We start from the raw sequence: 72089 nt of genomic DNA, 5'->3' as shown, positions 1-72089 counted from the left end.
AGAAAACTTGTCTTGAAGTTAATGATGTCCAAACTTGGTAAATCTTCCTGAAAGTGATTGCCACTGGGGTCATGCTTAGTTGTGATGGGATTTTACTACAATAAAAGTGCTTTGGACTTAGAGTCAGCCACGGGTTTGAATTTGCTCCTCACCCCGAACACACACACACATACATGTCTGCTATGTGACTGTGGATATTTAATTAACCTCTGTATCCACTAATTTCTTCATCTGTAAAAATCCTGGGATGTGGAGAAGATTAACTGAAGCAACACAAGAGAGTGTTTTCCACAATTCTAGGCTTACTGCAGAGTCTTAACAATGTCTATATAAAAATAAAAACTCCATCTCTCTTGGTTTGTGGTGTGTTTCCTTTTTGGAGCTGGAGTCTGGTTGGTATGCAGGAAAAGGAGAAGGCATGTGAGCTATGTTATCTGCTTGTCATCACAAGAGGAGCCAAGTGGCAGGCCATGGATTGAGGCGCATCCGGAGCACTGGGGTGGGCCTGGGAATTCCACAGCAAAGACTCTGAGATAAGCAAGCGCCAAGGGTGGGGCCTGCTGAATGGTTTGGGCTTCTACTGACCAGGGCCAGGGTCTTATAGGAAGAGAGATGACGAGGGAATGTGACTTCCAGAGCCGCCAAATAAGGAAGAATGTCATCTCTCTCTCCATTTCACCCGAGTAGAAATGTCAGCAACCAGAGCAACTCATCCCACGCCGTCTGGGGACCCCCAAACATGGTTTTGAAAGGACCTAGGATAGCTCTGAGCTAAATGGTACATTAGGAAACATTTATTTTATTTTTCAATATGCTTTCACACCACTCAAGTTTTTTTTTTTTTCTCTTCCTTCTTTTGCAAAACATAATTTATCAAGAGGACAGCTGTCCTTTGAAGGCAGGAGTTGCTTTAAACATCACAAAGCTCCTGTGATCCCAGCCCCCTCCTCGCCCAGCCTGATGAGCTTTGTCCAGGTTGGGGGTTCTGATCTCTTCTTACTCACCCAGACTGCCTCCCCAGGGAGCCACTGGGTTGAGCCTCCAGAGGTCATTTCCTTGCCAAACATTCCTTTTCAGTGAGAGGACGTTTTCATCCCCTGGTAAACAATTCCAGCCCACACAAAGCAGACAGGGGTGCCTGTCCCTCTTCTTGCTCTCCACTTGGTTCTGAGCCCATTCCAACCCCAGAGGCGTCAGTCTGCTCTATAAATTCCTTTGTGAAACCTGAGCGCCTGGGCTCCGAAGGAGAGCAAAGATCTTGGAGGGATTGCAGTTTCCCTTCTCTCTAAAGATCTGCTTGTGTTGGCAGCAGAAGGGTATGTTCTTCCAAACAGGCGCTTCCCTTTCTTACGTGAATTCAGTTCAGAAAGCACTGCCAGGCTCCTTCTAAGCAGGAGAGGTAAGGTCGCCTCCCTTGCAGGTCTACACAGGAAAGAGATGACAGGCCTGGGGAAAGGCTGGGGGATTTTCTGAGGTAAAGGGTCTGAAACTCTTTCTCCACCTGTCACTATTGGCAGGGAAATGGCTCTGCTCTTGGGAGGTGGGGGGCAGGGGTGGAGGCTGAGTCAGCCTTGAGCTTCAGGTGACTTTTTTTTTTGAGAGAGAGAAAGGAAGATAGGAAGGAAGGGAAGAAAGAAAGGAGACAGCAAAAGAAAGCGGATAGAAGAAAGAAGGAGAAAGAGAAAAAGAAAGAGGAGGACAGAGACACGTTTACTGGCAGGCCTTTCACTGAGCAATTGTGTCAGACACCCGAGTCCCTCACCACCAACTCGTCCAATTACTTTCAGGGCACTTTTAAAATTCATATTGTATCATTTCTTAATATCTATGTTTCCTTAATCCTAGAGTTTGGAAATGAAGTAAGTCATTAACTGATAGACTCTTAGGAAACTCATCTTTGAAAAGTGATGTATTGTTTTGGTGGCATTACAGGAGATAAAAAGGAGAGAAGCCAGTTGTGGCCTTACTGTAAGACTTTCGATTTTCCCATTGTATGGGTCTGTTGGAGTTTGCGGTCCAGGAGGTTTTCTCCTGAGTCCATGGGGAGACTCTGAACCCCTATGCATCGACAGGTGCCTACATCCTAATACTCTCATCAGAAATGTCCCCTTGCTGTTTCCAGTTGGATTGGAGCAAATGGTGAAGAAAGCAGGTCATGGGAAAGCCATTCTGGCTGAGCGACTTTTCTTTCCCCCAAGCTCTGCCCAGCTGGTGGCACTAGGCTGGTGCTGGAGCCTCCCCAGGGAGCTCAGAACCGTGCTGACAGGCTGGGCGGCCACACCTGCCCCCTGGCCTCCATCCAGCCCTCTGAGCCCAAGCTGGGGCCATCTTTCCTGTTTGTTTTTCACTAAACAATGTTTACTCAATGCCTACTATGTGCCAGGGGCTTCTCTAAGGGCTTTGGTACTCCAGTGAGAGAAACGGACAAACATACATCCCTCGCTTCATGGAGTTTATGTCTAAGGTTCCTATTTTACTAAGAGGATTGATTGATTTATTTTACATTTTTTAAAGGGACAGAAACATATAAATAGTATAATGAGTACGTGTATACTCTTCACACAGATTCAACCGCCAACCTTTTAAAGCTATGCTTTTGCTTTTTCTTTCCACTTTTCTCTCTCAACACACAAACACACACACTGTTTTTTAGCTGAACTGTTTGAGAACAGGTATAATGACACTTCACCCCTAAATAATTCAGAATGTATCTCCTAAGAATAAAGACATTCTCCTACATTATTTCAAAATCATTATTACACACAAGAAAACTATCATTAAATCAAATATCATGTGTAAAATACAGCCCAAATTTAGATTTCTTTAGTTGGTTCTAAAATGTATTTTATGGCTTTTGTTCTTTAAATTACAGAATCCAACCAAAGTTTATGCATTTTGTCTGACTGTTCTCTTTTATGTCTTTTCATCTAGAACAATCTCTCACTTTTTGTTTGGTTTTTCAAGTCACTGACCTTTGAAGAGCCCAAGGTAGTTAGTTGTCTTTTTGACTGCCCAACACTAGATTGTTAGACTATTGCCTCAGAATTGGATTTAGGTCAAACGTTTTTGGTAAGAATATTACATAAGTGATGCTACTCATTGCAACACTTCAGGAAAAGCATAACATCTGATTGTCCCATGGGAATACACTAGATAAACAAATATTTGTTGAATGAAGGACTTATATATATGATGTATGTATTTTCCGCCATAGTCTTAGTAAAGGCAGAGTCTTTAACAGTCAAACTTCTGATACCATGATAAGGTATCACACACGCACAGTTTAGTCACCAAGTTGTATCTGACTCTTTTGCGACCCCATGGACTGTAGCCCACCAGGCTCCTCTATCCATGGGATTTCCCAGGAAGGAATACTGGAGTGGATTGTTAGTTCCTTCTTCACGATATCTTCCCAACTCAGGAAGGGAATCCGTATCTCCTGCGTTGGCAGGTGGATTCTTTACTGCTGAGCCACTAGGGAAGTTCCATATATATATACACATATACATACATATTTGTGTAAATCTAAATAAATCCTGAGTCCCTTGGACTGCAAGGAGATTCAACCAGTCCATCCTAAAGGAGATCAGTCCTGGGTGTACATTGGAAGGACTGATGCTGAAGCTGAAACTCCACTACTTTGGCCACCTCATGTGAAGAGTTGACTCATTGGAAAAGACCCTGATGCTGGGAGGGATTGGGGGCAGGAGGGGAAGGGGATGACAGAGGATGAGATGGCTGGTTGGTATTACCGACTCGATGGACATGAGTTTGAGTAAACTCCAGGAGTTGGTGATGGACAGGGAGGCCTGGTGTGCTGCGATTCATGGGGTCGCAAAGAGTCAGACATGACTGAGCAACTGAACTGACTGACTGACTGAAATAAATGCTGGGATGGTATTCCCAATTCTGGATAGAAATTAGAATCAGCTGGAAAGTTTTAAAAAGGCCAGTATCTGGTCCCGAGAAATTCTCTTGATAAACCAGGTCACTGGTGAAGGTGGTGCCTGCCAGATTTCTCCATTGTAAAGATGCTTTTTGCTCCTTTGTATTAAATATGTAATCCCTGTGTGATCTTTTATTATTAATTAATTTATTTTAACTGGAGGCTAATTACTTTACAATATTGTAGTGGTTTTTGCCATACATTGACATGAATCAGCGATGGATTTACATGTGTTCCCCATCCTGAACCCCCCTCCCACCTCCCTCCCCATCCCATCCCTCAGGGTCATCCCAGTGCACCAGCCCTGAGCACCCTGTCTCATGCATCGAACCTGGACTGGTGATCTATTTCACATATGGTAATATACATGTTTCAATGCTATTCTCTCAAATCATCCCATCCTCGCTTTCTCCCACAGAGTCCAAAAGTCTGTTCTTTACATCTGTGTCTCTTTTGCTGTCTCATATATAGGGTCATCATTACCATCTTTCTAAATTCCATATATATGCATTAATATACTGTATTGGTGTTTTTCTTTCTGACTTACTTCACTCTGTATAATGGGCTCCAGTTTCATACAACTCATTAGAACTGATTCAAATGCATTCTTTTTAATAGCTGAGTAATATTCCATTGTGTATATGTACCACAGCTTTCTTATCCATTCATCTGCCAGTGGACATCTAGGTTGCTTCCATGTCCTGGCTATTGTAAACAGTGCTGTGATGAACATTGAGGTACACGTGTCTCTTTCAACTCTGGTTTCCTCGGTGTGTATGCCCAGCAGTGGGATTGCTGGGTTGTGGCAGTTCTATTTCCAGTTTTTTAAGGAATCTCCACTCTGTGTGATCTTTTAGTACTATGAGAATATCCTGACGCCCAACAACCTTTTATGGTCTTCACGTTCATAGATGATCTTTGCTTAAATCAATTATTTCATTGGGGGTTGTGAAACCATTACCTTTCTAATTGTACCCTTCTCTCCATATCGATTAACTGGCATTCTTCTATAAAGAAGAGACTTTCCCTTTCCTTTCTATATTTATTTACTTGTTTATATACTAGCTTATTGAGTACCGTCATGGACTCAATAGATTGGTTTACTCAGAAGTTAACATCGTGATTTTTTCTAACATTTGACATGTCCCAAATTTGGAGAGCAGGAGCCCTTACAGCTGCATCTTTGGGCAAGTTCCCCATGGTCTGTGAGTACCTCCACGCTTCCTGGCAGAGGGTAGTCTAGGCTCATATTGAACCTCCCCTGTTCCAGTATATATATACTATAAGCACTGTATAGGAGGAGACAAAATATGAAATGATACATGCGTGGGCATTTACTTTGAAGGGAATACAGCACTAAATGTCAGCCAGGGTATCTTTGTGAAGAAAAATAACCAAGATACTTTTAAGCTAGAGATGGAGTACTGGTCTGGAAGCAGGGAGACTTGGATTGGAATCCCAACTCTGTGTGATTTGGGTTGAACCACTTAATCTCTTCTGGTGTCACTTGCTCCATTGTATTTAATTAGGGAACTGGGCTAGAGGTACTGATACCCTTTGTGTGTTCCAAAATTCGATGTTCTAAAGAGATTAACAATACCTATTTATGAGAAGGGTTTTGAGCCGAAAGAGGGGATTGTTCCAGTGAGATTTTAGGGGCAAAAACCTTACCTTTTAGCTTTTTCTCCTCTTCATCTAACAAAACTCATTGCTAAAAGTGCTCAATCAATGTTTTTGGTGGTGATGATCTTTTCTGAAGCTAGAACAAAACAAACAGACTGAACTGCCAAGATTTAGGTAAACCATGAAAAAAAACTATGGTAAAATGAGAGTTTAAGCACTGGGATGTTTACAAAGGGAGGCCTCAGTCTTTAAAGTAGGAGGATCCTACTTGCTTGAACCTGGCCCTTCCTGATGGTCAGAGAATGAATTCAATGACTGCTTGGTGTTTTTCCTGGTCCTCAAGTTCTCTTCTTCCTGAAGAACCCAAACTTAAGATGTCTTGCAGCATTTTCTCCTTTATTAGGAAACTCCAAACTACACTAAGAAAAATTTTCTTCCAACACTCTTTACTTGAAGTCAGAAATTGCATTTTAAAAATAATTCTCCTCTGCTTTAATAAATGGCTAAAAAGGTTAAATGGATTTTCTTTCTATGTTTGCAGTGACAGAAGCACTTATCTCTCACCCCAAGTGAATGTCCTATGTAATTGGATGTGAAGTAATTCCAAAGTTGCATCAAAATCTTTTCAGAGTGTTACTATGACAATCAGACTTCTTTTTCAAAAACCACTTCAGTGCAAACTCTTCATCATCCCACTGTCCGTTCAGTACAATTTCATCTCATGAAGTCAGTTTAGCTTTTCAAGAAGTTTAGGGGCAGGAGGGGAAAACATTATGCATTCACAATAGCTGATTATCCCACACACCCATTCTCCTCTGGGTGGTAATAAGCAATCCACTCATCCTTATCACCATCTCACAATGCTGATTGTTAAAGGCTCTGCCTTATATGTCCAAAGAGATAGCTATAGTGGCTCAGATGGTAAAGAATCTACCTGCAATGCAAGAGACCCAGGTTCAATCTCTGGGTCAGGAAGATCCCCTGGAGAAGTGAAAGGCTACCTACTCCAGTATTCTGGCCTGGAGAATTTGTATAGTCCATTGGGTCACAATCTGTATAGTCCATCAGACATGACTGAGCGACTTTCACTTTATGGGCTTCCCTTGTTACTCAGTCAGTAAAGAATCTGCCTGCAACTGAACCAGGAAGAAAGAGAAATTATGAACAATCCAATAACAAGCACTGAAATTGAAGCTGTGATCAAGAATCTCCCAAAAAACAAAAGCCCAGGACCAGATGGCTTCACAGGAGAATTCTATCAAACATTTAGAGAAGAGCTAATGCCTATCCTTCTAAAATTCTTTCAAAAATTTGCAGAGGAGAGAATACTTCCAAACTCATTCTACGAGGCCACCATCACCCTGATACCAAAACCAGACAAAGACAACACACAGAAAGAAAACTACAGGCCAATATCACTGATGAATATAGATGGAAATATCCTCAACAAAATTTTAGCTAACAGAATTCAGCAACACATTACAAAGCTAATACACCATGATCAAGTTGAGTTTATTCCAGGAATGCAAGGATTCTTCAATATATGAAAATCAATCAATGTGATATACCATATTAACAAATTGAAAGATAAAAACCATATGATAATCTCAATAGATGCAGAAAAAGCCTTTGACAAAATTCAGCACCCATTTATGATTAAAACTCTTCAGAAAATGGGCATAGAAAGAACTAACCTCAACATAGTAAAGGCCATATATGATAAGCCTACAGCAAACATTATTGTCAATGGTGAAAAACTGAAAGCATTCCCCCTAAGATCAGGAATAAGACAAGGTTATCCACTTTCACCACAGTTACTCAACATAGTTCTGGAAGTCCTAGCTACAGCAATCAGAGAAGAAAAATAAATAAAAGGACTCCAGATTGAAAAATAAGAAGTAAAGCTCTCACTGTTTGCAGATGACATGATACTATACATAGAAAGCCCTAAAGATAGTATCAGAAAATTACTAGAGCTAATCAGTGAATTTAGCAAAGTTGCAGGATATAAAATCAATACACAGAAATCACTTGCATTTCTATATACTAACAATGAAAAATCAGAAAGAGAAATTAAGGAATCAATCCCATTCACCATTGCAATAAAAAGAATTAAATATCTAGGAATAAACTTACCTAAGGAGACAAAAGAACTATACACTGAAAATTATAAGACACTGATGAAAGAAATGAAAGATGGCATAAACAGATGGAGAGATATTCCATGTTCCTGGGTAGGAAGAATCAATATTGTGAAAATGACTATACTAGCAAATGCAATCTACAGATTCAATGTGATCCCTATCAAATTACCAATGGCATTTTTCACAGAACTAGAACAAAAATTTTCACAATTGAAATTGAACAAAATTCAAACAAAATGAATTTCACAATTCATATGGAAATACCCTGAACAGCCAAATCAGTCTTGAGAAAGAAGAATGGAGCTGAAGGAATCAACCTTCCTGACTTCAGATTATACTACAAAGCTACAGTCATCAAAACAGTATGGCACTGGCACAAAAACAGAAATATAGACCAATGCAACAAGATAGAAAGCCCAGAAATAAACCCATGCACCTATGGGTACCTTATTTTTGACAAAGGAGGCCAGAATATACAATGGGGTAAGGACAGCCTCTTCAATAAATGGTGCTGGAAAAACTGGACAGCTACATGTAAAAGAATGAAATTAAAACACTTCCTAACACCATACACAAAGATAAACTGAAAATGGATTAAAGACTTAAATGTAAGATCAAAAACTATAAAACTCTTAGAGGAAAACATAGGCAGAACACTCAATGACACAGATCAAAGCAAGATCCTCTATGACCCACCTCCTAGAGTAAAGGAGATAAAAACAAAAGTAAGCAAGTGGGACCTGATTAAACTTAAAAGCTTCTGCACAGCAAAGGAAACTATAAGCAAGGTGAAAAGAACCCTCAGAATGGGAGAAAATAATGGCAAATGAAACAAGTGACAAAGGATTAATTTTCAAAATATCCAAGCAGCTCATACAACTCAATGCCAAAAAAACAAACAACCCAATCAAAAAGTGGGAAAAAGACCTAAACAGACATTTCTCCAAAGAAGACATACAGACGGCTAACAAACATATGAAAAGATACTCAACATCACTCATTATTCAGCTCAGTTCAGTTCAGTCACTCAGTCGTGTCTGACTCTTTGAAACCACATGAACTGCAGCGCTCCAGGCCTCCCTGTCCATCACCAACACCCGGAGTTTACCCAAACTCATGTCCATCAAGTTGATGATGTCATCCAGCCATCTCATCTTCCATTGTCCCCTTCTCCTCCTGTCCTCAATCTTTCCCAGCATCAGGGTCTTTTCCAACGAGTCAGCTCTTCGCATCAGGTGGCCAAAGTACTGGAGTTTCAGCTTCAACATCAGTTCTTCCAATGAACACCGAGGACTGATCTCCTTTAGGATGGACTGGTTGGATCTCCTTGCAGTCCAAAGGACTCTCAAGATTCTTCTCCAACACCACAGTTCAGAAGCATCAATTCTCCGATGCTCAGCTTTCCTTACAGTCCAAATCTCACATCCATACATGATGACTGGAAAAACCATAGCCTTGACTAGATGGATCTTTTTAGAGTAATGCAAATCAAAACCACAATGAGACATCACCTCATACTGGTCAGAATCACCATCATCAAAAAATCTACAAACAATAAATGCTGGAGAGGGTGTGGAAAAAAGGGAATGCTCTTGCACTGTTGGTGGGAATGTAAATTGATACAGCAACTATGGAAGACGGTATGGAGATTCCTTAAAAAACTAGGAATAAAACCACCATATGACCCAGCATTCTCACTCCTAGGCACATACCTTGAGGAAACCAAAATTGAAAAAGACACATGCATCCCATTGTTCATTGCAGTGCTATTTACAATAGCTAGAACATGGAAGCAACCTAGATGTCCATTGACAGATGAATGGATAAAAAAGTTGTGGTACATGTACACAATGGAAAATTACTCAGCCATAAAAAGGAACACATTTGAGTCAGTTCTGATGAGGTGGATGAACCTAGAACCTATTATACAGTGAAGTGAGTCAGAAAGAAAAAAGATAAATATCGTATTCTAACACATATATACAGAATCTAGAAGAATGGTACTGAAGAATTTATTTACAGGGCAGCAGTGGAGAAACAGACATAGAGAGTAGATTTATGAACATGGGGAGAGGGGAGGAGAGGGTGAGATGTATGGAAAGAGTATCATGGAAACTTACATTACCATGTGCAAAATAGATAGCCAATGGGAATTTGCTGTGGGGCTCAAGAAACTCGAAGAAGGGCTCTGTATCAACCTAGATGAGTGGGCTGGGGAGGGAGATGGGAGGGAGTTTAAAAGGGAGGTGACATATGTATACCTATGGCTGATTCATGTTGAGGTTTGACAGAAAACAACAAAATTCTGTAAAGCAGTTAGTCTTCAATAATAAAAAAAAAAAGAAGAAGAAGAGGAGACCTGGGTTCAATGCAGGAGACCTGGGTTCAATTCCCAGGTCAGGAAAATCCCCTGGAGAAGAAAATGGCAACCCACTCCAGTAGTCTTGCCTGTAGAATCCCATGGAGGGAGCAGCCTGGCAGGTTACAGTCTATAGGGTCACAAGAGTCGGACACGACTGAGTGACTAAGCACAGCACAGCACCTGTGTTAGAGGCTTTGGAGAACCCACTCTGTGGTCCGCGTGTGCTGCTGCAGTCACGGGGGCTGTTTATTTCTATCTATTAATTCAGTGATTTTGAGATCTCAATAATAATACTTTAAAGGCCCAGAAATCATTTTGTTCAAAGCTCTCCTTTGGTCATTCGAGGAGTTGAGGGGATTTGCTCAACTAGTCCCAGGGCAGAGCCCGGATTAAAAGGCAGGTTCTCTAATTCCTCACCCCACATCCTTCATCTTTCACAACTTTATACATTTATATATACAAAGGCTGCCCTCCTTGGCTTTGTGGCAGAAGCAGCATACTATGTTGCCTGCAGTTTTCCTTAGAAAACTCAGTAAAACTGATAACTCCCCAAGGGCAGGAGAGTTTGACTCTTGAAAGCATTGGTATATCTCTAGCTCTAAAAAATGCCTGACATATAGTAGGGCCAAATAAATATTGATGGTAAGTTTAATGTGTGTGTGTTTCCCACAGTCTTAGTAAAGGTGAAGTCTTTCATGATCAGAATTCTGACACTGGGATAAAGATGGCTTTACTGCCTCCATCTTCAAGGATATACGTGTATATATTTATGTATGTATTCATTTAAGTCTGTACCCTGGAGTGGTAATCTCAATGCTGGGTGGAAATCAGAATCAACTGGAAAAGTTTTGTTTGTTGGTTGTTTTTCCTTTCAAGACAATATCTGGATATTAAAGTTTATATTCAGATTTCATTCACCTGGGTTGAGACCAGGGCATCAGCATCTTTTAAAAGAATTTCAGATGATTCTAAGATGCACCCAGCCTTGGAACCACCACCCTAGGAAAGGGCACTTGTGATATGCCCTAACTGGGAAATTACACTTGTCATAGTTGGTCAGCATTTGAAAAATGCTAATAAGATGCTCACACTCCAGAGGAGATTACCTAAGCACTTTATCTTTACCCCTAATTAGTATTAGAAGATTATTTGTTATTTAGCATTAAAATGTTCCTAATTATTTGTCATTGAAAGGAGATTTGAGATATGTGGTTTGGCTAGGAAAGACTATAATACTCCTACCAGGTGTTAGCTAAATACTTAGCCTCACCATGTGTCAGGCACTTTGCTATGTATGCCCTGTGGAGTCCTAGACCTATATATTCAGTACTACGAATTGGTCAGATCTAGTCTTGGGTCATACATGGAAGGTTCTGTCATCTGATTAGGCTAGCAAGTTAGCTAAAGTCTACTGCTAGAATGACTTCATTTGCCAGGCACTGTCTTAGAGTGTAAATGGGTAGGGGCCACTTTCAGAGAGTTTACAGAACAGTCGTGTGGCTGTGTATACCTGTTGACTGACACAAATCCATAAGCGGGGCAGAATTTGGCTAGAGACATAATTTACAGCAAGGCACCTGCTGCTGTAAGGTATGGGGAAGAGACCTACAGCCTTAACCCACCTCTACCAAAGGAAACTGCTGATACTTGCAAAAAGGCAGCTTGAAACTGGGTTGCTTACAGCAGTGTGCATGCAATTTTTATTCAGAGCTCTGGATACAGGAGGACCTTGGTCTTGAGTCCATCCTTTGAGAGGAGAGGAAGGCAGATGCCTCAATCCTGCTCAAAATGTTCCCAGTGCGTGTGGCTTTTCAAATACAGGTGATTTCCTCCCTGGTTGGCAGGGGAGGGAAGGAACCTTGAACCTTGTTTGCTTCAATTCTGTGACCTCCCTCTGGTATTTTTGAGTGTGTAACTGAACCTAGGCTTGGCTGGAGGGATACTTGGATTGCTAGCTGGGCCAAGTCAGCCATTTCTCAGAGCCAAGAGAGGCGAGGAGCAGCTGGGACTGGGAAGCCAATTAGGAGGGATGGCAAAATGAGCAGTTACAAGTGCAACAGCAGAACAAGGTGGCTTCCAGTCAGAGTCTGGCGACAGTCCTCAGTCCTTCCTCTTTGTTCAAGGTGGGTGTTGCAACTCACTTTGTGATTTATGTGCTATAAAATACCTTGGATTGTAGCAAATAAGAGAGACCATTTTGGAAAACAGCCTAAATGTCCATAAATAGGAGAATGGTTAAATAAGCAAGGGTATGTCCACACACAGAAATCCATGTGGTGGTTGAAGAGAATAAGACAGACTCATCCGTGCTGGTAGAAGATAATCTTTAAGACACATGATCAAGAGAAACATATCAAGTACCAAATCAGTACTCAGCAAGATTGCAATTAAGCAACCTTCTCTCTGCATTGTTTTAATTTTTAACAACATATTTATAAGTTACTTACATAGTCAAGAAAACAGTAAAAATAAAAAGTCTGTAGAGTAGATAAGTATATAATGTCTAAATTTGGAAAGACAAAATTGTCCTTGGAGCTGAGCTATGGCACATGAACCCTGGTGGTGCCGGGACACGTCTCTCAAACCCTGGGTGACAACAATAAACGCTCTAGACTCCACTTCTCTGCCCCTCACTTTCCTTACCTGTAAATATGATTATAATTCTGGTCTCATTGAAATGCACAAATCCTGAGAGGAAGGAGAAAAGGCTCTTGAGATGACTCTGGCCAATCTCAGGGACCATTTCCCTGCTCATTCTGGCCATAGGTGTTGACACTGGGTTGCTAAATCATTCTAGAACCAATTTGTCTTAATTTGTCTTGATAAGGAAAGGTTATGCCTAGTCTGAGGTTGCGATCAAGTCAAATGTATAAATTTCGAACTTACTCCACTAGGGGAAATTTTATGGAAAGGAAACTCCTTAAAAGCAAGTAACAGAAAATTCTCCTCCAGTTTAGAAGTTTGTTTCTCAGTCTTGATGAATAGGAATGATTTGAAAACACAATTGCATCTGATCTGTTGTTAGGGAGCTAAATGTATCTAGAATTTCTTTTGAAAAGCAAAATCCTCTCATGTTTTACAATGACCAATGGGATCAACACTGGAAGTGGCGAGTGGAGAGGCAGGCAGAGTTTACTCACCTGATGATACCTAGGGAACTGGCCGGCAGGCTCCTTTCTCTAAGTTCTGCCCATCCCATCAAGCCTTCCTCAAGCGTCATCCTCTGCAGTTTTCTTTAGACCTATTGGACTCTCCTGCGTAGAACCAGCCAGGTTTGAGGGGATAATTAAATGACCAGAGGAAGAAATTAAATGACCAGACGCTTGGTGTACCATCCCACCCACTTTCACTTGCTTTTTTTTCTTTTTGAGGTGCCCTGAATACGGAAGGACCTTTTAATAGGTCTTGGTTGGGCCCTGAGAGGGTCTAGGTCTGAACTACCCCAGGAAATGTGCTCTGGCCTCAATGATTCTCTGCTTCTGATGGATGGAATCCAAACTCTTCAACCTAGCATCCACCAACCAGCTGTGTGTCTGCAGCCAGTGACTTGACACATGTGCCTCCATGCCCTCTCTATATAATGAAAGCACTGGCCTTGCTTGAACTTTGAGGGCATTAACAGCTCTGGGATTCAATATCCAAGATGCTTCAACAACCCATGACCCTTCCCTCAAGGAGATCTCCTAGGGCTCCCCTCAGTTTGGGTCAGACCTGGAACAAAGAGACTAAGATAAGAAATGCAGGAAACATTTAATGGCTACTTCTTATTTAAAGAAACCAATGAAAATGGTCATAGCTGTCTCCATCTCAAAGAAAACACTGGGAAATTTCATTTTAGTAAAACCCCTTTTAGGATAGACCATTAGGAGACTAGAACAGATACCCGAGTAATTGGGAGGATCCCTCTTTGTCAGCACAAAGAGGCAGGTGGGGGCTGTCAATGTGTCATTCTGAAAATTTCAGCAAAACCACCCCCAGGCTGATCAGGGGAAAGAAGAGATTGGCGACCATGTGTGCTGAGTGGGTACGTTTGAGGGAGTGATAGACACAGAAGGTCAACATAACATCTAATGAACACACTTCTCCATTCACACTCCCTTTCTCTCACTCTCCCCTCCTTTCTTTTACTGAAAAAAGAAAAAAAAAAAAAACAGAACAGTTTTTAAATGGCTTTGGAGATAGTAATTCTAGTTTCTCCTTGGACCGTGAAGAGACGTAACTATTTTTACATAATTTAACACTTCAGAGATGAGAAACCAGGAACAGAGGTCTTTTTTCACTCCAACCCAAACAAAGCTCTTTGTTCCTCTGGCAACCTATCTCAAACCTTCATCAGAATTACCTGAGTGCTTTGAAAAACAGACTCCTAGGACTCAGCCATAAATTGACACAGAATGCCCTGGAGTGGGGCCCAGGGACCTGCAGTTTTCACCAGCTCCTGCAGGTGTCTTTTCTCCACAGCAACTGAGATCTGTGGCTCAATGACCTGATCAAGGTCATACTGTCACTAACAATTGGCCTCATATAATCTATCTCAGGACGTTTTGAAACTTTTCTGAATAAAAATTGTTCCAGTAAGTATGCTGTTTTAGAGGACAGTAAGCATGTCATGTGCTAATTATGGCCTGTGACACCATAAAACAAAAGTGTATTACTGAATGCTTTCAATTTCTTATAATGATGGTAAGGTGGCATGTCATGGGGCCTTTTTAGCCCTCGACATCACTCCAGAGGATTCCAAACAGATATAGACAAGGGACATTAGGACCTGGGTCCTTTCCTCTCGGGCTGTTTACCCATGGGAATAGGATGTCCTAAAGCAACACTTCCCCCAAGTGACGTGTTGATAAGTCTGGTTATCAGAAAGATATTACTGGCGGTGTGATACGCAGGCCATTTACATTTTCTTGATAGGGTTAGTCATATGAAAGCTGACAAAGAAGGAAAAGGAGCAGCGGTGTGGCGCAATGTCAACAGACAGCTGTCCTCTGGCTCCCCGATAAATAGGATGACTTGCATTGCTGAGCGGTGTGGTCACTGCCAAAGGAATGGCCCTCTCACATTTCTTCCTGATTCACATATTCAGCGGGGTTACTTGTCATCCCCTCCCTCTCCTGCTTCCCAGACACTGAGTCTGAAATGAAAAATTCACCTGCCTCTGAGTTGGCCCCGCGGGTGGGGTGGGGGTGGGGGTGCAGGGGTGTTACTTGGGTTCCCAGGTTGGAAGATTATCTCACCCAGCTCTAGCTATATAAGCTCACTGGAGCAGATGGGCTCCCCAGGGCAACTCAAGGGTTCATTCCTCAGGAGGAAAACAGACTGACAAACTTCGGGTCAACATGATGGTTCTGAAGGTAGAAGAGCTGGTATGTAAAGCACATTATTTTTACGCAGTGAAAAATGGTGCAGCCTTGATTTTTATTTGAAAATTGAAATGCTCTTTTCTTTCAGGCATAACGCACAGGTATTCTGAAAATGTCATATATGGAAAACGGTTGATTTATGTGATGAAATAAGTAAAATTGGAAAAAAAAGGAGCTGGCAGTAATGAATTCTCTATATATTCCCTTTTTATTATCTTCTCCTCTGGTTTTACCACTAAAGTGTGGAATCATGTACAGTAATCAAAATGCCTTAGGGAAGGAGTTCTATTGCAACAATATATATCTGGAAACTATAGGAAGGCAAGGGAACATCAAAAGTACTGAAAATGATAGAATTTTAAAACCGTTGGTGGGGATGCGGGGAAGAGGTTGGGGTTTTCTTAGGAGAAATGTGATTAAGTGGATTAAAAGAAGATTTAAACATATCAACCTAACCTAAACCTTGATTTAACCAACACAAGAGAACAAGCATCTGAAGGTATTCCTGGAACACTGGGGCAGCGCATCACAGCCTGAGCTCTGAGAGTGCATTGCTCTGAAGCCACTGTCAGCAGGGAGGAAGGGCCGGGGGACCTCCTGCAGCATCGTTTATGGAGAAGGACCCCAGGACGGACTCTGCTATTCTGACGCTGCCACCTTCTTCCTTGTAGGTTACAGGGAAGAAGAATGGCAGTGGGGATGCTGGGGAGTTCCTTCCTGAGGACTTCAGAGATGGAGAATATGAAGCTGCTGTCACTTTAGAGAAGCAGGAAGACCTGAAAACACTTCCCACCCACTTTGTGAGCCTGGGGGAGCAACAATGGGAAACTGAGAAACAGCGAGAGGCAGAGGTAAGGGCTTTCTGTGAAATTCACTAGTGGGAGGTTGGGAATGGTGTAGAGGACAAAGGTGCCAGATAGGAAGGAGAAGAGAGAGAAACCAAATAAATGCAACCATTCCAAAGGTATTTCTTTATCAATTTCTAACTTATAAAGAAGCAACTTCTATGGAACAGGCTGTAGAAAATAATTCTTTGGCAAGACTATGACCTCTGGATTCTAAATCAATCACCAAATGGTCTATGACTGTGTTTTGATTGAAAGACTTGGAAAGAGAAAAGAGTCCAGTGAATTTCTGATGTCTTATATTGTCTAATTAATACCAAGGAAGGGAGCCTTTTTTTCTCAATAATGTGGTTTGTGGTTCGTGGATCATTGTTTGACTGTGGCAACTTTCTGTGTTGACAAAATGTGTTGCTGGGTGAGTTTTCATTACTTACTAACCACAGATGTAGTCCCAAGACAGTCTGTTTCATGAGCCCTGCTCAGTGAGCCACCTAAAAGACACTGGCATTGAAATTTTAGAGTTTGAAACTTATTAGTAAAGTTTTTTCAATTAAAAAAATTCATGAGCATGATAAAAAAAAAATTCTACAGAAATCTGGGGTCTGTTTATGGAAATAATTACAAAATCATCACTTAGAGACTAGATTCTATCTTCAACAAGAAGCTGGTGCTGCAAGCAAAGGAAGTAAAGATAAAGGCAATTAGCTGAAAAATTTGACCCCTAAATACTTGAATAAGAAATCACTAAATCCAAGTCAAAGATTTATTATAAATATTTTTTTAAATCTTTTTGCTCAAACTGCTCACATACTGAGCTCAGACCTTGCAGATTTTGTTTTGACACAACCAGAATGCTTGTCAGTAGAACTCACGATATTTTGAAACACGGATTTCTTTTTTAGCTCAAGAAGAAAAAACTAGAACAAAGATCAAAACTGGAAAATTTAGAAGATCTTGAAATAATCATTCAACTGAAGAAAAGGAAAAAATACAGGAAAACAAAAGTTCCAGTTGTGAAGGAACCTGAACCTGAAATCGTGGTAAGCGCTGCTTGGTTATGTTGTGGGGGTGGGAGTTAGTCACTCAGTCATGTCCAACTCTGCGACCCCATGGACTGTAGCCCATCAGTCTCCTTTGTCCATGGAATTCTCTGGGCAAGAATACTGGAGTGGGTTGCCATTTCCTTCTTCAGGGGAATCTTCCTAACCCAGAGATTGAACCTGGGTCTCTTGTATTGCAGGCAGATTCTTTATTGTTTGAGCCACCAGGGAAACCCTCGGCCTTAGGCTACAAGGAAATAACTATCTGTGGAGGGTTTGACTGAATGTTGGAAAGCCCATAGTAACTCTCACACTTTTTTTTTTTTTTGACTTTAGACAGAACCTGTGGATGTGCCTAGGTTTCTCAAAGCTGCCCTGGAGAATAAACTGCCAGTAGTAGAAAAATTCTTGTCAGACAAGAACAATCCAGATGTCTGTGATGAGGTAAGGCTTATACAAAGCACTGCAAAATCCAGCTTGTTAATTTTGTGTTTCTTATGCTTTACTGCAGCCTTGCTAGTCTGGTGCCAGAAATCAATCCACCTGAAACTGTCTCCCCAGCTGTTGCCACATATGCCAGTAGCATAACAGGGGAGTGCAGTGGGCCAGAAAAAGAAAATGCTGGATCAGTGCTATGGATTGCATTATTTTTTTGCACTCTCATATTCTTCCCACTGCTTTTTTCAGTTTGTCTTTAATTTTGAGATCTTTGGGATAGACTTTTAGTATGGCAGCACCAACCACTCATGACTGGAGAAATGTATTATTAGCATTAGCTTTGACTGGACCCAAATATATCAGCTCTACATAGGGAATCTCTAGTCCGGATTTCAGGCATCAGTTCTATCAGTACTTGCTTATTTGATTCCTAGCAGCCAATCTGCATTTTCTGGACCTCAGTTTCCTTATCTGAAAAGAGAGGGCACTGGAATGAAATAATGCCTAATAGTGTTCCAGCACAAAGAGCCTATTAATCCATTTTCGTGTGAGCTCAGTAGTCTCTGACTCTGCGACTGCACAGACTGTAGTCCGCCAGGCTCCTCTGTTCATGGGATTTTTCAGGCAAAATACTGTAGTGGGTTGCCATTTTCTTCTCCAGGGGACCTTCCTGATGCAGAGATGGTATCTGCTGCCTCCTGTATTTCCTGCATTGGCAGGCAAATTCTTTACCACTGAGCCACCTGAAGTGAAAGTGTTAGTCACTCAGTTGTGTCTGACTCTTTGCGACCCCATGGACTGTAGCCCGCCAGGTTCATCTGTCCATGGGATTTTCCAGACAAGAATACTGGAGTGGGTAGTCATTTCCTTCTCCAGCGGATCTTCCTGGCCCAGAGATCAAGCTTGGGTCTCTTGCCTTGCAGGTGGATTCTTTACCCTCTGAGCCACCAAGGAAGCCACCTGGGAAACCCATTAATCCATTATTGGAAGCCAATTTATCAGACATCACTAATCCTTTTTTGACTCCTTTCCCCTATGAACTGAAATGGGGAATCATTTCTGAAGCTGAAAGAAAAATGTCTCCCGTTATCTGAAAAATGAATACTTGCTGATATTCAACCTAACAGCAGTCCCAAAGGAAGGAAATGGCCTGAACTGCATGGCAAATACTACAGAAATCATGAGGGTACAAAACACAAGAAAGGGAAGTGTCAGCACTTAGGTAGTTTTGAATCTAAGTCCACATGCCTCGATGAAGACCTCTAATCACTTAGAAACGTGTATTGCAGGAGATGCAAATCCCAGTTGCAGAATAATTGTTCTAGTTGATAATTTTAGTAAATTTGACATTTCTAACTCATAAAGAAGAACTCAAGTTTCTATCAGCTAGGTCATCAGAATCCCCAGCTTCCTATTTCTTAGAAAGGATTTATACTCATTTTTATATGCATTGCTTTCTTTCACTCTTTTTAAAATCTCTATTCTGACAGTATAAACGGACAGCTCTTCACAGAGCATGCTTGGAAGGACATTTGGCAATTGTGGAGAAGTTAATAGAAGCTGGAGCACAGATTGAATTCCGTGATATGGTAAATATATCTCTTTGTTTGGAAATGAGCCAAAGTAAGTAGACTATGTGAAGTTTGAGAAAACCTACTATGAAAAATGGGGCCAATTGTATTGAAAATTGATCTGAGAGAACTAGACAGAAGCTTATTTCTCCATACAAAGGGAAGTTGGGAGATGGGACTAGGTCATGTGGAAAGTATCTTCCATACATACTGAAAAGGAGTATTTCTGGGAAAAGAAGGAAGTGAGAGCTGTTGGACAGAATTCAATATCCTCATCAAAGACTTGGGTCGTTATCAAGTCAGTAGCCTTACTGAGAAGTAATACAGTCAAAACTTGCTTTTCAGCATCCCCATCCTTCCATCATACATGGCCACCTGCTCCTGACCCTTGGCTGCCAGCAACATCTCAGAATTCTCTAGCTGCACACCTTATTTGATAGATGGTGATTGCCGCCAGTGAGATTTGGGGCTAGACTGCACACAAAATGAATTGCATCTATAGGGAGGTAGCTGCTATTCAGATCTCAGTAATTCAACCACTGTGATTTCTATGCAGACCCATATATAGCATACTCTTTGAAATGAAGATTGAGCTGGGGGGAAAAATGCTTTATTTATTTAAAGACAGCTCAATTTGACGTTTCAAGTAGAGTGGAAAAGGGACTGGAAAAGTCCAAAGGATTTGGCTAAAACTGAATCCAGAAGTTACACACACAGAAAAACAAGTAAAGAAACAAAATATAAAGTTTGCGTGGAAAGACACAAAAATTCACGAGCATGATATTTGGAGGGCCAGGGATACACCAAACTTTCCAGCATGATTAAGTGCAGTGACCACAAACAATGACGGTGTGGGGAGAGGACAGTGTGCTAGAACAGATGACAGCAGAAAACCAAGAAGCGATGAGGAAAAGACGACTGGGACACAGGCAGAGGTGTCAGATCCAGACGAATGTCTTTTGGAAGGGACTACTTCTTTTCTGCCAGAATTTTAAAATCCATACATTTGTCTAGAACTCTTGAGTTTATTTGGCAAAGGTGGTTAAACGTTCCAGGCACACTGTGGGCTGGAATAACTCTTCTGCCACTTACTAGCTGTGTTTCCTTGGGTAAAAAAATTGAATAGTTTGGAGCCTCCTTTTTCTTATTTGCAAAATGAGCACAGGAACGCCCACTTCACAATGTTGCTGGGAGCACCAGTGCGTCTGAAGTATGTGGGCACCACGAAATTCTCAGTACATTTTAGTTCTTATCCTCTCTAAAAAAGATTAGGTTTATTAAGAACCTCCTGATGATGCAAACATGCACACAGATACATACACAGGAGAGCATACACTCACGTTCGCACACTTTTGGCCAAAACATTTGGCAAGAGACTTGAACTACAATAGTTAGAACTGGCAACCTAAACCAGGACAGCTGTGCCATCACAGATGCCCTAGCAAACCTGGTATTCCTAGGTCTTAGAAACCAAGAACTAAATCCTCTGACCAGGTTCTTCTTCCACTGAGTCATGTCCTCTTACCTTCCCTGTATAGCTTGAATCCACAGCCATCCACTGGGCAAGCCGCGGAGGAAGCCTGGATGTCTTAAAACTGTTGCTGAACAAAGGCGCCAAAATCAGTGCGCGGGATAAGGTATTTCTCCTACCCCCGTCCCCCTCCTCCCCTTCACACATGCGCTGGGGTCTGGGACACCCTCTGTCCTCATGCCCAGGGACCCAACGGGCTCTTCCATTTCATAGTTGCTCAGCACCGCGCTGCATGTCGCGGTGAGGACTGGCCACTACGAGTGCGCAGAGCATCTCATCGCCTGCGAGGCAGACCTCAACGCCAAAGACCGGGTGAGTAGGCCGGCAGAGTTTGGCCTCCTAAAAGCTTCACTCATTTATTTGGGATCACTACCCCTGCTGGGCACCCTTTCGGGACCCACTTCCTGGCCTCAGGCCCTCCTTTAGCCTGTTCACTCTGTTCTCTAGGAAGGAGATACCCCCTTGCATGACGCAGTGAGGCTGAATCGGTACAAGATGATCCGACTCCTGATTACGTATGGCGCCGACCTCAACGTCAAGAACTGTGTAAGTACTCAGGCAAGGGGCCTTGTTTGCCGGCTTTCTAATGAACAGAAGTATGGCTCACATACTTGAAAATAGCCTTACAAGCAGCATTTCGGGGGTCTTTTGATGATTTAAATGCCCTGTTCCTTCCCATAAGGATATTGCTGACCTTGGCAAGGACTCAGGTCACCTGATCACAAGATGCGGAAGCCACAGTGCCTCCTATGCCCTCAATGCCTAACACAGTATTTAGGAATTCTTTCAGAATTTGGTATTGAAAATAAAAGATGATCAAACCACCCACCTTCACAGACACAAGCAGTGTCTGCTTTGGCCATCCCTGGTTGAGCTAGGCTGGAATAGTCATGAATAAAGACACCCACCATTCTTGAAGCTCTTGAAAATTCCACAGTGGTCAGTGCAGCCAAAGGTCGAGGAACTCAAATGATTCAACACTGAATCTGAGTAACTGTGAATAGTCCTTCCCCTCTTACAACAGCATGAATGCTACCACTTTCCTACAGAGGTAGCCATGCGTTTGCCTTTATTTTTGAGCTAATTTCTATTCATTCTCCTCTTTGGTTTAGCTGCACATCCCTCAAAATAGTTTCTTATATTTAGGCCCAGAAAATGCTTGTATAAATCCCTTTTACAAGTACATGTTAATTTAGCTTCATCTGTAAGCCAGGGAATGTAACCAGATTTTCCTCATGGTCCCAATTCCTAGTCAAGCATCATCTAATATAAGCTTTAAAAATACCACTGGGAGGAATGAGTGTAAAGTACTGAAGAAGTAATTTGAAAGAGGCTTTTGGAGAATCACTTTACAAAGAAAGGGAAAAAAAAAAAACAAACCCAGTCATCTTTTACTGTGAATCATTTCCTCCTCTTACTGTGTTACTATAAGACTGAGAGGAATACTTCATCATTCCAAAAAAAAAAAAAAAAAAACTGTCCTGGTGATAGGAACAAAATAAATGCAATAAATAGAGACTGCTTGAGTTGGGAAAGTGTTAACAGTAGGGTCCCCTCATCCTTGATATAGGATTGATCTTATCAAATAATTTAAACCATCAGAAAGAGTAGATTCAACAAAACCCCCAAAGCTGCAGAAATATAATTTTTTTTTTCAGGCAGAGGTGAAAAGCATATAGATTTGGGGAGACTGTGTAAGTAGCCAGGGAATCACGAGATAAATTTCAATACAAAGGAGTTTAAAGAATTCATGGAAAAATAGCCCTAAATATATAAATAGGCCTCAGAGCTCTGCATTTTCAGTAAGACCCCAGCATAAAGGTTCTAGAACTATGAATGTCGTTGACCCAATGGATGGATATTTCCAAAAAAGACTACTAAATTACTGGACACCATCTTGAAGGGAATTGCAAACAATACACTACTGTATCATTATTGTGTCATTGTCCCAAACTCTGTCTTCACCTCTGCTGATAAGTGTTCCTCACGGCACATGCTACAGGGTGAGAAGGTCCAAAATTAAGGTTGCAGGGACACCAACTCAAATCCACCCAGGGCCCAGGCAGATCACATAAATGACTTTATGGTGGCTGCAGGCTCTGTGCACAGAAGGTAGCGGTCCTTCCCTAATCCAGTCCCTTCTTGCTCCATGAAACCATGGATATCGTGCTGCCAAGCCTTCCAGTTTTTTTCAGAGAGATCACAGATTCAATTGGGAAATCTCTTAATTTCCAACCGTTGCCAATTAATTCCAATTTTTAAAAAATCTAAGCTCTGTTTGGGCCAAAACAGGTCTCTAGACTAATTTGCATCTCAAAGCTGCCAGTTTGCAATCTCTAGGATAAAGAGAGACTTCTGAATAGATAGAGATGGAAAATTTTAGGACTTCTTAAATTGAAAGGCAAGAATTGAGATGTGACATAATTTTAACTTTTGTAAATATCTTGAGACATAAAGTAAAAAAATTTTGGTCTCAAAAATCATTGATATCATCTCTAAGAAAAATAAATTTCCTGGGAGAGCCCATTGTAACTTCTGAGCAACTGTGAAAAATCTACTCCCTGGAGCGGTACCTGTGTAATTAAGCCAAGGTGTTGCAGCAGCTCATATCCCACCAGTTTTTATCAGTCAGGAATCATTTTCCAAACTGATAGGAACTGGTTTTTGACCATGTGGATACTGCTACCTCTCCATGCCCATTCTGCAGTACACTGTAGAAGTACAGAGACATCTTTTGAATTTCAGAATAATTTGGCTTAGGCTTGCTATTTAGTGTCAAGGGACTAGGAATTTTTTTACCAACACCTGGGATAGTCCCACAGGGGGGCAAAAAAAACAAACACTGTTGATCTGCTAATTTGAAATGCCAAAAGCATTCCTGTGAGAAACAGTAAAGGACTGGTTTGAATATAAACTGTAAATCATAGTGGGAAACATAAAACACCTCAGTAACATACACCTATCCATTATCTCATTAAATACACACACACAGAGGAGATGAACTTATAGATGTCTTCAACCTGGAAGTCAAATTCCCTCCTCTGTTTTGATTAGGCTGGGAAGACTCCGATGGATCTGGTGCTACACTGGCAGAATGGAACCAAAGCAATATTTGACAGCCTCAAAGAGAACTCCTACAAAGCCTCTCGCATAGCAACATTCTGAGAAAAGTGATGACGAACGATTCCATTGGCTGCTCTTTACCAGCACATGGAAGGCGTTGCCCCAAAGAGCGACTCATACAGAAATCCAGCTTCTGTTTATCAAACTGTTGTAAAGCGGCACCTAATGAGGTTTGGAGCACAGGGACGTAGGCATTGACATTTTCCTTAGTGAAACTCACTCTATTTATTTGTATTTATTCCAGTTAACTTATTTATTTATTTACTGCGATACCACCGATACTCAGATCCTTTGTGATCATTCATTTGGTGAATAAGCTTAGTTTGTATGTGACACGTCAGAGCCTCCCCATAGGTAGTTCTTAAACCATATTAACCAGCAATGCCTATGATGTATCACCTCGCTCAGGTGAGATGTTTCAAGGTGATTTTGAAAGACAAAGGGGATTACTGCAGCCCTCTTTTCTCCTGCATTTTTAATACTGAAGTTTGAGGCCATGGAAAGCCTGTAGGAGCAGAAGGGGAAACAAGATGAAAGTGATTCTGTGAAGACAGTAAAGCTGGCCATTTGACGCCTGGGCCTGGTATTTCTTACCAAGTATGTACCAAGGTGAAGAGAATGTCTTGAGTGTAAGTGGAAGGAACATGGGCTACTGGGCCTTGCAGAACAAAATGTGCTCAAAAAAGTGAAACTAACTGCAAATTGTAAATGTGTAAATGTATATTATGTTGTATGTATATTTTATATTCATAATAAAAGCAGATTCTAAACCTCTTTCCTTGTTTAAATCTGGTGGAAAGGCCATTTAGATGGGGTTTTGTCTTCCAAGCTTTTCAGGTTATGAATGTTCTGTAGAGCTGCACTTCGCAGTATTGCATGTGTACACAGATCACCTGAGAATCTTGCTAAAATGCAGATTCTGATTCCTCCAGTGTGGGTGGGGACTGAGATCTGCATTACTGACAAGCCCCTGGGCAATGCAAAGGTGGTGGTATACCAGTCTTCAATGAGCAGCATGGCTATGAAAACCATGAAGATACACAAGGAGTTCAAGCTCTTTGGCTCCAGTGATGGGGAGAAAGGGACCTCTGGTGGGCAAAATGTTTACTACAAGTTAATGATTCCTTAAAACGTTCCCACTGGGGTTTAACTAATCTTGAGGTTTAACAATTATTGTGGACACCAGCTACTAGTGTCAAAGCTGCCCAAGAAAAAAATGCACCTGGCCAATGATTGTTGACCTCCAAAGAGAGCGATTTTATCACATGCTAGGTCAGGTGCTATGACCTGTGATGAGCAAACCAGATTGTCCCTGCCCTGCCTTCCTGGGATTGTTGTTGGTCGCTAAGTCGTGTCCAGCTCTTTGTGACCCCATGGACTGTAACCTGCCAGGATCTTCTGTCATGGGATTTCCCAGGCAAGAATACTGGAGTGGGTTCTATTTTCTTCTTCAGGGGATCTTCCTGACCCAGGGATCGAACCTTCATCTCCTGCCTTAGCAAGTGGATTTTTACCACCGAGCCACCTGGGAAGCCCCCTATTCTTAGGACTTCCTAGGAATATTAAAGAAGTGATCACAGAAATAAATACATGGTAACAATCTGCAATTTTCCTCTATTTCTTTGCACTGATTGCTGAGGAAGGCTTTCTTATCTCTCCTGGCTATTCTTTGGAACTCTGCATTCAAATGGAAATATCTTTCCCTTTCTCCTTTGCTTTTCACTTCTCTTTGTTTCACAGCTATTTGTAAGGCCTCCTCAGACAGCCATTTTGCCTTTTTGCATTTCTTTTCCATGGGGATGGTCTTGATCCCTGTCTCCTGTACAATGTCACAAACCTCCGTCCATATTTCATCGGGCACTCTGTCTATCAGATCTAGTCCCTTAAATCTATTTCTCACTTCCACTGCATAGTCATAAGGGATTTGATTTAGGTCATACCTGAATGGTCTAGTGGTTTTCCCTACTTTCTTTAAGTCTGAATTTGGCAATAAGGAGTTCATGATCTGAGCCATAGTCAGCTCCAAGTCTTGTTTTTGCTGACTGTATAGAGCTTCTCCATCTTTGGCTGCAAAGAATATAATCAATCTGATTTCGGTGTTGACCATCTGTAGAGTCTTCTCTTGTGTTGTTGGAAGAGGGTGTTTGCTACAACCAGTGCGTTCTCTTGGCAAAACTCTATTAGCCTTTGCCCTGCTTCATTCTGTACTCCAAGGCCAAATGTGCCTGTTACTCCAGGTGTTTCTTGACTTCCTACTTTTGCATTCCAGTCCCCTATAATGAAAAGGGCATCTTTTTTGGGTGTTAGTGCTAAAAGGTCTTGTAGGTCTTCATAGAACTGTTTAACTTCAGCTTCTTCAGCGTTACTGGTTGGGGCATAGGCTTGGATTACTGTGATGTTGAATGGTTTGCCTTGGAAACGAACAGAGATCATTCTGTCATTTTTTTGAGATTGCATCCAAGTACCGCATTTCAGACTCTCTTGTTGACCATCATGGCTACTCCATTTCTTCTAAGGGATTCCTGCCCACAGTAGTAGATATAATGGTCATCTGAGTTAAATTCACCCATTCCAGTCCATTTTAGTTCGCTGATTCCTAGAATGTCGACATTCACTCTTGCCACCTCCTGTTTGACCACTTCCAATTTGCCTTGATTCATGGACCTAACATTCCGGGTTCCTATGCAATATTGCTCTTTACAGCATCAGACCTTGCTTCTATCACCAGTCACATCCACAACTGGGTATTGTTTTTGCTTTGGCTCCATCCCTTCATTCTTCCTGGAGTTATTTCTCCACTGATCTCCAGTAGCATATTGGGCACCTACTGACCTGGGGAGTTCCTCTTTCAGTATCCTATCATTTTACCTTTTCATACTGTTCATGGGGTTCTCAAGTCAAGAATACTGAAGTGGTTTGCCATTCCCTTCTCCAGTGGACCACATTCTGTCAGACCTGTCCACCATGACCTGACTGTCTTGGGTGGCCCCACACGGCATGGCTTAGTTTCATTGAGTTAGACAAGACCGTGGTCTGTGCGATCAGATTGGCTAGTTTTCTGTGATTATGGTTTTAGTGTGTCTGCCCTCTGATGCCCTCCTGCAACAATTACCGTCTTACTTGGGTTTCTCTTAACTTGGACTTGGGGTATCTCTTTATGGCTGCTCCAGCAAAGCGCAGCCTCTGCTCCTTACCTTGGACGAGGGGTATCTCCTCACGGCCGCCCCTCCTGACCTTGAACGTGGAGTAGCTCCTCTTGGCCCTCCTGTGCCTGGGCAGCCACCGCTCCTTGGAGGTGGGGTTGCTCCTCTTGGCAGCCGCCCCTGACCTCGGGGTGTGGGGTAGCTCCACTTGGCCGCTGCCCCTGACCTCGGGCATGTGGTAGCTTGTCTCGGCCTAGATTAGAGATCTCTTCAAGAAAATTAGAGACACCAAGGGAACATTTCATGCAAAGATGGGTTTGATAAAGGACAGAAATGGTATGGACCTAACAGAAGCAGAAGATATTAAGAGGTGGCAAGAATACACAGAAGAACTGTACAAAAAAGATCTTCATGACCCAGATAATCACGATGGTGTGATCACTCACCTAGAGCCAGACATCCTGGAATGTGAAGTCAAGTGGGCATTAGAAAGCATCACTATGAACAAAGCTAGTGGAGGTGATGGAATTCCAGCTGAGCTATTTCAAATCCTGAAAGATGATGCTGTGAAAGTGCTGCACTCAATATGCCAGCAAATTTGGAAAACTCAGCAGAGGCCACAGGACTGGAAAAGGTCAGTTTTCATTCCAATCCCAAAGAAAGGCAATGCCAAAGAATGCTCAAATGACCGCACAGTTGCATTCATCTCACACGCTAGTAAAGTAATGCTCAAAATTCTCCAAGCCAGGCTTCAGCAATACGTGAACTGTGAACTTCCAAATGTTCAAGCTGGTTTTAGAAAAGGCAGAGGAACCAGAGATCAAGTTGCTAACATCTGCTGGATCATCGAAAAAGCAAGAGTGTTCCAGAAAAACATCTATTTCTGCTTTATTGACTATGCCAAAGCCTTTGACTGTGTGGATCACAATAAACTGTGGAAAATTCTGAAGGAGATGGGAATACCAGACCACCTGACCTGCCTCTTGAGAAACCTGTATGCAGGTCAGGAAGCAACAGTTAGAACTGGACATGGAACAACAGACTGGTTCCAAATAGGGAAAGGAGTACGCCAAGGCTGTATATTGTCACCCTGCTTATCCAACTTATATGCAGAGTACATCATGAGAAACACTGGGCTGGAAGAAGGATAAGCTGGACTCAAGATTGCCGGCAGAAATATCAATAACCTCAGATATGCAGATGATACCATCCTTATGACAGAAAGTGAAGAGGAACTAAAAAGCCTCTTGATGAAAGTGAAAGAGGAGAGTCAAAAAGTTGGCTTAAAGCTCAACATTCACAAAACTAAGATCATGGCATCTGGTCCCATCACTTCATGGGAAATAGATGGGGAAACAGTGGAAACAGTGTCAGACTTTATTTTTCTGAGCTTCAAAATCACTGCAGATGGTGATTGCAGCCATGAAATTAAAAGATGCCTACTCCTTGGAAGGAAAGTTATGACCAACCTAGATAGCATATTAGAAAGCAGAGACATTACTTTGCCAACAAAGGTCCATCTAGTCAAGGCTATGGTTTTTCCAGTGCTCATGTATGGATGTGAGAGTTGGACTGTGAAGAAAGCTGAGCACCGAAAAATTGATGTTGTGGTGTTGGAGAAGACTCTTGAGAGTCCCTTGGGTGGCAAGGAGATCCAACCAGTCCACCCTAAAGGAGATAAGTCTTGTGTGTTAACTGGAAGGACTGACGCTGAAGCTGAAACTCCAATACTTTGGCCACCTCATGTGAAGAGCTGACTCACTGGAAAAGACCCTGATGCTGGGAGGGATTGGGGACAGGAGGAGAAGGGAACAACAGAGGATGAGATGGCTGGATGGCATCACCGACTCAATAGACATGAGTTTGAGTAAACTCCGGGAGTTGGTGATGTACAGGGAGGCCTGGCGTGCTGCAATTCATGGGGTCGCAGTTGGACACGACTGAGCGACTGCAGTGACCTGAACAATCTGTAGTAAGTACAATGAAGTAACAAGCATAGCATGCTAAGAGTCTAAGCTTTGCAGGCCCATCATTTGATGGGGGAGGCAGGGGAGGGAGTTTCTACAAAGACTTCTTTGAGGTGGGGACCTTCCCGGAGGAGTCTGAAGGATAAACTGGAGTTATTAAAGTACGGTGCTCTAGGCAGCAGAGAGAATGTAGAAAAGGGCAAGGTTATGGGGGAAGTTTGCCACTTCTGGAAATGTTTGAAGGCCAGTGTAAAACATCTGCACTGGTACCCCTACCAAAAACCACTTTAGATAGTATGATACTCATCACCTCTCAGCTATGTCGCCAACACTTTGAGTGCGTGCAGGCACAACCCATAACCAGAAGATCCTTCAGTTAGCTGATCATGGAGTTGTGAGAATGGTGTGAAATATTTCTGTGCCTTTTCTATCTGGTCTCTGAACAATTTGTAGCATCCACCTCCTGGGGGCCTCGGGAGCTTCATTCTGTTATATCCGTCCCTCTCAATACCCTTCTGCCACCCCCTGCCCTCCCTAGGGAATCCTGCTGGCTCTAACCCATCAGATCTTTATGGTTCAGGATCCTTCCATTTACTCTAAGCAAAGTACCTACTACACAGGCAGCATCTCCCTTGCTACACTGACGTCTCCCACAGCACAACTTGGGTGTGTTATTATGTGGCCGAGTTTTCTATGTCTTCCTCAAGTTCCCTTCCCCACAAGAACTGGAAGGTAAAGAAGTAAGGGATTAAAACACTTTTTTTGTTCCTGCATATAAAGATTTGCACTAGTACGAAGTAGGGGGCATGAGAATCAACACGGAGTAAGTTTCATTTTAACAAGGGCAACTCAGTGACCTTTGCTACTTGAGAAGATAAACACTTGAGGCAAAACCTTTGTTTCTGTCACACAGGTGGTCAACATTTATAAGCTGTCTTCCAACCTGAGCCAGCTCTTTGCCTGCAGTCTGTCACTTGAGTTCTTTTATCGGTGAACGTCCCACTGGCCAATGGAGAGTCTTGGAAGTTGTTGTCGACTTGCCCTTTGCCTCATCCCTCTTTCAAATAACCCCAGGACTGCTTACCAAGAATACTACCTAAGGGGCTCTGTTATCTGTCCATTTCCTCTTGTCCTTGGGGCCACTCCTAGTTCAAACTGTCATCTCCCTGGTTACTCAAATGCCTCAGCTTAACTTTCCTCCAGTCTGTTCTGCAAGTTGCAGCCAGGGTGATTTTTCTAAAATGCAAATCTGGTCATTCTTCTCTACAAAAATTTTCAGTGACTGCCCATTGCTCTCAGGATGAAATAAAAATGCCTTAACATTTAAAAACTCTTGAAATCTGGCTGCTGTTAACTCTTTGTTCTCATCTATTTCTCATGACTTTCCTAGCTAAACAGTAAATTTCAACTCAACTGAATTTTCAGTTTCTTAAAAAAAAAAAACTAGGCACTAGCTTTTGTTCTCATATACTGTGTCAACCCCCTGAAAGGCTCTTCTTCCCACCCCACTGCATAATTTTTCCTCATTCCTCCCTTTCAGGGTAGCTGTTCGTCCTCCAGAAAGCCATCCTTGATCCTTACTGGGACTTTTTAGTCTCGTGTGTTCCTGCTGTACATTTTTTTCTCCGTGTCATAACATCTATCATGCTACCTTTACCTCCTAAATGAAAAAAATGGCTTCTCCCCTTGAACAAGCAACACATGCTCATTAATAAGCCAATTATGAAAATGAATAATGAAGAAAACAAACATTCCTTGTAACCCTAATTTCATGGCACTGATTACTTCTGTGCACATATGGGCACCATATACTTAGCTTTATAACTTTATTGTCAAGTGAACAACTTATTCTAGACATTTTTATAAATGATAGTCTTGTTTCAATATACAATGGATCGTGTAACTCATCCTATCATTATTGGGCATCTAGGTTGCTTCCATTTTCCCATTTTAGACATTGTTGCAATGACTATCCTTACCCATGCCTCCTTTGCACCTAACCAGTTATTTCTGAAGAAATACATTTATAGAAGTATCTATAAGGCTGGTATCAAATTATCTCTTAGCCTTTCCCCACAATCAAGAAAATACTCATTTTATAAATAATCTTTTGTTTTTCCAACCCAATCAGCAATGGAAAGATGTATTTTTGATGATTTTCCCGATTACTAAAAAAACGTTCAGCATCTTCAGGTTTGTTGAGCATTTTTCTGGATCAATCTTCTTTGCTCAGTTTTCTATTAAGTCAGGTTCCCTGGAAGTGGCACTTGAGGATTCTTGTGTGATTTCTTGAGAGTTCGCTATAAGGGACTGAGGGAAACAGGACAGGGCACGAGAAGGGCACGGAGGTGGTTTCAGAAGTCTCCCCTAGACCTAGTTTCATGGGGAGCTCAGAAGCATAAAGTGCACCACAGAGACCAGAAGGGCAAGCTGTAATGCCCTGCATCAGGCGTCCACCATGGGCCAGCTCCAGGGGTGGGGGCAAACCTTCCCGCACACTTCTGGGACAATCAGCCCTGGACAATCTCGGGGGGAGGGGGAGGGTAAAAAAGTAATACCCAATATCTGCAGCAGCTGCGGGGGAGGGGGTACCACCTGGTAAAAAGAATCTGGATGGACACTAGCAGTATTTGTCATGCTGCATATTTGTTTTTTAAAAGCAATCTCTTAAAAAAGTCAAGAATGTTAAACCTCGCTGGAATATGCATTGCAAATGTACCTTCCTTGTTGTACTTCTCTAACACTAGATTTTTATAGAGACAAACTGATCAAGCTTTTCTATTTTCTGGCTTTGGTGACTATGTTTAGGTCTTTTCCAATCCAATCTTTTTAAAAAATAACTCTTTAATCCACTTGAATTTATGATGTGTGTGTCCTGGGTATGAGATAGGCAGTGAACTTTTTTCCCTAAATGACAGAATTATAGCTGATACTTAGTAGGAACATTCTACCTGACAGGTTCTGCTCTGAGCCTTTGACAAATTTCAATCTACTTAACCCTTGCAATAACACTACAGGGAGAAGAGAAGTGACGCAGAGTGGTTATGTCATTTGCCCAAAGTCATGGGCAGTAAGTACTAGCAGGTTGGGTAGCATGTCTTCAGTCTTTGCACTTTACTGTACTATGCTGTCCTGCCTCTCCTGCTAGTAACCAGTTGTTCCAATGCCACTAACTGAACAATCTGGTCACCACTTCTTGTAACTGGAGTGTTCCGGACTCCCAGCTCTTTTATTCATCTACATGGATTTCTGTACCAATTATACACTGTTTTAGCTACTAGATTTCTGTTGTACTCTGTAATAATCATAATAATCACCATTCCAAGTCCCTCCCAGTGTTTCCCTACAAAATTCCCTAGCTAGTCTCAACTTTTTTCTTTCAAAATATGAAGCCTAAAAGCAAAACTAAACACAAACAATAATACATACATTGTTTTGGATTTTGTTAAATTCATAAATTGGGGAAGAATTTGACCACATCTCCCTTGACGTAGTCCAGGCTTTAGTTTCCTGTATCCCTTAAGAGTTTTCTTCATGAGTTCCATCGTTTCTTGGTAACATGTCTGTGATTAGGGACCATTTTTTAAAATGGTATTTTATAACAAGTTACTGTTATAAAATATTTATTAATTAAAACTATTGGCTTTTGTATTTATAACTGACCACCTTGCTGAAACCTGTATGCAGGTCAGGAAGCAACAGTTAGAACTGGACATGGAACAACAGACTGGTTCCAAATAGGGAAAGGAGTATGTCAAGGCTGTATATTGTCACCCTGATTATTTAAGTTATATGCAGAATACATCATGAGGAACGCTGGGCTGGGAGAAGCACAAGCTGGACTCAAGATTGCCGGGAGAAATATCAATAACCTCAAATATGCAGATAACACCACCCTTATGGCAGAAAGTGAAGAAGAACTAAAGAGTCTCTTGGTGAAAGTGAAAGAGGAGAGTGAAAAGTTGGCTTAAAGCTTAACATTAGAAAACTAAGATCATGGCATCTGGTCCCATCACTTCATGGGAAATAGATGGGGAAACAGTGGACACAGTGTCAGACTTTATTTTTCTGGGCTCCAAAATCACTGCAGATGGTGACTGCAGCCATGAAATTAAAAGACGCTTACTCTCAATAAAGGACAGAAATGGTATGGACCTAACAGAAGCAGAAGATATTAAGAGGTGGCAAGAATACACAGAAGAACTACACAAAAAAAGATCTTCATGACCCAGATAATCAAGATGGTGTGATCACTCACCTAGAGCCAGACATCTTGGAATGTGAAGTCAAGTGGGCCTTAGAAAGCCTCACTACGAACAAAGCTAGTGTAGGTGACGGAATTCCAGCTGAGCTATTTCAAATCCTGAAAGATGATGCTGTGAAAGTGCTGCACTCAATATGCCAGCAAATTTGGAAAACTCAGCAGTGGCCACAGGACTGGAAAAGGTCAGTTTTCATTCCAATGCCAAAGAAGGCTCAAACTACCACACAACTGCACTCATCTCACACGCTAGTAAAGTAATGCTCAAAATTCTTCAAGCCAGGCTTTCACAATACATGAATCGTGAACTTCCAGATGTTCAAGCTGGTTTTAGAAAAGGCAGAGGAACCAGAGATCAAATTGCCAACATCCGCTGGATCATCAAAAAAGCAAAAGAGTTCCAGAAAAACATCTATTTCTGCTTTACTGACTATGCCAAAGCCTTTGACTGTGTGGATCACAACAAACTGGAAAATTCTGAACGAGATGATGGCCTCTGAAAGAGGCCTCTGAAAGAGGACAGACCACCTGACCTGCCTCTTGAGAAGCTTGTATGCAGGTCAGGAAGCAACAGTTAGAACCGGACATGGAACAACAGACGGGTTCCAAATAGGGAAAGGAGTACGCCAAGGCTGTATATTGTCTCCCTGCTTATTTAACTTATATGCAGAGTATATCATGAGAAACGCTGGGCTGAAAGAAGCACAAGCCGGAATCAAGACTGCCGGGAGAAATATCAATAACCTCAGATATGCAGATGACACCACACTTATGGCAGAAAGTGAAGAACTACTAAAGAACCTCTTGATGAAAGTGAAAGAGGAGAGTGAAAAAGTTGGCTTAAAGAAGCTCAACATTGAGAAAACTAAGATAATGGCATCTGGTCCCATCACTTCATGGGAAATAGATGGGGAAACAGTGGAAACAGTGTCAGACTTTATTTTTTTGGGGCTCCAAAATCACTGCAGATGGTGATTGCAGCCATGAAATTAAAAGATGCCTACTCCTTGGAAGGAAAGTTATGACCAACCTAGATAGCATATTAAAAAGCAGAGACATTACTTTGCCAACAAAAGTTCGTCTAGTCAAGGCTATAGTTTTTCCAGTGGTCATGTATGGATCTGAAAGTTGGACTGTGAAGAAAGCTGAGTGCTGAAGAATTGATGTTTTTGAACCGTGTTGTTGGAGAAGACTCTTGAGAATCCCCTGGACTGCAAGGAGATCCAACCAGTCCATCCTAAAGGAGATGAGTCTTGTGTGTTAACTGGAAGGACTGATGCTGAAGCTGAAACTCCAATACTTTGGCCACCTCATGCAAAGAGCTGACTCACTGGAAAAGACCCTGATGCTGGGAGGGATTGGGGGCAGGAGGGAAGGGGATGACAGAGGATGAGATGGCTGGATGGCATCACCAACTCGATGGACATGAGTTTGAGTAAACTCTGGGAGCTGGTGATGGACAGGGAAGCCTGGCTTGCTGCGATTCATGGGGTCACAAGAGTCGGACACGACTGAGCGACTGAACTGAACTGATCTGAACTCCTTGGAAGGAAAGTTATGACCAACCTAGACAGCATATGAAAAAGCAGAGACATTACTTTGTCAACAAAGGTCTGTCTAGTCGAGGCTATGGTTTTCCAGTGGTCATGTATGGATGTGAGAGTTGGACAATAAAGAAAGCTGAGCGCAGTATTGATGCTTTTGAACTGTGGTGTTGGAGAAGAGTCTTGAGAGTCCCTTGGACTGCACGGAGATCCAACCAGTCCATCCTAAAGGAGATCAGTCCTGCGTGTTCATTGGAAGGACTGATGTTGAAGCTGAAACTCCAATACTTTGGCCACCTGATGCGAAGAAATAACTCATTTGAAAAGACCCTGATGCTGGGAAAGATTGAGGGCAGGAGAAGGGGACGACAGAGGATGAGATGGTTGGATGGCATAACCGACTCAATGGACATGGGTTTGGGTGGACTGCAGGAGTTGGCGATGGACAGGGAGGCCTGGCATGCTGCGGATCATTGGGTTGCAGAGTTGGGACACAACTGAGCCACTGAACTGAACCTTGCTGAAATAAAGGTACTGTCATCTTGTTACAATTAAGCCAGTTCACGTTCTAACAAAAGCCAACTTTAAAAAGCCCTGCCTGCTGCTCTTCACTGGTGAATAAACAAAAAGCAGGTACAACTGCAAATACATAACAGATGTATGTAAACTAAGAAGCACCTGCACTTCTCATCTTTATCCAGTTGCTTTTCTTGAAATGTTTCAAACAAGACTCACATTCTGCCATAACTTTACTTTCTTTCCATTATAACGTTAAAGTCCTCAATATTATATCTGGCACAGATGGGGCTAATATACAGTCAGTTGATCAAAAATGTAGATTATAGAGATGCATCAAAAATAAGCTGAACACACATCCCCTTAAAAATTTCAAGTTAAAATATGTAAATATACACTCATGTGCAATCTTTTGTGCACTTGTGGGCTTCCCTTGTGGCTCAGCTGGTGAAGAATCCGCCTGCAATGCGGGAGACCTGGGTTCAATCCCTGGGTTGGGAAGATCCCCTAGAGAAGGGAAAGGCTATCCACTCCAATATCCTGGCCTAGAGAATTCCATGGACTGTATAGTCCATGGGGTTGCAAAGAGTCGGACACAACTCAGCGACTTTCACATCACATCACATCAAAGCCTATTCTTCAAAGTATGGTTCCACTGATGGGGGATATTTGTTTTTGAGTTCTGTTCTCTTTATAAAAGAAAAGTGGTATCTCATTTAGCGTTGAATAAGTGATATTGAACATCTCTCCACATGTCAATTATTGGCCATCTGTACATCTCTGGAAAAATGTCTATATTCAGATCCTCTGCCCGTTTTTTAATCGGGTTGTTTAGTGTTTTGTTGGTGAGTGGTATGAATTTTTTTTAATATATTTTGGCTATTAACCCCTCATCTGATACATTATTTTAGTATCTTCCCACTCAAAAGGTTGCCTTTTTACTAGACAAAAACTTTCTTTTACACACACATATCATACTTTTTCAGATTCTTCTTTACAGTTTATTACAAAATATTTATTATTGTTCCCTATGCTATTCAGTAGGTCCTTGTTGGCTGTCTTTTCATTTTGCTGGGGGGTTTCTTTTGCTGTGTAGCCTTTTACTTTTGCATGTTTCCCTTGCCTGAGAAGACAACATGCAGAAAGATAATGCTAATACCTATATCATGCCTGATTGCCTATTGGAATGTGGCTATTATCAAAAAGGCAGGAAATAACAAATGCTATAGAGAGAATGTGGAGAAAAGGGACCCCTCATATATTATTGGTGAAAATGCAAATAAGGAAAACACTATGGAAATTCCTCAAAAAATTAAGAATAGAACTACCACGACTCAGCTATTGCACTTCTGGGAATTTATCCAAAGAATACGAAAGCACAAATTTGTAAAGATATATGCACTACTATGTTCACTACAGTGCTATTTACATAGCTAAGGTATGGAAACAACTTAAATGTCCATCAACAAATGAACAGATAAAGATGTGGTTCTTGTGTGAGTAATTAAAAATAGACTACTACTTAGCCATAAAATAAGAAGGAATCTTGCCATTTGTGACACCACAGATGGACCTTGAGGATATGATGCTAAGGGAATTAAGTCAGACTGAGAAAGACAAATACTAAATGATTTCATTCTTATGTGGAATTAATTGGTAAGGGGTCATCTGTATGGTGATGGGTAGAAACTTTTGGTAGTGTACATAAGTTGAATTATAATGTTATACACATAAAACTTTATAAACAATGTTAACATCAATTTAAAAAAGAAGAAGAAAAAAAATAAAAGACTGGTAAATGTCCACTGGATCTCTTCCAAGTCTAGTTGTCTTGCTCACACCTATTTTGACAGTTCTTTTAAATGACTTATCTTTTTAAAATTTCTCAAAAGCATTAATTTTCCTGGGAATCCCTCTTTTTGCTCCTCCTAGTTCATCAGTTTTCATAATTTTAAATTAACTTACATAATTTTATAATGCTAAATAAACACAATGGCATAAACAGACTTGTGAATAAACACACACCTTGGTGAATGCAGTAGGGTGAAGGTAGAATCAAGTTGGCACTCAAGGAAGTGGCAGGCTCTACGGTTCAGCAGCAGTGGCCATCTGTTTTAGGGAGTGCAGCAGGCTAATCCATCATATTGCGTTCAGATGGGAGTAAAAAATGCTTTATTTTAGAATCATGATGCTTAATACAGTATATAAATAGAAACAAACATATGCATGTATGTGTGAAGTATTCCTATACTTGTATTTTGTTAAGGGCTTTTATTATTTTTTAAATTAGGAGTAGATTTCATGTTTTATTAAATGTCTTACTAGCCATCTATTAAGATGATTCTGATTTATCTAATTTGACCTATTAATATGATAAAGTATAGTACACTGAAAAGAACTGAAACACTTACCTTTCTAGAATAAATCTCACCTGGATACACTGTTTTGCCAATATTTTATGTAAGCATCTAAATTCATAGGTAAGTTTGGTGTAAAGCTTTCTCCAATTTTCTTAGTATCCATATAGCACTAATGCAGATACTTGTAAAAAAAGGCTATTTCTATTTAACATAACGATCCCACTATTAAAAAAAATTATTTACAAAATTGGTTGAATCCAGTACTTTGAGATTTTTACTATAGTTTTATAAAAATCAGCATTAGGTTTTCAGGGGCTTCCAACTCAGAGGAATCTTATTTTAAGGACATCATGGAGGTAAGAAGCAGCAAAGGAAGAGGCCAAGTGTGATTTTATGTGCACCTTCCCTTTCCTTCCACAAATTTTATAGCAATTCCTCTTAGAAAGGACTTGGACTTCATGAACATAATGAAAGAGAGGCTTAAAACAAAAGATCAACTAAAAAGTCAACCCCTTAACAAAAGTTTTAATAGTCCTCAAAATAATCACTTTTTGAGTAGTAAAACTAAAAAATAATAAGCCAGGTATACCAAGTGAAGCTAAAAAGCATGCACTTCAAAATGAACAAGAAACATTTTTAAAGAGTCTCTTGTATTAAAACATCTTATTCAAGTATACCTGTCATTTATCACTTAATGCAAAGGATAAACAAACCAGTCTTTGTTTTTCTCCTAAAATATATCTAAATTCATTAAGGGGACAGTCTTTTTTTTCTTTTTTTGATGCTTTACTAGGTTTTGTTATTTTAATGGCTTGAATATAAGATTGTTTTTATAGACTAGTGACATCTGGCTCCAAGTGCAAACAGTGAATCATACAGGGGTTCCGTTTCTGTTCAGACTGGCTGATGGACTCTGAAAGGGCAGAGTGTTGACCGAGATGGAGTGTTCTTTTCAGCTCTCACACTTGGCTTTTTTGCAGGCTGGAAGAGAATCATCATCTGCTTCTGATGTCCGAGGTTTCTTCACCGTGGAAATAATTCCAAAAGCAGTTTTTCTAGTTTCTATAAGTCAAACAGGGAAACCAAGGTGCTTAAAGTTAAGATATGATTTAAAGAGGTGGTGTAACAAGCATCCCCATGTTACTGTGACTTATAGCATGAGTAAATGATAAACCTGTATGAACTGCTATGAGCGCTGATGCTACTTACTGCTATCACCTTTACCTGCCCCTAGATTATACAAATATCAGTATATTATTAACAACTAGTTCATTCCAAAGGGACTACCCTCAAGGGTAAAATTACAGGGCAAGTTATCTCTAATGGTCTGTCTCTAATGGTATCTCATGTAGCCAGAAACCAAGTTTCAGAGGTTGGGACAGCACATGCTTAAAGTGTGGAGAGATGGATGAGTCAGGACAGCAAGTACAACAGTCAGCTGTACTGATCCATGGTGGTGTGTGTGCTCACTTCATTTTATGGCACAGACCGTTCATTATCTGTGTCCCTCACTAGATCATGAGTGTCTGTCTGAAGAATCAATCATATTGCATGGCCAACATACAGCAATGCCTGGCTATTTAACAAGTGTTTAAGAAATACTTATTGAGTGAATAAAGAATAATACACATGGATATTGATCTCTTTTATGTTGGTGACAATGGACAAAGAAGAATGGAAATTATTAGATGTTTAGGTCAGGCTGGCAGCAGAGTTCAGCTTCAGTCTAGCTAACTTCTGCTAAAAATGTACTAAGGGGCCAGGCACTGTGTCACCTACAGAGGATTCTGAGATGCCTAAACAGTGCTTCTTTCTACCCATACTGATAGCACATCAGGGGCAAATATAATAGTATAACAGGAATGGAGACCCCACAAGAAGTAACCCTGCCTGGATGAATCAGGAAGGTATCATAAAAGAAGTAACACTATCATAAAAGAAGGAAAAGAAAAAGGAAAGTTTTCCTTTGCAAAGATATGGAGAGAGAGATAAGAAGAAAATAATACTTAGGAGACAAGATAACTGGTGTAAAGTAGGAGTGTGAAAAAATCAGGGGGAATCAAGGCTGGAGGGGTAGTTTGTGAAAGGTCACAGTGCCATGAAGAGATTTAAATTTAGTCCTTAAGAAATGGGGAAGGATGAGGGAGGAAGCAAAACCCTTTGGTAACAAAAGAGATAAAATCAAAGGGACTTGATAAACGCAAATTTAATTAAGACTTGTTTCACGTAATAGAAGTAAAGTCATTTCTAAAAAGTTAAATATTACCTTCTCATTTATCAAGATTAATTTACCAAGTCTACTAAATTTCTGTCAGTTATTTAAAAGCATTTTAATTTATAACAGGGACAAAACTTCTCTCAAGGTCATTACAATGCCAAAATAATCAGGGAACCTCAAAACAAACAGAAATTGCCCAAAATTTGCATTTCACCAAGGAAAATGTTACACTTACAGATGTTTATTTTATCACTATGATTATGAGTAAAAGTCTAAAAATCAGCAGAATAAAAAATATAAAAATTAAATTGTGAAAAGCAATTAACAAAAATGTTTGTAACAAAACAAAAAGGATTAGTTTCAAAATCATTTTAGTTCCATGTCAGAAATATTCTTTTTTAATCACATGAACATTCACTTCTTAATCTAAGCCAACAAGACTATAAACCACTGAAAAACAAGACTTTTATATAGTTACTAAAGTAACTCTTTTAGACCCTGAACCTCTTTTCTCTGTCTCGACCTTAAAATTGCTATTCACTGGCTGCGAGAACCCCACAGGACTCACCTAACTTTGATTCCTTATAGCAAGCCTTAAAACGTGGAAGGCCAGCTACTACTGTGTGTCTCAACTCTTCTGTTTTCTAGGTATCTACTCCTGCACTATTTTCAACAATTGCTCTCATGAGATGGTTTTCACACCCTCCAAGAATTAACCATCTTCTGGTAGTGCTTCTGTGCAGTGGTGTCCTTAAATGTGGCACTCAGGATGATGCAGGTGCCAGTTTGGTCTTAGCAGTACAGAGGATAACAGTGAGACTCTGAATCCTCTTGCCTCAGAATCGGGTAATTCTTTCCATGTAAACTTAGGCTCTCACAGTTTCTACTGTTTCCCCATCTATTTGCCATGAAGTGATGGGACCAGATGCCATGATCTTAGTTTTTGAATGTTGAGTTTAAGCCAGCTTTTTCGCTCTTTTCTTACACTTTCATCAGGAAACAATGGAAGCAGTCAGAGACTTTATTTTCTTGGGCTCCAAAATCACTGCAGATGGTGACTGCAGCCATAAAATTAAAAAGATGCTTGCTCCTTGGAAGAAAAGCTATGACAAACCTAGACAGCATATTAAAAAGCAGAGACATTACTTTGCCGACAAAGGTCTGTATAGTCAAAGCTATGGTTTTCCAATAGTCATGTATGGATGTGAGAGTTGGACCATAAAGAGTGCTGAGTACTGGAGAATTGATGCTTTTGAACCGTGGTGTTGGAGAGGACTCTTGAGAGTCCCTTGGACAGCAAGGAGATCAAACCAGTCAATCCTAAAGGAAATTAGTCCTCAATACTCATTGGAAGGACTGATGCTAAAGCTGAAGCTCCAATACTCTGGCCACCTGATGCGAAGAACTGACTCTCTGCAAAGATCCTGATGCTGGGAAAGATTGAAGGCAGGAGGAGAAGGGGATGGCAGAGGATGAGATGGCTGGATGGCATCACTGACTCAATGACATGAGTTTGAGTAAACTCTGGGAGTTGGTGATGGACAGGGAAGCCTGGTGTGCTGCCGTACACAGGGTCACAAAGAGTTGGACACAACTGAGTGACTGAACTGAACAGAACCTTAGACTGAATCAGTAATCCTAGTATCCCACCACACTACTGTCTCATTGATCCCAATGTCAACTAAAACCATGGTAATTACAATTTATCCTATAGATGTGCTATTAATTCTACAGGGACAGCGAGCATGAACTAGGGCTGTCTAGGGGACAACTAGAATGAATGGGAATGCTATTAAAGTCCACGAGGCTTCTTTTAGTTTAGCTTCCATAAAAGCCTAGCTTTAGATATAACTTATGTTGAATAGCTGAGGTTCTTGAAGTCAAGAGTAGATCTTCGTATTTTTCCCTATTAAATTTTTAAAATTAGTTTCCCTTCTTTGTCTTAGTCTGTTTTAGACCACTGTTACCCAAAATCTTGATGATTCCTTACGTTCACTTAAGATAGACAAAAATAATGGCAGAACTACCAGTCTGAACTATTTCCTAATTTCAGAAAATGTTGATAAAAGTTCTAATTAATTTGGCCATTCCCAGAGCTTATATGATGGGACTAGGCTATGTATGTAATAAAAGAACCTCACACTAAAAATGTTGAAAACAAAAGCAAAATCATCTAATTCATGGTAAGTCAATACAGCAACCCGTTCTCCCAAGCAGAAATCAGATCATTAAAATCCACACATAATATACAAGCCCTCAATAACTTAACTACTCTTTTGTTAAATAACCTAGTCTTTATGTAGCAACCAATTCTGAAGCTTAACACTCATGTGGATGATATCAAGTAAACTGCTTCCTGACCATTACCACTAGTACTAAAAATTACACAGAGAATGAAGACAAAAACAGCTAAACACCCCAATGTTCATCGCAGCACTGTTTATAATAGCCAAGACATGGAAGCAACCTAGATGCCCATTAGCAGACGAATGGATAAGGAAGCTATGGTACATATACACTATGGAATATTACTCAGTCATTAAAAAATTCATTTGAATCAGTTCTAATGAGATGGATGAAACTGGAGCCCATTATACACAGTGAAGTAAGCCAGAAAGATAAACACCAATACAGTATACTAATGCATATATATGGAATTTAAAAAGATGGTAACGATAACCCTATATGCAAAACAGAAAAAGAGACACAGATGTACAGAACAGACTTTTGGACTCTGTGGGAGAAGACGACGGTGGGATGTTCTGATAGAATAGCATTGAAACAAGTATACTATCAAGGGTGAAACAGATCACCAGCCCAGGTTGGATGCATGAGACAAGTGCTCAGGGCTGGTGCACTAGGAAGACACAGAGGGATGTGATGAAGAGGGAGGCGGGAGGGGGGATTGCGATGGGGAACACATGTAAATCCATGGCTGATTCATGTCAATGTATGGCAAAAACCACTACAATACTGTAAAGTAATTAGCCTCCAACTAATAAAAATAAATGGAAAATAAATAAATAAATAAAAAGCCTCTTTTTCATTCTCCAAAGTCCTGGCATATCAAACACTTCTAGTTCAATTTTTATCATCTGATGAATAAGAAATTCAGTGCCTTCAAGTAGTGGAATTAAGGTAAGGAGGTAGATATATGTAAATGAAATGTGAGTAAAAAACATGGAGTCTATGCATACTTGAACATGTAAACAAAAAATGAGAAAAGAACCACAAGATGTAATAAATGTGCAAAGTTGTGGTCTGAGTTTGCTAGCTGGATCTTTAAAAACGTGTTCGGCGCTTTTGTGCTCCTCATCAATGGCTTAACATGTACTTTTCACTTTTCACTTCTCTCAGTGATTTTCAGTGGGGAAAGCATGTCCCTCTGGAGGAGAAAGGGCAATTAGAGGCCTGTCAAAATGTAGGCAGGGATATATATATATATGTAGAGCTTGAAAGAATGCATTCAACACTCAAGGCAAAGTATATTCATTCCACAAACTACAGAACATAAAGCCTTAAGTGAAGGGCAAGAAAAGCATTGATGCACATGGCTAGTGGGTTCAGAAAAGATGACTTTAAACGAACTCTGAGGGGTAGGATAATAAAAGTTGATATGGCTCAACTGTCTGACAGAAATGACTGGCTCTTAACATGACGACTCAGTGATTCTGTTGGAAAAACATGCTCACCTCCATGCAGAAGCACTGCTCGGCAGTTGGTGGACACTGCAGCCTTGGCATCACTTTCAGACAGCCCAAATAGCAACCCTCTGGGGGGTCGTTAAGGATTTCAGCCCAGAGGCAGCCGAGGACACCAGACTAACAGAAACATAACCGACAATGCCAGCTGCCCTGGCACCGAAAAAGACACTTTAATTCTACAGTTCTTAGCCCAAATGGAAAAAGCATTTGAGAAAAGACTCATTTAACTCTAAACTTTTACTCTTCCCCTTCTTTTCTACTTTACCTTCAACCAGAAAACAAAAGGATAGAGCACTTTAAGTCTTATGTAATTTGTTTTTGAAGCTCTTAGTTGATAAACTTAGTTATAAAACTCCTGTTAAAGTTTAATATATCAAATTCCAAATTCCCTAAAAGAAAATTGCAATGACTTCTTATTCAGAAAAGGATACAAGTTTGCCACATCGTATGGGCCTCTTATTTCTAAAGGCTAAAATAAAATGAACAAAAAATAGATATGAGAGAAGTTATTCATAACATTTCAATGACTTCATCTGCAGTAAATAGGATGCTTAAGTATCTAAAAATAAGGCAGTCAACTGCATAAATTTAAGTCGTTATAATTTTGATGGGTTTCTTACATTTTTTAAAATAAAAAAGATCCTTGAAAAGCATTTTACAACAATATAAAGGAAAGACTATTTATATAAACAAAATTTGACGCCTCAAAAGGATGGGGATAAATAGGGATAAAATTGCTCTTCAGCAATTACAATGAGCAAATGAAGTTAACAATGAAAACACAACCTTTTATTACATTATAATTCTAATTTCTGCCCTAGAAACCTTTTAGTTTTAAAACTTGGAAAGTGAAAACAAAGTACTTAATGCCAGACTTACCCTTTCTGCAGCACTAGATATAATTACATTCTACAAAATAGAAAGTAATCAACATTAATCTTAGATAAATGTGGGAAAAAACTGAAGAGTCTTACAATACAAATAACCAGCAATCAAATTTTAACATAAACACCAACTTCTTCTTAAGATAAGGTACATAATTAAAGTGATGGATGAAAGACCTCATGTCAGACTAAAAGCAGCCTAAAATAAGAAACAGAACAGGCCTTCCCAACAGATCTCAGGAAAGATGAATCAGTTTAAAAAACTAGTTGAAAAGGGCATGTAACCTTAATTCAACTCAATGAGGACAAATAATTGCTCTCCAGACTATTCTTTCACAGTAGGTAAATGGCCAATTCTTTACTGAAAGATAAAGACTTTCAACACATCTTCCCCCCTTCATGTTATTTTTCCCTAGGGTATTTTTCTTTCTCTTAAAACCTGCAGAGCCTGGTGAAATGGGAGAATTTGTTCTTGGGCCTTGAGAACTTTTTGCTCTAAGGATCAGTTGGATAACCCCAGTATATTGATAATAAACAATCAGATTTGAAAAACATCCTAATATTATGGAACCATACCTTTCCTTTGCAGACCTGCATCAAATTGAGGGCGTTGGAAATTGTGTACCTTCTCATCGTGGAGTCTTTGATAGCAGGGCTATAGAGAAGTTCAAAGCCCACTCCTCGGTCAATTGCCTTCACAGCAAACAAAGAAAACAAAACTGTCAAGGCTAACACACACTGTCTTACTTTATTTTCACTGAACTTCCCTCTCACCTCCTTCCTCACCCTGTCCCTCCTCGCCTAACTCCTGCATGTCCAGGTATAGCTTTGAAAAAAGGCATATTTGTGCTCAGATGGCACCATCCATGGGAGAAAAAAAGATCTTTGGCTCTATTTGATCAACAGAGTTTATCTGAGCTGTGGGGAAGCTGACTTTATATAAACAGGAGTCATCAAGAGGCCGAGGAGAGCAATGTCCCAGGGATGTGGCAGAAGGGCTACTACTACATGAACTAGCAAAAGGAAATTGGAGAGGTGTTCCCTACAGGCAGGGTAGACTGTTTGCAAATGTAGTAAACCAACTAATTTGATCCAGAATGAAGAGACAAAAAGTGAAGAACTCAAAAACATCCTAAGAACAGGAGTAGAAGGCATCTAGAGTAAGTGATTTAGTATGCAAATGATGAAGGAAGAAACACAAACAGTCAAGAAGTGCTATGTGCCAGGCACTGTGCTGAGAGAGTCTTATGTATTTATTCAACACCCACAATGCCTAGAAAGCACTATGGCAGAGACAGCTAACTGTCCCGCTCTGATCACCCCATTTTCTTTACTAATGGAGTCAGTATCTTAAGTGGGGTTCATGAATGCCCAGCAAAAACAATGAGAGCAGCCTGCATCCCTGACATTGGCCAGCTTGCAAGCTTGGCCTTCTACATGAGAAAAAGAAACTTTCTTGTTTAAGGTGTTCTTAACAGGGTGGAATCCACAGGTATTCACAGGTAACATCTTATTTAAAAATTTTAGATAGATGAAATACAGAACCATTACCTGAGCTCCTGCTTCCAAGACCATTTTAATGTAAACTGCCTTAAGCTCCTCAACTGATTGTTCAGCCTGGAAGATGTGGCAATGGGACTAAATCCACCACTACACTATTCCGCTTCCCTGATGAGTGATTTGCATCTTCATCCATTTACAAGAGGGGTTTCAAGCCAGCTGTGCATGGGAATGGTGAGCAAAAGCTTACACGGTTCTTCTCTTCTAAAAACTTCCGGTTTAGTGGAGAAGACCAACAAATAATTAACACAAAAATTAAAAACTTCCACTGTGCTAAGTAATGTCAAGGAGAAGTCTAGGTGTAGGTGAGGAAGGACTTAATCAGTTAAATAGCAGAAGAGTGAAGCACTTGCACAAGGCGGGGTGGGGGGTGTGTATATGAAGAGGCTCTAGGGTTGGAGGGAGTGGTGGAGTATGTGGAGAAGGTCAAAGGCTGGGGAGGAGAGGAGGAGAGCCCTGTGGTGGGAGTGGAGGCTGGAAGAGGATGGGAAGGGCCAGCAGTGCAGGTCTTTAGAACAGAGACAGAATTAACCTTAGTAGCCACAAAAAGCATCTAAGGATTTTCTCATGGAGGTGATGATTGGAGTCACGATGGCTGCAGCGTCTCTTGAAGGAACAAAGCAAGTAAAGCAGGCAAAGCCCAGGAGGTAGATGGGTTGGGACATGTCCAGCTGGAGGTCTATTCCTGAGTGTAACAAGGAATGCAAAAAAATCTGTCTTCTGAATACAGACTTTTTTCCATCCCTTAATCTTCCCTTTCCTTTTCTTCCTGCCTTGAGGTGCCCAGATTTTATTTTAGCTTCCTGTATATCTGATCTTAGTTTAATTAGCATTTACACACTGTTTTCCACACGGCAATCTCCCCCTCTCCTTTTTTCAGACAGCTTCTTCCTGCCCCCAATTCTTTGTCTTGTGTTGATTATATCTGGGAATAATGTCTGCTACGATATTCTTTGGGGCACAGATACATCCTGTTCTCCCTGTCTAGCCTGGACATTCGGAAGCTGGTATCATGACACTTCTCTGTAACACTGAGCTGTTCTTTTACATAAAAAGCACTTATTAATATTCTGAGGGAATAAATAGTAGCTTATGGAAAAGAAGTCATATGATAATGCTGTTCATTATGGATTATCCATCATAAAAGAAACCAGGATTAATTTGGCAAATTGAAATTCACAGATAAACCAAATCATGTCTTTCAACCATATTCTCAACTATCACCCTGGCTATTTCTCTAACCAAAACTACTAATTAGCCAAGGAGGCTTACTTACATGTACTTCTTTTCCTCATCCCTCTAGGTGCTGAACTAAAACACAGGTCAGTAAGATGGAGAGGAGGAGAAATAAAAGATGCAGGTGACACACAGAACTAGGTGACCAGGTCCCAAAGTATTCTTGCTACTTCCCCCACCTCCCGCCCCCTTGGGGACCAGAGCAAAATAAAAGCTTTTTTGGGCGTGGTGAGGGTTAAATGGACACAATTATCCATTTAATTATTTTTTAAGAACAAGTTCTGATTCTGATCTTAGTACATTAATCAAATTCACTTTTAAAATGGAAAGAAAACTCAGAAACTGAAGATAATGTGCTACTGAAGGCTGTGAACACGTCTTTCATAACACTTTATTTAAAAATTTTAGATAGATGAAATACGGACTCATTACCTGCGCTCCTGCTTCCAAGACCATTTTAATGTAAATTGCCTTAAGCTCATCAACTGATTATTCATAACAGCTTTTTCATAAAGAGTGCCAGTGCCTGCTTGATTAGCTTTTGTTTGCATCTCTGACCAAAGGTTCTGGAATAAGCAGATATTTCTTTACTAATGAGAAATAACAGTCAACGATGCTACAAACTAAGAGCAGGTGTGTGACATGTGAAAAGATAGTGGTGGTAAAATTCCAAGAACTAAAGCAAAGCTTAAGAGAAAGAAGAGAGAAAGAAAATAGGGGGTTGATTACTGGGACAATATACAGATTCCCGTTTATTTCATAAAAATCAGTTCTTTACTGAAGTGCAAAAGAGGACACTCTTGGTGTATCACTCTTTGAGGTAGGTAACTTGTTCATATGATTCACATATCAAGTAACACAAGAAAGCAACAAAAAGTCTTAATTGTATCTCTGCTCCTGTTTGCCCCACCCCCACCTCCCATAATCACTTTTATTAATTTCTTATGTCTTTTCCCAGAGTTTCTTCATACAAATATAAGCAAATATGAACATCTGTTTTCCTCTTTCTTACCCCAAAGATAGCCTACTACATTGTGGTTCTGACTGGAAGGGTTTTCCATGTCAGTTCCTAACTTCAGCATCGCTTTAGAGCTGCAGTACTCCATTGAAGAGGTATGGCATGCTTAACCAAGCCTCTGATAGTTTTCAGCTGTTCCAATGTATCTGTAGAACAAACGCTAAGGTGTGATTGCTGGGTATTACGGATTGAATTGTGTCTCTTATGAAGGTTATGTTGAGGTCCTATTAACTCAGTATTTAGGATATAACCTTATTTGGAAACAGGGTCACTACAGATGTAAATTAAAATGAAGTCATGCTGGAATAGGGCAGACTCCTATTCCAGTATGACTGATGTCCTTAAGATGATGACCATGTGAAGACATGAGAGATACACAATAAAGACAGAGGCAGAAATCAGAGCTATGCAGCTGCAGGCCAACGACCACCAAAGACTGCCAGCAAATCACAAAAAGCTGGGAAGAGACAAAGGATCTCCCTAACTGGTCTCAGAGGGAGCATAACCCCATAATGTCTTGATTTCAGACTTCCAGTCTCCAGAACTGTGAGTTGATGCATTTCTATTAGTTTAAGCCTCCCCATTTGTGGTACTCTGTTATGATAACCCCAAGCAATTAATACACTAGGTCAGAGGGTAAAGCATGTATAATTTTGATAGTTGTTGCCAAATTAACCCTCCCTCATATGGATTGCTCCACTTTCACAATTACAATCAAAGCATGAGAATCCTTGCTTTCCCACAGCCTTACAACCATGTGTCATCAAACTTCTGGGTTTGTGCCAATCAGATAGGTGATTTTTGATGTGAATTTCTCTTAGCATGATGAATTTAAGCCTCTTTTCATATGTTAACAGCCTATTTGTATTTCCTTTCCTGTGAAATGTCTTTTTCATATTCTTAATCCATTTTTTTGGATTGAACATCTCTTTTTTAAGCTTATCAACTTCTGTATGCATGTTTAGTCACTCAGTCATGTCTGACTCTTTGCGATCCCATGGACTGTAGTCCGCCAAGGCTTCACTGTTCATGGGGATTTTCCAGGTAAGAATATTGGAGTGGGTTGCCATGCCCTTCTCCAGGGGGATCTTTCCCACCCAGGGATCAAACCCAGGTCTCCTGCATTGCAGGAGGATTCTTTACCATCTGAGCCACCAGGGAAGCCCTATCAACTTCTAGGAGCTCTTTATATATTAAAGAGACTAGTCATTTGTCTATGACATAAGTGAAACCATTTCCACAGTCTGTCATTTCTGATGGATTTTTTTTTTTTTTTTGGCCACACAGACATTTTTTGATACTGCCAAGTTTGCTGGCACTGCTCCAAAAGCACTAGATCCCTAAAGTACTTAACACATTTAGGTTCACAGTATCTGTGATGAAAAATAAAGTTTATAGAGCAGTCACACCCAACTCAAGGATATATGGAAAGATTCCTGGAACAATCTCATTGCTTCAGATACTATTTACTGGATTTCTCTCAGTGGGGACTAATTGGACGAAGAAGACAAATGGATTAGGGTTAGAGAAAATGCTGAAGGGAAAACTTCACAAAGAGAGCATAAAACATACAATCATTGAAAATAGCTCAAAAAACTTAAGTTGTTGTTGAATGGCAAAACACTGTTTAAAAAAAAAAATCAAAGGGAAGGTGAAGATAGGTGTTGCTTAAAGAAAATTCTTCTCAAAACCTGATTTCGTAAAGACTTTTTAAAGTATGAAATTACTCTGTGCTTAACAAAGAGCTCTGCTGTAATTTTAAATAGCATTTCCCAAGAGGAAAATGACAGCAGATTTAGAATCAAAGCTTGAGTACAAATCCCAAGTTAACCTTTGAGAGAGATGTGTACCTGTTGTGAGATGCAAGCTACCTGAGTCTCAATTATATCACCTGCATAATAGAATTCACATCTACCCCACCTTAAAGCTGCAGGCTGAGAGCAAGTGTGAGAGAGCTTAGACCTTAAAATGCTATTAGAGGTCATTTGGTTATCCAAGAAGAGGAGCTGAATTCAACTTTCTTGAAACCCAACTATAACAAGATAAAATGATTCTATTACAAGTTACTCAGACTTCAGAGGAGGTTTGTAGGAGATTCTAGAGGGAATTAACATAACTGAAATTATGGTGCCCTAAGCATGTGGTGAAGATACCAAGAGGGATGAAAACTGCTAAAAATTATTTATAAGGAATGCTTTGGTATGTCTTAGTTCCTGGGCCCTCCTTCATAATTGCAACCTTCTTTTACTTCTTTTTTTAAAGCTTTATTGAGGGATGATTGAAAAATATAATGTATATATTTAAAGTATATTATGTGATCATTTGATATACACATACGCTACATCAGGGGTCCCCAAGCCATGGACCAGTAGCAGTACATGGCCTGTTAGGAACCTGGTCACACAGCAGGAGATGAGAGGCGGGCGAAAGTGAAAACATCTATCCCCTCCCTCAAGCCCCGAGTCCATGGAAAAATTGTCTTCCAAGAAAACAGTCCTTGGTGCCAAAAAGGTTGGGGACCATTGCTCTACAGTGTAGAATGATTACCAAGATCAAGATAATTAACACAACCATCACCTGATGTAGTTAACATTTTTTTCCCCCTTTGGTGAGACTGCTTAGGATCATCTCTCAACTGCTTTTAAGTTACAATACTGGACTATTAACTACGGTCACCCATGCTGTTTATTAGAGCCTCGGAACTAGTTCTTTTTCTAAGTGAAAATCTGTACCCTTTGACTTAAAATCCCAACTTTCTGAGCTGATAATTCTCACATGCCTTATGGCCAGGAGGTCAAGACTAATGAATTAAATATCGTACTGATCCTTTTTTTTTTTTCACCAATCCATCCAAACTAAGATCTGTACCCAATACTGTGATCCTTATAAACCAAATCAACAACTTATCACAGTCAAAGACAAATTCATTCTAAGGGCCAAAAGAGCATGCAAGGACCAAGACTTAAGGCTAAATTGTTCCCCACATTCACTACATCTTCTGTATTTTCATGGGGAGTGTATTTCCATACTTTAAGCATACAAATCCAGAATAGGTATAATTATCAGGTATAAATAATATACACACATCTATGCAACTACTCTTTATTTACACTGTACAAGCTTGATAACTTTTATTGTATCAATATGCTTCTAGCTTTTAACTTAATTTTAGTTAATTTAACTTTTTTTTTTTTTAATTTAACTTTTAATTCCAGTTTCTCTTAAATGAAAAAGAGGTGAATGAAATTAACAGGGACTCTTCTGCTTCCTGACCAATTCACACCGCAGCCTACTTATACACTAGACGAAGACTAAAAATAAGACTGCACAGCCTTCCCTCCACTCCATCATCTAGTTTTTATTAAACAACATATGTAACATGTTCACACCAGATTTTAAAAAAAGCAGACACTGTGTTAAATACTGCATATCCGTCTCACTTGTCAAATTTTTACTTTTCAGAATTCTTACATTAAAAAATGTGGGAATGTGGCCAAAAATATCCATCAAAAAATAGTACCTTCCCGAACTTACAGATGGAATTGGAAGGTGGGCTGTCCTGGTGCATCTCCTCCTCATGCTGCCCCAGTGCCCCACTCCTCTCACTGTGGAGGCTGCCTGCAGAGCCCTGACAACCAGCTAAGGGTTAATGGCTTGCAGGATTTGCTTGTGTTCCCCAAGTTGTACCTTGACAATATGAAATTAGACGTATACTCGTTCAACTGAAAATTTTAGGGAGGACTCATTAAAGAGAAGGTATTGCGGTAATTAAGAAAAGACCATGACATGGTTGGTGCTTCCCAGAAGCTTACAATCTGGGTTGAACAGTAGGGCATGTTCATAAGAAACCAAGAGAAAGTCATCACCAAAGCTGCCACTGGGTAGCTTAGCACTGTTGTGGGATGAGAAGAATTAAGTGCCGTGAACTGCTGTCCATTCCATGGACTTGGCCTTAGCATCACATGCCACTGTCTCCTCCCAACCAAGAACACAGTATTGTATGTGGGTTTACTCAGGCAAAGTCATCTAAAAAATGGCCTTCCTTGTTCATCAGGGTGAAGAGAAAAGTAAAGAAGTTGAAAGTTCAAGAGCAACTTATGGGGGGTGCCATTTACATGTAAAGGGGAATGGCAAACTGAAGCCAGTAAAAAGCCTTGGCAAGCTTCTGGAGACAAAGCCTGCTCCCTCAGGGGAGGACACCACGTGAGGCCAGCAAGACTGTCATCACCTCAGGTACTCTGTTAGTCTGAGCTTTCAGCATGGTAGCTGGGGCACATTGGAGGTTTCATCTAATGGAAGCCAATCTGGTCTGTCCCAACCCCAGGTCTGAAGAGCTGTACAGCTTCTCCTTGACTTCATTTGACCATTTGTAAAAAGTGTTTACTCATTTATTCATAAGTACTGGCAAGAACACAGGCAAACAATGGTTTGAGCATGTTGTTAAATCTATGTTCAGTAGTATTCTCATTATTAATCAGCAAAGAGCTGTTTTATAGTTTTCCCTTTAAATATATAACTTTAAAATTTTGAATACTTTTCAAAATATTACTCCTGAATGCTTTAGTAGCATACCTTCGGGGTAGAACATAAGCCATCTTAAACTTTTTCCACACCGGATTCAATTTTTCCATACCATACAGATCAATTTTCTCCTCTTTACCGTCTCTGCCTATTCTCAGCATCAAGCCAACTCCTTAGCAGCAGAGAGAGAAACAAAAGATTCTCCAGAGACAAATGAATAGGGGAGTTACCTATCCTGAAAAAAAATCCATAAATTTTTAATTTGCCAATTCTGACGGGGCAGGTATGTAATCTAGACTGTTAAACCTTTTTCTCCTTCAACAGTGCTTTTTGAGAATGGGAATCACCTTCAGAAGCCTCTGTTCTAAAATAGCATCCTGACTCCTCCCAGGATCCGGCTGCCAATGCAAACAGTTGACAGACGTGCCAACCTTATAGCTCCCAAAGTGAAGCAATCTCACTTTCATGATCGAATAAGACTTATAAAAAGGTGTGACAGATGGAAGATAACGAGTAGAAGAAAATGAGAAATTATGTAGAAAGGTAACGAGAAAGATTCTATAGCAGAGGAAGGAGTACAACGCAGGATCACCCTCCTTGGTTATTACGAAAGTCATGCTGGATTTTTGTGTGAGCCAGCACACCTCAGTGCAGACTGTACCTGGGCACAGACCATGCCCGCCGTGCTTTCCACTGCCTGCCCTTCCTGCCCCTGCCACTGCCATCCCCTTTCCAGATTGCTGCTGCCATTCCCTCCTCCTTTCTGGGTTTCTCTGTTTCCTTAATATGCAATATGCAGACTGTAACTGTCCATTATTATTAGCTATCCTCTTAGGAAATGTCCTTCACACAGTTGAGTTTCTAAGGCCTTTCAAACACACCTTGGTAATTTACTAGTTTTTTTTTTTTTTTTTTCATTTATTTTTATTAGTTGGAGGCTAATTACTTCACAACATTGCAGTGGGTTTTGTCATACATTGACATGAATCAGCCATGGAGTTACATGTATTCCCCATCCCTATCCCCCCTCCCACCTCCCTCTCCACCCGATTCCTCTGGGTCTTCCCAGTGCACCAGGCCCGAGCACTTGTCTCATGCATCCCACCTGGTCTGGTGATCTGTTTCACTATAGATAATATACATGCTGTTCTCTCGAAACATCCCATGTCGCCTTCTCCCACAGAGTCCAAAAGTTTGTTCTGTACATCTGTGTCTCTTTTTCTGTTTTGCATATAGGGTTATCATTACCATCTTTCTAAATTCCATATGTATGTGCTAGTATGCTGTAATGTTCTTTATCTTTCTGGCTTACTTCACTCTGTATAATGGGCTCCAGTTTCATCCATTTCATTAGAACTGATTCAAATGAATTCTTTTTAACGGCCGAGTAATATTCCATGGTGTATATGTACCACAGCTTCCTTATCCATTCGTCTGCTGATGAGCATCTAGGTTGCTTCCATGTCCTGGCTATTATAAACAGTGCTGCGATGAACACTGGGGTGCACGTGTCTCTTTCAGATCTGGTTTCCTCGGTGTGTATGCCCAGAAGTGGGATTGCTGGGTCATATGGCAGTTCTATTTCCAGTTTTTTAAGAAATCTCCACACTGTTCTCCATAGTGGCTGTACTAGTTTGCATTCCCACCAACAGTGTAAGAGGGTTCCCTTTTCTCCACACCCTCTCCAGCATTTACTGCTTGTAGACTTTTGGATAGCAGCCATCCTGACTGGCATGTAATGGTACCTCATTGTGGTTTTGATTTGCATTTCTCTAATAATGAGTGATGTTGAGCATCTTTTCATGTGTTTGTTAGCCATCTGTATGTCTTCTTTGGAGAAATGTCTGTTTAGTTCTTTGGCCCATCTTTTGATTGGGTCATTTATTTTTCTGGAATTTAGCTTCAGGAGTTGCTTGTATATTTTTGAAATTAATCCTTTGTCTGTTTCTTCATTTGCTATTATTTTCTCCCAATCTGAGGGCTGTCTTTTCACCTTACTTATAGTTTCCTTTGTTGTGCAAACGCTTTTAAGTTTCATTAGGTCCCATTTGTTTATTTTTGCTTTTATTTCCAATATTCTGGGAGGTGGGTCATAGAGGATCTTGCTGTGATTTATGTCGGAGAGTGTTTTGCCTATGTTCTCCTCTAGGAGTTTTATAGTTTCTGGTCTTATATCTAGATCTTTAATCCATTTTGAGTTTATTTTTGTGTATGGTGTTAGAAAGTGTTCTAGTTTCATTCTTTTACAAGTGGTTGACCAGTTTTCCCAGCACCACTTGTTAAAGAGGTTTTCTTTTTTCCATTGTATATTCTTGCCTCCTTTGTCGAAGATAAGGTGTCCATAGGTTCGTGGATTTATCTCTGGGCTTTCTATTCTGTTCCACTGATCTATATTTCTTTTTTTTTTTTTTTTTTTTAATTTTTTTATTAGTTGGAGGCTAATTACTTCACAACATTTCAGTGGGTTTTGTCATACATTGATATGAATCAGCCATAGATTTACACTTATTCCCCATCCCGATCCCCCCTCCCACCTCCCTCTTCACCCGACTCCTCTGGGTCTTCCCAGTGCACCAGGCCTGAGCACTTGTCTCATGCATCCAACCTGGGCTGGTGATCTGTTTCACCATAGATAGTATACATGCTGTTCTTTTGAAACATCCCACCCTCACATTCTCCCACAGAGTTCAAAAGTCTGTTCTGTATTTCTGTGTCTCTTTTTCTGTTTTGCATATAGGGTTATCATTACCATCTTTCTAAATTCCATATATATGTGTTAGTATGCTGTAATGTTCTTTATCTTTCTGGCTTACTTCACTCTGTATAATGGGCTCCAGTTTCATCCATCTCATTAGGACTGATTCAAATGAATTCTTTTTGACAGCTGAGTAATATTCCATGGTGTATATGTACCACAGCTTCCTTATCCATTCATCTGCTGATGGGCATCTAGGTTGCTTCCATGTCCTGGCTATTATAAACAGTGCTGCAATGAACATTGGGGTGCACGTGTCTCTTTCAGATCTGGTTTCCTCAGTGTGTATGCCCAAAAGTGGGATTGCTGGGTCATATGGCAGTTCTATTTCCAGTTTTTTAAGGAATCTCCACACTGTTTTCCATAGTGGCTGTACTAGTTTGCATTCCCACCAACAGTGTAAGAGGGTTCCCTTTTCTCCACACCCTCTCCAGCATTTATTGCTTGTAGACTTTTGGATAGCAGCCATCCTGACTGGCGTGTAATGGTACCTCATTGTGGTTTTGATTTGCATTTCTCTAATAATGAGTGATGTTGAGCACCTTTTCATGTGTTTGTTAGCCATCTGTATGTCTTCTTTGGAGAAATGTCTGTTTAGTTCTTTGGCCCATTTTTTGATTGGGTCATTTATTTTTCTGGAATTGAGCTTCAGGAGTTGCTTGTATATTTTTGAGATTAATCCTTTGTCTGTTTCTTCATTTGCTATTATTTTCTCCCAATCTGACGGCTGTCTTTTCACCTTACTTATAGTTTCCTTTGTAGTGCAAAAGCTTTTAAGTTTCATTAGATCCCATTTGTTTAGTTTTGCTTTTATTTCCAATATTCTGGGAGGTGGGTCATAGAGGATCTTGCTGTGATTTATGTCGGAGAGTGTTTTGCCTATGTTCTCCTCTAGGAGTTTTATAGTTTCTGGTCTTACATTTAGATCTTTAATCCATTTTGAGTTTATTTTTGTGTATGGTGTTAGAAAGTGTTCTAGTTTCATTCTTTTACAAGTGGTTGACCAGTTTTCCCAGCACCACTTGTTAAAGAGGTTGTCTTTTTTCCATTGTATATCCTTGCCTCCTTTGTCAAAGATAAGGTGTCCATAGGTTCGTGGATTTATCTCTGGGCTTTCTATTCTGTTCCATTGATCTATATTTCTGTCTTTGTGCCAGTACCATACTGTCTTGATGACTGTGGCTTTGTAGTAGAGTCTGAAGTCAGGCAGGTTGATTCCTCCAGTTCCATTCCTCTTTCTCAAGATTACTTTGGCTATTCGAGGTTTTTTGTATTTCCATACAAATTGTGAAATTATTTGTTTTACTAGTTATTTTTTATATTAAACTCTTTTTCAGCCTTTAGTCAGCTTGCACAAAAAAATCCTTTAAGTTGTCTATTTATTACTAGCCTTTGATTTTTCCCCTCTAAAAACAGCGGTTTCCTCTGCCCCTTTCCCAGCATGTTAATGCACTTCTAGAGAGACACATAGAGAACAAAGTGTGACACTTACCACATTAATAGGGGGTCTTTTGAAATAAAATGGTAGCTTCTCTGTTACAGTTATGCAGACTAAATCCACATCTAAATGTGTACAAGCAACCTGTCAAGAAGAAAACACAAGTAAAACCAAAAGCAAAACTGGCACATCTTAAGAATGGGGTAGGTCAAACATGCCATAAAGAAATGTAAATAGATACGGCTCACTCAACAGACACTGTAGGGTTCTGTGTTCAAATGCATCCGTCCTTTTGCAAAGCCAACGGTTGGCCACTCACATTTGGTTTGAATGGTTTAGCTGTAATCCAGCTGAAGTAGGGTGATATGTCTATAGAAATCTCAACAGACATGGTCCAGAGACCCTCTAATCCACAGTCAGCTACACAAGGAGAGGTTGCTAAGAGAGGCTCAATTTCTGGAAGGTTACTTCAGACTGTTCCAGAAAAAGGAAACTGTTCTGATACCAAGAAAAAAAAGTTAAAAGGAATGTATGCATGGTCCACCTTCTCCAGAAATTATTTATTTTTGTGCCAGCAATTTTCCCACGTCTATGATCCGATCAGTCTACTGAGTGGTCAAAGAAACCTTACATGGCACTACCAACAGCATTTTGTTCAAACGTTAATAGAAACAAAGCATCTCCACAAATGGTCAAAGGAGAACTGCTGTAAATCAAATGATTCTGAATGCATTTTTTTTTCCAACTGTTAATTTCTCTTTCCTTTCTTCTCATTTTTGGTATTACCTGTTGACACTCTGCATTTACTTCCAAAAGAGATCTGAAACTGCTAATAAAAAAATACATGCAAGACAAAATAAATAGATAAGGAAATGAGGATAAAAGGAAGAACAGGGAAGGAAAATAAAGCTGAGGAGCAGTTACTAGCTTAAACGTGCAGGCCAGAAGCTGCACATCCAGCTCTCATTTTGCCATTATTTGATTTACAGAGATAAAAAGAACTGGCTCTTCCCTACTATGACAAAAAATAAGCCTCATTATCAATGCTGGTATAGTCAGGCTTGATGAACAAATTCAAGCTGCCATGGGGGCTGTGCTGCCAATCTAGCATCAGTGGCAATGACCAAGAGAAACAGGTCGAGAGGGGGTGACAACGTCCTGTAGGTAGGCTCGACCTTCCGCAATGACAGGACTGTCACATCTTCTACTTTTTCTTCAGAGTCCCTGCTCCACTCATTGTTACCCCACCTCAGGGTTCCAGGGAGCAGGGAGTGATCGGAGGCTGCCTGGCTTTAAGACTGTCACAGTAACTTAGTAAGCCTGGGAAGTAATGCTGCTCTGGAAGACACCCGGCTCATAAAGGACCTGTCCTATCCCAACTGCTACAGCTGTCTAACTCATAAAAGTCATTGAAAATTTGCTAAGAATGGATGAGAAAACCTCTGAATAGCAGGTGAAACTAAAACAAATTCAGCTTCTGTTTGCCATTTTTACACTATCAGGTTGGCAAAGATCATAAAGTTTAGTAATATACGGGTGACACAAGAACAAACAGGGACTCACAGGGGTTTTAAATCAGTACTGTCTTGAAAAGCATTTCAGCAATAGGTATCAAGATTTTACACGCACACATCAGCAAATTTCACCTATAGGAAAGTATCCTATAGAGACCAGAAGTGTATTCTATAGCTCTATACCCTACAAATGCTTCAGGATATTAGTCAAAGAACATTTGCTGCAGTACCAATCACAAAAGACAAGACACAACTAAACATTCCTCAATTTTACCTAAAAAAACAGGGTTGCTTTACACAATAGAATACGCTGACTCTTTACATGCAATGAGGTACCTCTCTAATGGATATTATGGAACCATCACCAAGATACACTGTCAGATGAACAAAGCAAGATGTCCGGAAGGAAGGCAGGAAAGAGGGAGAGGGGAATGAAGAAGGACTGGGTAAAAATACTTCTGAAAAGAAACCTAAGAACTTCTGGCTGTGGTTGCCTCTAAAGAAATGGCACAAGGCGTTTTAGTAGGAGGATGGTGTACTTTTCAGTGTATACCTCTTTGCACTCTTTGAATTTATTATTATAAGTACAAATTATTTTTCATTTCAAAAAGCTGATTCATTTCTTAAAAGCCTGTAAAAACATTCTTCCCCAGAGTAAAGCTAAATTAGGTTACTTGCTTATGTATTGCTCTTTTTTCCCCAGGGTTAATTAAAAAAAAATCCCTTGTGTTGGTTTAAATACACACATTATAATAAATTTTCAGTTACAAAGGACAGCTTTACTTGGCACCTTAGACTTAAAATGTCTCAAACCGAATTCTTTTGTTATTTAGCTATTAATCCAAATGTTCAACTGATACACTTAGGTAACTATAAAATAAGAGTTAATGGTCACATTATAATGAAATACTTTCTAAATCATTAAAAATGATTACATTATGTCCAAATACTTGTGATTAAGAATTTGATTATAGTGGCTTTGGCAGGTTGTATATGAATTCATATTAACTGTTCTTAATCTTCCTCTGGCCAAGGACTCCTATGAGGACTTAAGGAAGGTATTCCTCAAATGGTACATACACTTATCTTTGACTTTATGGAACAAAGAGAATAAGAGGGAGAAGGTTCAGTCTCCCCAAATCCTTCATGGATGTCAGGTTGGTACATCCTGGTGTTTTACACAAGGGAGAGCCAGGCTTGCCAGTGAAAAGAGATGCCCATAAATGGATCCTCCCAACCTAACCCGTGTTAAAAAAAAAAACCCTCCCCTGAAGAATTTGCTTAAAATGGAGATTACCAGGCCCTACTCCCAGCAATCAATTCAGTAAGCAGCGTCTAATCACCTGCATTTTAACAAATCTTCATGGCAAATCTGACACCGGTGCAGCCAGACCACACCTTAAAAGGAGCCTGGAAAGATCCGCCCTTTCAGTAGCCTCAGGTGTTAATACAATAATGCTCTGCAAAGGGTAAGGCATGGAAGGTAAGGAAGGAAGCAGGAAGAAAAGAGAACTTCAGTTTTCACTTATTTTTAATTCCTCTCTTAAAATATTTTGTTCAGCGTGTGTATATTATTTCATAAAGCACACTGATATAATGGAGCATGCAAATAATTTGAAATAAAATAAACACACACATATTGGGGATATAGGACCAGTACTTTTTCAAATTGATATAGTATACACTCAAAGTAGATTGGAGGCCGCTGGACTAAACAGCCTGAATTCTCCTCACCCTGTCCAGTCCTAAATGGGAATAACAATGAGAAAGAATATGAAGAAGAATATATATATGTATAATTGATTCACTATGCTTCACAGCAGAAATTAACACAATAATCAACTATACATCAATAAAATTTAAAAAAAATCCTAAATGGGAATAACCAAATCAGAAGCTCCTGAAACTTCTATGTAACTCCCTCTTGCCACATTCCACAGCCACCCACAAACAAGAAGCCGTGGCCAATGGACTCAGCTTACAACCTTTCATCTTTGCCTTATTCCCTGGGGTAATTATGGAGGAAGAGGGTTTATCTATGAGATATCTTTCAGATACTCTGAGTGGAAACTAGTATGTTAATTCCCATGGAATTATTTAAGGTGGTTAGATTTCACACTACTAATTGTTAACATGTGTTTAGGAATGCTTTTATGACTCATTTTAGAGACCTTAGTTTTAGAATATCCTATCTACAGAGATATTTGCCTACATTCTAAATAATCTACTTACCAAACAAATAAAATCACTTAATAGAACATAACCTGTTAAGCAACAAATTGCTTGCATTTGACCCAATTTCAAGCTTTACATTAAAAGAAAAATCTTTTTAAATGGATTTTCTATCGAAAACAAGGAGTGCCAACTTCAACTGAATCTTAAAGAATGGGTAAGATATGGAAAAATGTTCTGATTTTAAAAGCTGTTTTTTCTACAGTCAATTCCAAACAAATACTCTGCCAGTTATTTATAGCTTTTATCCATCTTCCAGAATATTTCTGATTCCTCCACCCACCATCATGAATTACGTGTTCATACCTCTGACCTAAAATTTGAGAATAATCTGAGGAAAACAGTAAGATAAATTCACTGAATCAAATATATAATGCAGTCTAAAACCCTACTCCTAGTTCTGCGACATGCTACCTGAGGTTTAGAGCAAATCATTTAGCCTGAGTTTCAATTTTCTCGTCTACAAAATGGGGATAATAATAAGCATCCATCTCAATTACTCCCTGGGCTGTTGTTTTCTCTAATCACATAAATGGCTATGGAAATGTACGATGTATACTCTTCAAAATCAATTCAAAACACAAGAGTGCAATAAAAAATTAGGGACACTACCAACTTTTAGTCTACATTATAACTGAGTTGTTAATATTTAATAAAAAAACTAAGTTGTTATTTAACAAATCTGGACATATCCATGTTTCTCTTAAGGGTTTCCACACTGAATCAGAATCCCATATGGAACTTAAAAAAACAAATACCCAAGCTCAACCCCAAACCTACCTAATCAGAATCTCCCATGGTGGAGAGCTGAGCCTGACTGATTTTAAAAGGTTCCACAGGGGTCTCTGATGCCTAAGAGCCACTCGATCCCACTTCCCTTTTTTCTGAAATGAAATTCTAGAGAATTACGATAACTGAGCATTTAGAAAAGGAGTCACCAAAAAAGTGGAATTCATTGCCTACTTGTGCTGTTTCCCTGCATGAATATAAACAATAAAAATTGTGAGTGTACCTCAAAAACTAAATTTATAACATACAAGTCTCCTTAGTCAACAGCTCCATCTACTGGAATAAACTTAGGGAAAATCTTATAATTTTAGAACAGACTACTTAAAAATCGATTATGCTGTAAAATTAAAACATCAAAGACCAGCTCCTTAATATCGCTTTATTGGATACACTTTGGGTAGATGGCTATTTTCTTGAACCTAGACAAAGTCAACATTCCGAAATTTCTAAAAGCAGCTATATCTCACTTTACACAGTAAAACATATTCCTGAAAAACTATTGTTACAGTTGATTTCTTTCTTCCTGTGATCACTAACAACGCCCAGTGTGTTCTGTCTCAAGCTGAGAAAATGAGCACATACATTAAACAACTTTCCCTCCTAAAAAGTCACAGAAAAGGCCATTTGAAAAGGACAAAAGAAATTCATAAAGGTTCTCTTAAACAAAAAGGAATAGTACCAGCAGATAGTTGATTCTCAAGGATTTCTAGAAGACCATGATCATGCTAGCATATGGACCATACCTCAGAGCAAAGAAGCTAAGCAGAGAAGGATCTTTTATGCCACAGTAGAATCTTGTGCCGTTCTTCTGTAACAGGTAGCAGCAAATAGCAAGGACAGAAACTGAAGTGGTAAAGAATCCACTTGCTAATGCAGGAGACTCAGGTTTGATCCCTGATATAGGAAGATCCCACGTGCCATGGGGCAACTAAACCTGACAGCCACAACTACCGAGGCTTACTTGCCCTAGAGTTCCACAACAAGAGAAGTCACCTAAAAGAGAAGCCCATGCAATACAATAAAAAGCAGCCCTCTGCCCCACAATTAGAGAAAAGTCTGCACAGCAAAGAAGACCCAGCACAGCCATAAGTAAAAAAATAAACAAAATTATTTTTTTTTAAAAAGAGAAAGACTTGATGGACTCTCTTAATATCAGCCCATCAAATATATAGCAGAACGAAACAAAACAAAATATGCCACCCAAATACACCCTCAGGCAGTTCCAGGACTCCACGCATAAATGAGAAATCCTCAGTGTTTCCAGATGAGATGAAACAGGTCATCTACAAAGGTACAACATCAGACTTCTTACGTAAAATAATGAGTACTATTTTCTTTTATTGTTACTTACATGAAAAAGTTTTTCTGTCTTTGGAAAAACTGCAACAATATCATACAGCCGGACTCTTGAAGAAGTTGCTCTCTAGTAAAATGAAAAGAATGTTACTGTACAGTAACAACACAACAACAAGTGCATGTGGGAGTCTGACTAGTGTCCCGGCTGCACTTACATTTCAATCTTGTAATATTTATAATATGCCACTGACATTTTTTGCTTTGCTTTGTATGTCAACAGAAAAACTTTCTCAGCACGTAAGACTCTAGCTATCAACATCCATCTCACCAATCATCTCTCCTTCCTTCCCACACTGTCATGCTTTACCTGTATATCAAACATTTCGTTTGCGACACAAAAATCAAATTAGACAGCTCCTGCTCTTATAAGCTAGTGGAGGAGCTTGCCAGAAATTTACTGAGCACCTGCTATGTGTAGGGCACTAGGGATACAAAATCATCTAAGGCATATGTCTGCTTTCAGTGGAGCTTATCATTTTTTGGTGAGACGAGAAATACACATGACTAAGTATGATGTCATTAGGTTCACAATGAGAATACTGTTAAATACAAATTAAACTGCTTTCAAGAGAACAGCATCAAAACATGTGTATTATCTAGGGTGAAACAGATCACCAGCCCAGGTTGGATACATGAGACAAGTGCTTGGGCCTGGTGCACTGGGAAGACCCAGAGGGAGCGGGTAGAGAGGGAGGTGGGAGGGGGTATCGGGATGGGGAATACATGTAAATCCATGGCTAATTCAAGTCAATGTATGACAAAACCCACTGCAATACTGTAAAGTGATTAGCCTCCAACTAATAAAAATAAATGAAAAAAAAATTAAAAAAAATAAAGAAAATAACCAAGAGTCCTCTGACAGAAGGAGAGAGATTTATCAGTTAAAGATGGTTTATAAAAGAAAGTTTCAAACTGATACTGCATGTGTATGCATGTGAAAAGGCTGAAAAGATACATACTCAAGTATATAATCACTGAATGATGAGATAATATATGCTATTTCTTCTTTCCCTTTGGCACCTTTAAATTTTTTACCTCTTATTCTTTAAAAAGAAAAAGCATGATAAAAACTAAAGGAGGAAACAGAATCGTTGAAGAGATGGAGCAGGTACTGTGCTTGAGCAGCTAAGCGAACCCACTGGGGAGATGCATGCCAAGACAGGGCAGGTTCTAGATCTCAGAAAAAGTCAGGATCTAGTACTCTTTGTCCTCTGCTTGACACTCCCACTTGGGATAGGGACTGATAGGGGCCACCAGGATGTTCATGGTAACAAGAGAAAAATCAAAGTCTGTGACCATAAAAAGTCAACTCTGTCTCCCCAGGCTTAGAGAACCAGAATGCAGCCTGAAGCTATGAAAAAACCCAAAATTTGGTTTTTCATAATTTCTTTAGCAATGTTAATTGTTAGAAAGGAGGCCAGCCCTTCCTTGATTACTCCTTTTCTATGAGAGAGGAGGCCATTCCAGCTAATGATGAAACAGCTCAGGTTCTCAGAGATCTCACTTTCTCCCTCACCGGTTCTTCACATCAGCACCAGCTATTTGCAAGTCTCCATTTGACAAACAAAATCTAGACAGCAGGTTCTCACCAGCTCCCAAGCCTTCTGTTCCTCCATGGAGTCAAGTTTCTTAAGCAAAGTTAGCAGCAGACACTGGCTGTATTTTCTCATAGCCCAATCATTTCCACGGAAATGGCTTTTCGTAAGGCAACCAATGACCACCATGTCATTAGGGAACTTGCCTGTCCAAGACATGTTTTAGCCCTTCTCCTACTTGACTGAGCACTCAGGCACGCCGATGTTGCTCACCCTTCTCATGTTCCTCATTGTCCACCTACTCCTCAGATGGCCTGTCTCAGTCTCCCATCCTAGCTCACTCTCTACTCCACCACTGAATATAGATGTTCCCCAGGATTCTGTCCTAGACGTTCTCCCCCCACATTATACTTTGACCGGGGAGTCTCATCCATTCTCATGAGTACAATTACTCTCTACAAGACGACCACTTCCAAACGAGTATCTTGAATTGGGGTCCTTCTTCTGAGGGCCACATCCTTCTTTTCCAACTACTCATTTGACAAGCTCCACTTGAACTCTTGTGGCTTCCCTAGTGGCTCAGTCAGTAAACAGTCTGCCTGCAATGCAGGAGACCTTGGTTTGATCCCTGGGTTGGGAAGATCCCCTGGAGAAGGAAATGGCAATCCACTCCAGTATTCTTGCCTGGAGAATTCCATGGACTGAGGAACCTGGTGGGCTACAGTCCATGGGGGTCACAAAGAGTTGGACATGATTGTGACTTTCTTTTCACTGGAACTGTTACAATAACCTACTGTGTCTGAAACATGATGATCGACACTTACTTCTCTTTGTATGTTTCATCTCAGGAAATGGTACCATCTAGTTATCTGGCTGCTCAGGCCAAAGCAGGGAGTCACCACCTTCGATCCCATCAACATCAAATCCTGTCAATCTTCCCTCCCCCACCTTTATCCCTTTATCAAATCCCTTCCTTTATCCTGTTTGATCCATTCTCTATAATGCAAATCTCATAAGTATACTCCCTTAGTTAAAACCTTCAAAGGCTTCTTCTAATTGCTCACCCAGACCTACCTTTCTAACATCATCCTAGGTTAGGCAGCTCATCAGGCTCAACTCAACTGGCATTTCATTTCCCACCATGCACCATGTTTTTTTGGGATTCAGAACCTTGCATAATTTATCCTGTCTGTGGGAACATCCCCTCCCTATCTGGCACCAATAACATTCACTGATTTGTATGGCCACAGTCTGAACATCAGCTTCCTCAGGTTGGCCTCCTGTTACACACTCCCAGAACATTCCTTATTTACTATCTCCCATTTTTAAACATTCTTCCCATTTTCCAAAGGATAATGTCTGTATTATTCATAGCAACATCACTAGTACTCTATGTCTGGGTCATGTAAGTTCAATGAAGACCAGTTGCTGGAATACTCTTTAAATCTTTAAAAAGTTTAATCCTTATACATGCGTCATGAATAGAAGAGACTCTATTATACCATGTGAATTCTGAGCTAAGGAGAGCAGTCAAGTGTCATATACTGGGGGTTGGGGAAGATCTAAGAATGAGATGACTTGAAAAGCAAGTGTTCAACATTAATCAATACAACTTACAAGACCAAGAGAGAAGAAAAACAACTTACCAAAACATTACAGTGTGATGGATCCGAAACAATAATTGTTAGTCTAGTTAAAATTTTAATCGGTTTTGATTTTCCCTATAATAAAGAAAGCACAAAATACAGATGACTGATTTTCCTCCTTACCAGTGGAAAGTATTCATTAAAAGGTACTAACAATAAGGAATAGTGAAGATCAGTAAAACCTAGCCCTAACTCTCAAGGAATTTATAATCTATTTGTTTTATTTTGTTGTGCTTCACTGATATTGCTTTTGTTTTTTTTCAAAACTGAAGATTGGTGGCAACCTTGTATTGAACAAGTCTATTATAATACGTCATTTTCCAACAGCATTTGCTCACTCATGTCTCTGAGTCACATTTTCGTTATTCTCCCAACATTTCACACTTTTTCAAGATTACCATATTTGTTATGGGGATCTGTGATTACTGATTTTGCCTAAGTCCTAATCACTAGACTGCCAGGGAATTCCCTGATCTCTGATGATACTATTGTAATTGTTTTCAGTGTCAAAAACCACATACTATAAGACATTGAACTTAATCAATTGTTGAAATAACAACAAAGGATTAAGAATATTACATAAACTTTTAGTTAATAAAGCAGTGGCAGGGTATGAGAGGACTCACTCCAATTTTGAAAGAAGATTTACTGTGGGTAAAATACTATCAAACAGCATTGCATGCTACAGAGAAATTGTACTGAAAGGAAGCAAATTCATGCAGCAAATTCATTGTTGTCTTTATTTTAAGAAATTACCACAGCCACCCCAGTCTTCAGCAACCACCACCCTTATCACTCAGCAGCCTTCAGCATCAATGTAAGACCCTCCACTGGCAAAAAGATTATAACTTACTGAAGACTCAGATAATGGTGAGCATTTTTAAGCAGTAAAATATTTTAAAATTAAGATAATCATTGTGTTTTTTTTGATATAATGCTGCTGCTGCGAAGTCGCTTCAGTCGTGTCTGACTATGTGTGACCCCAAAGATGGCAGCCCACCAAGCTCCACCATCCCTGGGATGCTCCAGGCAAGAATACTGGAGTGGGTTGCCATCTCCTTCTCCAATGCATGAAAGTGAAAAGTGAAGGTAAAGTTGCTCAGTCGTGTCCGACTCCCAGCGAACCCATGGACTGCAGCCCACCAGGCTCCTCCATCCATGGGATTTTCCAGGCAAGAATACTGAAGTGGGGTGCCATTGCCTTCTCCGACACATAACGCTACTGCACACTTAATGAACAATGTAAGCATAAATTTAACATAAATCAGGAAACCAAAACATTCATGTGACTTGCTTTAATGTGGTAGCCTGGAACCAGACTCACAGTATCCCTGAGGTATACCTGTATAGCTAGAGAAAAAGAGATGTACATAATGTTTCATGGAAACACTAAGTCTTCATGGAAAGGTAAGACTAATAGACAAAGGAAGGGGCAGTGCAGGTTAGAGAACCATATATATGACTGGGAATGTCTGAACTGGATGAGTACGTATTACGTTTCTTAAACAAAGCACTTACCTGTACAATTGGCAAAGTTGTAAAGAGTTCAGAAACAGCTACTGGTTTGTCAATTTCCTACGACAAATAAAGAGTAATTTTTTAAAAAGCTAATTTCTAGCATGCAGAAACACTAAATAAGTTGTGTGTATGTGCACGTGTGTGTTTTCTAATGAAGAAAGTTGAAGCCGAGTAGGAGCTGAGAACACCAATGGAAAGGAAGGATGAACAACAGTTTTTTAGAATGAAACAATCTGTAAGGAACAGTTGTTGACCTAAGGAGAGATACACATATTTACTAGTATGTTTGGAAGGGAAATCAATCAGTAATGAGTCCATGACAGTAAAATAAAAAGGATTAATTATTGTGATTACAGTTTAAACAACAACAATGCACTTTTTAAAAAGTTACTTAATTTAACATCAAATCGACTTTAAGAATCTTTACATCATACCCCAGCACTTCACAAAAAAGTTATCATCTGCACAGGTATGTATCAGCTCAACTATTGACATATAAAATAATGCACAAAGAGTGCTCATCTGTAGCTTCCATATTACCAATACACACAAAATAATTATAACTGCTGGTTATTATTAATGTCAGAAATTCTATTTTACCTGTTTCTTTTCCTTAAATTCAACAACATGATTGATGGCAACCACTGAATAGCCCACTGAAAAGAAAAATTGAACATTTGTGTCAAATACAACGACCTCTTTTCCACATGAGCTCATATCGATTCACGTCAAGACTACAAGGTAGAAGAATGGTCATGAGTATGGACTCTGGAGTCAGATCTGCCTGTTCTCAAACCTAAACATTACCACTTAAAAGTTACTTAAGCTTAAGTTTCAGGTTCTTATCTGCCAAATGGTGATAATACCAGGATTCATCTCATACAACTCTCATGAGAATTAAATGAGATAACACACACTGGATGTTTCAGAACAGTGCCTGGCACAGACACAGGGCTTTGTTTGACTTTGGCGATGTATTATCAGCATGATAACAAAGACCCTTATCTTTGCCTATCTCCTTTCAACCATCATTCTTTTTCGTGCCCCTATGTTCATTTTCATCTCATCAAATTTATACTTTTTTCACTATCAACTTCATTCTTACTTTTGTTGTTGTTATTGTTTTTCGCTTTTTACCCTTTCTACTTCTTCAGAGACCTTTTTGCTAAGGAGAAACAGGATGACCATTCATTCACACCAATGTCCACGTTCTCCTTTGAGCTACCCACCAAGAGACTGAGAACTCTCTGAAGCCAGGGCCTGGCTTTATCAGCCTCAACACAGCACTGCTCTGGACACGTGGACTATCAAAAATATGTTTAAATCATGACTCCAATCTTTAGGCTATTTAAACACCAACGGTGACGACAGGATATTCATATTAAAAGATAACGCATATTAAGGCCAAAATAGTGGTCTCCCCCTCATCAGTTTGCCCAAGGTCCTTTTCTTCCTCTCTCAAATATTTACTGAGCATCCATTACTTAACAGACCCTGAAGAAACCTCTTTTATTTTGAAACCCTTCTATCCCCACTTAGCAGTTGTGATTCACTTCAGTAATTAAGATGAGGGCTTACTTCTCACGGCTTTTGTTTCCCCTGGATTCAAACAGGAGTAGCATTCTAGCCATTCTGCTCTCCTCCCACCCTCCTACTAAGTCCTCCGCCCCCACTTACTCTCCGTGTAAATAACATTCCAACACTCGGAACCACATGTCCCCCTCCCCATTCTCGGGGCCCCCACAGTACTCCCCATCTCTGCATCAGTTTCCCGCATTTGACAGTATCAGGACAATGTCAAGAGACGCAGGAAGGGGCGATACGTTTTCATCGGTGTAGGTGTACACTTGGGAGCCTTGTTTTCTGCTATCCATCAGCTGTGGGGCCCATGCAAATCCCCCGCCATGTCAGGGCCTCAGTTTCCTCAATTCGCAAGACAGAAGGAGCTGGACTGGGTAACATCTCCCCAATGCTTTCGAGTTTCCCGCGCCTGGGGTCAAAGCAACACCGCAGGGGCATCAGTTTCCAGGGACACGCCAGAGGCCCCAGGACACCTGAACTAGGCCCGCCGGGTCCTTCCAGAGCATGGCTCGACAGCCTAGGGACAGCGAGACAGCGCAGGCACGGCGGCCCGCGAAGCCCGGGCGACTCACGGTGAGCAGCGTTCTCCACGAGCCCGCGCAGCGCCTTCAGGTCAGAACCCGCCCGCAGGTCCAAATCGGCAAACGCCGCCATGCCGAAGTCACGTGAGCGCGGGCGCCGGCGCAGCCTCTGGGCCCCGCCTCCTCGGGCATGCCGGGAATTGCAGTTCACCGGCTCGGTCAGCCCCGCCCTCTCGTGGTCTGCGGTTCTCAGGCTCCTTTCTCGCCCTCAAGTACCAGCAGAAGTTAGCATGTGATTAGCAGCCCTGCTTCAGTCCTTCGTCTTCTTTCAAATGAGAATGTTTGGTATCTCCTGGCGTGGGGGTGTCGGAGTTCACATCTCCCACCCTTCATCCTTGGAAATAATGTAGAAAGTGATTCTTTTAAAACGGACATATACACCATTAATTGAGCGCCTACTTGAACCAAAAATCCTTTTGCCAAGGGCTGGAAATGCTTTAAAAGTAGTAGGGAACTTGTTCTTTTTTTTTCCCCGTTAAAGGCCATTCTGTTGTTTAAAATGGACTTAACGGGAAATGGGGAAACTGACCTAAAAGCGAATTGCTAGGGGGAAAGGTCTTTTTCCTCTGTCTGAACTGGGCGTTCACAGCGCGCTACTTCCTTACACTCAACATCCTCAGCCACCAGATGGCAGGGTTCTCTCTAGGATGAGAGGTTAGCCCCATCACTGGTTTAGCCAAAAACTGGTTAGACAAGAGAGGGATGTAATTGAAATAAGAAGAAATGTACAATCAAATCCCACACAATTGATATTTCCACATTTTTGAACTTCGTGTAAGTGAACTCTTCTTAAATATTGATCAATGATCCAAGAACATAAGACTGTGAAACTATAGTTGACATCAGATGACATCATGTGGTTTGATGGCATCACGGACTCCATGGGCATGAACTTGAGCAAACGCTGGAAGACACTGGAGGACAGAGAAGCCTGGCATGCTGTAGTCCATGGGGTCACAAAGAGTTGGACATGGCTTAACAACTCAATAACAACAGCAATAGTTAACATCAGTGCTTTTTCAAACGAGCTGTGATGAAGGGCCTGGTTACTCCTCCCACCCCCACCCAGTTGTTCTAGGACCCATTCCTGTTTCCTCCTGCATGACCAATAGATAAATCTGTCCTCAAAAGTTTGATCTAACATCTGAACTTCTCTGTACTCGACTGAATAAGAAGAGTCCAAGGGACTTGGGTATCCGGATAAGGCTTAATGGGTGTGAAAATTTCTAATCAGTTCCAATTTCTGTGCTAACTTACCACAGAGAGTACACAGACGATCTCTAGCCTGTAGGCCACATCTTGACTTGTATTCCTCTCGTGATTTTTTCCTTGGGCTCAGAAGAGAATTTCAAGAGGGATCTGCCCCATCTTATTGTTGTTCAGTCACTAAGTCATGTCTGATTTTTTGCCGCACCATGGACTGCAGCACACCAGGATCCCCTGTCCTTCACTGTCTCTTGAAAGTGAAAGTGTAAGTTGCTCAGTCCTGACTGACTCTTTGCGACCCCATGAACTATAACCCACCAGGCTCCTCTGTCCATGGAATTCTCCAGGCAAGAATACTGGAGTGGGTTGCCATTTCCTTCTCCAGGGGATCTTCCTGATTCAAGGATGGAACCCAAGTCTCCTGCACTGCAGGCAGACTCAAATTCATGTCCATTGAGTGACTGATGCTATTTAACCATCTCATCCTCTGCTGCCCTCTTCTCCCTTTGCCTTCAATCCTGTCCCTAGAACTGCATGTAGTAGCAAGCAATTCTCCTTTTGGCTAAGTTTAGTGAAGAAATCTTTTGCTTTCCCAACACTTGATATATCCTAAGTAAGAATAAAAATTTACTTCTGCAAAGAGAATGAAGTCATATAAAGCAAACCCTTTGCCTTTTTTTCATCAGAATATTTGGTGTTAATTTTACAGGATCTTCACCAGTTGTTATGAAAACTCAAGTCCGTGAGCCTGCATAGTGAGGCTAAACTATACCAAAATGTTGGAGTTTAGAACAGAGAAGGGTTTATCAAGGGCCACCTGAGGAGATGGGTGGCTCATGATTAAAAACCACCAGCAACCCAAAAGTTTTCAGCAAAGCCCTTTTCTAGGAAAGATGAGGAAGGGGCGTAGTTAGCTGTTGCAAACTTCTTGGGGTCAGATCCTTTGTTCTTGAGGTCAGGTCATGGTGAGGTAATGATGTTCCTGTAAACTTCCACAGAATGAATGTGATTCTCTGTCCT

At 40.5% G+C, this 72089-nt stretch overlaps 2 protein-coding genes across 3 annotated transcripts; one reads left to right on the top strand and one right to left on the bottom strand.

Annotated features, from left to right (window-relative positions):
• The first annotated feature begins 15102 nt into the window (after nucleotides 1-15102).
• ANKRD1 (ankyrin repeat domain 1) lies at nucleotides 15103-24760 on the top strand. The gene is made up of 9 exons (XM_043926570.1): nucleotides 15103-15441; nucleotides 16110-16289; nucleotides 17186-17323; nucleotides 17660-17767; nucleotides 19252-19350; nucleotides 20871-20969; nucleotides 21077-21175; nucleotides 21311-21409; nucleotides 23918-24760. Exons 1-9 carry the CDS (start codon nucleotides 15415-15417, stop codon nucleotides 24026-24028), a joined length of 960 nt encoding a protein of 319 aa, XP_043782505.1. The 5' UTR covers nucleotides 15103-15414; the 3' UTR covers nucleotides 24029-24760.
• Nucleotides 24761-37572: 12812 nt separating this feature from the next.
• On the bottom strand, nucleotides 37573-69987 carry RPP30 (ribonuclease P/MRP subunit p30). 2 transcript variants are annotated; one of them, XM_043926268.1, is made up of 11 exons: nucleotides 69855-69987; nucleotides 68302-68357; nucleotides 67702-67758; nucleotides 66184-66258; nucleotides 62998-63069; nucleotides 57166-57255; nucleotides 45160-45276; nucleotides 44579-44608; nucleotides 44131-44168; nucleotides 43688-43767; nucleotides 37573-38839 (listed from the first exon to the last, which is right to left on the bottom strand). In XM_043926268.1, exons 1-11 carry the CDS (start codon nucleotides 69934-69936, stop codon nucleotides 38730-38732), a joined length of 807 nt encoding a protein of 268 aa, XP_043782203.1. In that variant the 5' UTR covers nucleotides 69937-69987; the 3' UTR covers nucleotides 37573-38729. The 2 variants fall into 2 exon arrangements, with proteins under 2 accessions (XP_043782203.1, XP_043782205.1); XM_043926270.1 differs by lacking the exon at nucleotides 57166-57255.
• Between the last annotated feature and the right edge of the window lie 2102 nt (nucleotides 69988-72089).

This window comes from Cervus elaphus, chromosome 15 (genome assembly GCF_910594005.1).
Source record: "Cervus elaphus chromosome 15, mCerEla1.1, whole genome shotgun sequence".
Lineage (NCBI taxonomy): Eukaryota > Metazoa > Chordata > Mammalia > Artiodactyla > Cervidae > Cervus > Cervus elaphus.
This window is presented reverse-complemented; position numbering and strand designations above follow the sequence as displayed.

Bases quoted from the DNA above. Each gene is read 5' to 3' on its own strand.
- ANKRD1 (XM_043926570.1), top strand. From the start codon at position 15,415: ATGATGGTTCTGAAGGTAGAAGAGCTG. The intron at 16,290-17,185 runs GTAAGGGCTTTC...TTTCTTTTTTAG, and splicing joins AGAAACAGCGAGAGGCAGAG to CTCAAGAAGAAAAAACTAGA. The intron at 20,970-21,076 runs GTATTTCTCCTA...TCCATTTCATAG, and splicing joins AAATCAGTGCGCGGGATAAG to TTGCTCAGCACCGCGCTGCA.
- RPP30 (XM_043926268.1), bottom strand. From the start codon at position 69,936: ATGGCGGCGTTTGCCGATTTGGACCTGCGGGCGGGTTCTGACCTGAAG. The intron at 66,259-67,701 runs GTAAGTGCTTTG...TCTTTATTATAG, and splicing joins CAACTTTGCCAATTGTACAG to GGAAAATCAAAACCGATTAA. The intron at 45,277-57,165 runs GTAAGTGTCACA...TTTGCTGTGAAG, and splicing joins AAAGACCCCCTATTAATGTG to GCAATTGACCGAGGAGTGGG.